Raw genomic sequence first — 68,787 nt, 5'->3', positions numbered from 1 at the left:
AAATTTTTGCTTGCTGCTAGATTCGTAGGCTACTAAAACATTGCTGAAGCGCACTTCACCTCATATGCCAATAAAGTCTTCTCTGGTTAAGCGGAAAAGGCAGGAAACACCAGTGCAATCAAGTGGCGAATATTCGCCAAGAAAACGCGTGAGCAAGCACCTCACAGAGCTACAATCAATGAACTCAGGTGAAAATAAGATCCTGAATACAGTTCCAGCTTTTTGGCCGGCCAAGATGATTAATTCTTGGGAGGAATTTTTGAGAAGATCTTCGATGCATACAAGAAGAAGTTAAAGCTCAAGTTTCGGGTGCGGGGCTCAGAAAAGACGGCTCTTTACAACAGGTAAGTTTTGCTGTTAGCTTTGGCTGTATATCCAGACTAAAAGTGGTTATTGTATCTGTAGCACCCATGAAGATCATATACCTACCGAGTTCGAGTGGTTCCAGAGGATTTACCGCTGCACGCACGGAGTATCTCAGGCCTCTAGATCTAAAGGCCACCGCAACCGGTCGACACGTTACTGTAGCTGCAAGGCAAGATTAACGGCCGTTGTCTCTCGCTGTGTGGACGATACCTATAAGATTGTTGTTCGGAACGAGGTATGTGACGAAAGCGTGCTCATTATCTGTTTGATTCTTTAACTTTTGTTTGACTTTGTAGAACCACACGCACTCACACCTAACTCTCGGCACGGAGGTCTCTTCCTACCTCACGACCAACACTCTACCGCTCGATGACCGCGATCGCGAGGATGTTAAGACCTTGGCTGACGCCCGTGTGTCGTCCTCCCACATCACCCGCTTTTTAAATGATCGCCTTGGTACGTGATGTAGCTATTTACGTGATGTAACTTCTTTAATTTTTTGCTTACATTACGTCAACTTCTTCTTAGAATGTAAAGTGACGCCACAGCAGACGCGTAATCTTATCCGTAGCATCATGGGGAAGGATTCCGGTGAAGACCGTCTCAAGAATATGCTTCACGCTCTTCGGCAGCTTGATGGCAGCGATGTGCTCGTCATTCAAGACCAGTTTGACGTCACGTGCGGAGTTGTTATGCAGACAAAAATTCAAAAGATGATGTTTGAGCGGTGGGGGGAAACGTTGGCAATGGACTTTACGCATGGAACGAATAACCTGGGCTATCATCTGGGTACGTTTGACACAGCAACCTTACCTGATATAGCAACCCCCTGTAGCAACCTTAATTGATACAGTAGCCGTTGTGGCAACCTTATCCGCTATCGCAACCTTGCTGATCATCATGTATTTCCTTGCTGGTAGGGAGTTTGGTAGCACCACATGCACGGGTCGTGGCTTCCCTGTGGTTGATTTCATTTGCCTCAGTGAGCAAGCAAAGACGATCTCCACGATTTTGGAGTACTTCAAGGAGAAGAATTCGTGTTGGGATCAAGTCGTGAGCGTGGTCATTGATAAAGACTTCACTGAATGGAAGGTACTTGAAGAGTCCTTCCCCAATGCGAAAATTCTCCTTTGCCAGCTCCACGCAATCTCCTACTGGAAGAAGATTATGAAGAGGTCTGTCTACGGAATTAAGACTGCGCAGAGTGAAGAGCTACTTGCCTTGATGGTGGAACAGCTTTTCAGGTATGTCGCCACGGTTCTTTCGATACACATATCTTGTCTTACTTTCTGAACTAATTGTTATCTTAGCTCAACGCAGGATGCATACGACACTTACTACAAGAACCTTCAATCGTACTGCCAAAGTAACAAGAAACTCGTTTTCTTTGCGTATTTTGACAAGAACTGGAACACATGCAATGACATGTGGTCCAACTTTGCACGTGGTAAACATTTTACTGCTGGCAATACAGCTACCAACAGGATCGAATCTAATTGGAACCAGCTCAAGATGCTGCTCGGGCGTAAAACAAGAATTGACCAGACCATCGCTGGATTGCTGCAGCACCAGATGATGACTATCACGCAGCAGATTGTCTCGGAGATCGGGCAGCTGCACTCGAGTACACGGAGGCTTAGGTCGGTGTCGACGTTTTTAAGAGCAGTTGGGGGCAGAATATCAGCGTATGTTTTGGAGACAATTAGGCGGGAATGGGAGCAATTTGTGAATCTGATGAAAGAAACAACATGTGTACAGACATTATCGGTTTCGAAATGGAACGTATACTGTCGCAACCAAGGATTTGAGTGCGATGACGTGGACTGGAAGTGCACCTGTCTGTTTTCAACCACCAACCACTTGCTGTGTCGGCATCTCATGCACGTAGCGCACAAAGGACATGGATTCGAGATGCTTCCTGTTATAACAATTTGCGAACGGTGGAGTACAATGACAGCGTTGAAGCATTTACGGCCGCTGCTGATACTCTGAGTTCAATCGTGCGGATGTCGAAGTTAAGGTTGCCAAAGTTAAGGTTGCCCGATGAACCTTGTGTTGACCTTCCTACCTCATCAGCGCCGAAGACGTCACCGAAACAAGTTGTGTATGTTCGCCTGCGACGACGGGAGCGTGCCAACAAGGTTGTTCTTTCTTCAGGCGAGAAGTATTCGCTTGCAAAGGCAATGGTTGAGCCGCTGCTGGAACATCTTGCCGACTTGAGCAGCGCAAACGTTTATGACGAATTACAGGCGTGGAAAAATACATTAGAAGAAGGACTGCGCCTTGGCAAATCACGTACGAAAAAAAGTGCTGTGTTTGCCGATCATGAAAATGGAGAAGTTGAAGAAGTTGAAGATCTCGATGATGATTTGAGTTCTATTCTAGATCCAGCAGACGCAATGGCAACTGTCAAACTGATGGAAAATCTGCAAATGGACAGCCAGGATGGCGCCATGGATAGTATCAACAGTGGTGATGACGTCCCTCCAACACAACTCGCAAAAGAGCAAAAGGTGAAGTCACCAACTCCACCTCGTGCCACTAGCTTTGGTGAGCCGACTTCTGGCTCCAAAAAGAACGAGACGGGTGATGTTCGAGACGAAGGAGAGACAACTCGTCAAGTAGACGTTATCAATGTTCCAAAACCGATGCGCCGAAATCTGTCGCGTACCACGCCGACACAGCTACGCCAATCAAAGATTTCCCCAGGTGTATCGCGGCTAGCTGTACACAATTATCCCAGCGGGCTAACAGTGAAGCTGCACGAATTTGTGACGTGGGCCCGCAATACACCAAACATGAAGAACATCCTGGCTATCATGCAAAAATACCCAGTGCAACTGACGGATGCCTATCTACGATCGCGAGTGATTGAGTGCCATTGGGAAGCTATGAGGTCTGAGGACAACATGCACCCTTTTGTAATCCCCGTGGATCTTACACGGTCAATGAAGGCTGCAATATGTACTGCACGGAAGGAGCAGCGCGAACCCGACAAACTCGACTCAACTGTGTCACAGAAAGGTGTTGTTCTCGACATTGTTGCAACAATTGACTCAAAGCTCTGGAAGTTCTGCAGGTACGGTTGCTTTATCGTTATGGTTGCTATACAGAGTTGTTTTATCTTTATGGTTGCGATACAGGGTTGCTTTACTAATGTGGTTGCTACCTCGATTACAGTCGATATGTAAATGCAGCAAGTGTTTTCTACAGAGTGAAGGCCAAGGCCAAGTCTTGGGTCGAAGATCGAAAGTGGCTGGAGAGAAATTGGATTAAGGTGGACTCGGATGTTGACCTTTTCGCAAAGGAAACAAAAACTTGGGGTGCTACACGAGAGGCCGTTCGAAATCGACATCAAGTCCTCGCCAATGAAGTAATTTCAAAGTTTTCAGACTGCCGTCTTCGCAGCGAGTATGCCACCAAGTGTGGCAAGGTCACCATTTGCTTCGAAGACGTGGTTGGAAGTGTTTGTCGAGGGTGGCTCTCGGACAGCTCGATCGACTTCTGCTTGAGTGAAATTGCTGCATCCACGGAGGGCTGTCGCGTGTTGTCATCGCTTCTATGGCAGATTGGCTGGCCGGCGACACCGCGGGTTCAGCTTCGCGACATAAAGTTTGTCGTACATCCCGTCAATTTGAGCGCTAGCCATAGGGGCATTATAATTGTTTACCTTGGGGTTTCAGACGGCCAGATCCACGCACGACCTCACATGCACGAGCCTGTCATTAATAATTGCTATCACGGTGAAATGGAGACAGTTTGGGAGGGAAGTAAGCGTAACAACAAGGAAGGGCTGCGAGGATTTATTGAGCGCTGGAACAAGTCCTCCAATCCTGGCTGTGTTATAAAGATCCACCCAGTTTCGTGGGTGGACGCCCCGCAACAACCTGATAACTCCAGCTGTGGTGCCTTGGTAATTGCACATGCACACAGCGTTATTGCAGGGAATGCAGACCTGCATTGCTACAAGATCAGCAAGTCAGATGTCGACGTAATGCGCTTGAGGATGCTGTGGTTACTGCTTGTACAATCCCGCAAGCGACGAATGTCGAAGGCAGATGCGGACACGGCAGCAAAAATTCATCAGAGACTTCAGGATGAGCTAAAATAGCCATGTGAGTTTGTATTTACAATTAATACAGCTACATATCGTTGACTAATTTCTTAACCGATTAATTGCCATCTCTAGCAGCACTCCAAAAGACATAACTCCGTCTTGACCGATGCCCACACCGTCCAAGTCATAATCCAAAGCGTATAGGCCTTCCTCGTTCTCTTCAATTCGAGCCATTAACTCCATCTGTACTCTCAGTATTTGCTCCAGTATCTCCCTGATCTCCTCCAGCTTGCGCTTTGTGTCCGTGAGCTCTTTTCGCCGTGCGCGTATCAGTTCGCTGGACAGCGATCTTTTATCCATCGTCGTGAAGCCTGTATATCGAAGTGTGAGAAATGTGTGGTGTACTCGCATGTAGTGTTGTGTACATATCTCTATTTTTAGACTTTGAGCATGTTATGCCTCGTAATTTACCGCTGAATTGATGACGATGGCGACGTGGTAGTGCAACAAATAATAAAATACCAGGACAAACATATGTTTTGAGGTTGCTTTAGGCGATATGGTTGCACTATTTCTTGTTGTGTTGTCGTTGGATGATTGCGGTAACGCCGCTCAAAATTGTTACGGTGAGCGGATGGGAACAGACGTGTAGAGTAGACACTTGTGAGGAAAGGGAGAAAAAGAAGAGTTAATTGAATAATTAGTGGTGAGGAGGCCAGAGGCCTGTACACTCTGGCGTACACTATACAATAGTATAGTTCAGTCAATCACCTTAGAGAGGTCTCAGGTACAACAGGTACAGTGTACCAGGATAGTGAGATGCATTATCCTTGACAGCCTCCCTGCATCTTTCTATCCATTACAATGGACAGATTTTCGTATGTTTAGACCGACCATTTAGGTTAAGCTGTGAAGCTGAACCGTCAGTTAGGTATGTGGCAGGATCCACAACACAACCGGGTTAGCTGATCCAAGACTTGCCTCCGTGGTTTTGCTACGGCTGGAAGTCAGGACGACGGTTGGGCGATATTGCTAGAACTAACCAAACGGCAGGTAAAAGTACCGGTGGTAAAACCCCAAGAAAACAGCTCGCTAGCAAAGATCAGCGTAAGGCTGTAGATTCTGTGACTAGTGATGGTAGATACGTCACCACTGTCAAGAAATGGGATGTTGCAATGATCGTGGATCGCCGTAAGGGACCGCTCGGGCTTGAGTACCGTGTCTTTTGGATCAACAAGAAAGCCAAGAGCCGCAAGGGCTGCCTTCGCTCATGGAGCCTAGGAAACAACTCCGCGAGGATGGCTTTGCCAAACATCTTCACCTCATTGACCTGGAAAAGGAGCAATCACAAAGATCTGGAGTCTTTCTGCGAGGGCAGTGATGAAGATAAGAAGCTGATTAGTGCCAGCGCAACAGGGCGCTGCATGTTTGAGGCTCTCAAGGTTGCTGCTTCACTGGCAGGACGACCAGACATTGTGACCGACGCAGATATCGACGTATTCGCAGCTGAAACGCTAGCCAAGTACAATGTGGACATCGATAGGGGCACTACATGGAAGGTGTTTCTCGTTTTCCTTCGCAAGCTCCGCGACGATGGTCGAGACTTCATCTTCAGAGCTATTGAGCGTGACAACTTTGCACCATGTGGATACGTAGGCCAGAGCCTGTTGGGCAAGCATGACCTTTTGGACGGCATCTATCTCGTCGCTGCGTACAACCACCAGTTCGTTGGACACTGCTTCGTGCTAACCGTCAACAGGAACATCGTGTCGTATACGACAAGGGGAAACAGCTTGCAGTGGATGATGAGGAGATGAACTGGATCGACTACTTTGCCTTCATTCGTTCGTTTATCGCTTTCAAGAAGGAGTAGCTTGTAGCCTTAGCGGTTGGGATTTCGGCAGGTTTGCCCAGTTAATACCGTTTGCCCTGTCATATTGTTGTCTTGCATGGATTGGTGTTACATATGCCTATTTTAATTCGGTGCTAGACCAGGGAAACCTCAGTGAGGAGAAAACCTTTGTGCGAACAAAATATAAAACCCAGTGGGAAAAAATAAAAGAACGCAACTGGATTAGGCATGCTTCATGCATTAGTGTTATTCTCGCACACTATGCGGAAGACCGTAAAGCATTCAGGGATTTCATCCTGAGCTTGGTCCTTAGCTATAAAGCTGATGCTTATCTAAAGCTTTTATGAAGAAGTCAGCCACCATCTCTTTGGTATTGCAATAGGCGACGGAGAAATCGTGTCGCTCAACTTTCTCTTGTACGAAACAGTAGCGTACGTGTATGTGCTTTGATCGTCCGTGAAGTTCCGGGTTGTAGCAGATTTTAATGCAACTCTGGTTGTCCTCATGAATAAGGTTGGCCTGTGTTGTGGCAAAGCCTAACTCTTGGAGGAGCAGTTTGAGGAATATCATCTCTTGCATGCAATGGCACAGGGCGATATACTCTGCCTCTGTTGTTGAGAGAACCACAGTGTGGTGCTTGCGCGAAAGCCATGAGATTGGACTGCTTGCGAGCATAGTCACATATCCGCCGACGGAGCGTCTCGTGTCGGGGCAATTGGCATAGTCAGAGTCACTGTACGCTGTTAGGCTGTCAGCAAGGTTGTCGCGTGTGATGTCAAGTGATCCACCAAGAAGAAGACCATAGTCCTTCGTTCCCGAGAGATATTTGAGACCTCTGACAACTGCTTTCCAGTGCTCCATTCCCGGATTAGCTAGGAATTGGCTGACCTCGCGCATGTAGAATGCCATGTCGGGTCGAGTGCCTACCATGAGATACATGATACTGCCAACGGCTTCGCGATACGGAATATCTTTCATCGCATCTTTCTCTGCCTCACTGCTGGGCTGGCTGCTTACGGAGAGTTTAACATTCCGGTCTGCTGGCGTTGCAATAGGGTACGGAATGTAGTCGCTGAAGCGGTCAAGGACCTTCGTATCGTACTTGTGTTGGTGGATAAATATCGTTCGACTCTTTCGGTCTCGTTGAATAGACCAGCCGAGTAAGTACTTCACCTCCCCTAAATCTGTCATGGAGAATCTCTTGTTCAGGGCTGATTTCAGCTCATTCACGAGGGCTGGAGTAGGCGCAATGATTAAAAGGTCGTCGACGTACACTTCGATATAGCATGTGTTACCGTCACTAGTGCGGATGAACACACACCAATCCTTAATGAGTTTTTGGAACCCAAGACTCTGAAGGAAGGCAGACAACGTTTGATACCAGACACGGGGAGCTTGTTTCAACCCGTACAGGCTCTTCAGGAGTTTGCACACCAGGTGTTTCTTACCCGGGATTTTAAAACCTTCCGGTTGAGCCATGTAGATCTCCTCCTCCAGAATTCCGTTAAGAAATGCCGTCTTGGCATCCATTTGGTGAATTTCTAGATCGAGCAGAGCTGCGATCGTGAGAAGGAGTCTGAGTACGTCCATCCTGATAACAGGTGAGAAAATCTCGTTGTAATCAATGCCATGTTCCTGAAGGAACCCTTTTATCACTAGACGCGCTTTGAAACGGTCAATGTCGCCTGTGCCGGTGTACTTGACAACAAATACCTATCGGCTGGTTAAAATCTTCCTTCCTTTTGGAGGAGATACCAATACCCAAGTGTTGTTTTCCATGTGGGACTTATATTCCGATTTGGCTGCTTTGTGCCACCGATTAGCGTGAGGGGATCTCATCGCTTCTCGATACGTAGTGGGCTCTGTCACATACCGAATAGCTAGTAATGTGTACAGTAATGTCCTGCGCTGCTCTTTCTCCTGTAAATCTTCCTCGGAATCGAGGGCTACATCCCTGCCGACTGAGTCGCGATGGAGTCTTTTAGGCTTAGGAGAGGAAGGAGGATCAGTTTTCGTCTCCCCACAGAAAGTGTAATGCGAGCGTTTTAGGGCCTCCCTGAGTGGGGGCAGTCTGGACAGCGCTGCAGATGTTGTCGTTGCAGGGACAGGTGCAAGATGTTGCGTTTGCACATTCGATTGTTGCATCTGTGATGATTGTTCAGGGTTTGTCAGGTTTGCCAAACGAGGGAATTCGTCCTCTTTGAAGGTTACATCACGGCTGTAGACAATTTCATGGGTATTGACGTCCATTAGGCGGTAGCCGTTCTTGTGCTCGGGAAGGCCAACGTACATGCACAAACGTGCTCGCGCATCAAGTTTATCACGGTATTGCTCTGTGATATGCGCATAGGCACTGCATCCGAACTCTTTGATGTAGTCCATGGATGGTTTGCGATTGTACCAAAGTTCATATGGTGTACGGCTGCTTATCGTCGAGCTGGGTGTCATGTTAATCAGAGTGGTCACATGACAGACACACTCCGCCCACAATTGCTTGGGAAGATTGCCATCAAGCAGTAGGGCTCGAACGCGCTCCATAATGGTTCGATTGCGTCGTTCGGAAACACCGTTCTGTTGAGGAGTGTATGCATTCGTAAACTGCGCATGTGCTCCGTATTTCTGGAAAATCTGGCGCCCGAGTTTTTCATACTCCTTTGCATTGTCTGCTTGCAAAACCTGAATGTCACAGTTCTCAGTAGGATGCTGATATTCAAGGACATTGACGTCGCTCCTAAAGATGTTCAGGGCTTTCTTCCTGAAGTCCTCATAGCACTCATATACTTCGCTTCGGTTCGTTATCGGATACGTGAACATGTACCGAGAGAAATCATCAATAAAGATGAGAAAATAGCGGCGTCCAGTAAGACTGGGAACAGGTATGGGACCACAAATATCTGTATGCACTTTTTCCAAAGGGTGTTTGGCACGTTCAACAATTCTATTAGAGTTAAACGGAGAGCGGTGAGACTTCGCTAATGTGCATGCAGTGCAGAAGAACTGTGCTTGCGGGTCGACAGATGAATCATTGTCTAGACCACTAATGGCTTGGCTCCTAGATAAATCATGCAAAATGCGAGCGTTAGGATGGCCGAGCCTTTTGTGTAACAGCAGATTGGAACGCTGCTTACCTGAGGTGGCAATAAGAGCCTCGTGTTTCATCACAGGGTTGGCTTGGAATTGGTATAGATCGGCATGGTTTGCCATCATTGCCTTGATCTTGAACTTCGCATCGGTTTGCACGGCGCATTGCTTGCAATCAAAGCTGAAACGAAAGTCATGCTTCACGGCTGCCGGTACCGAGAGAAGGCTGAATTTCAGCTCAGGAGCATACAGCACATCATGGAGGGTGAGCATCCTCTTGGTGCCTTTGGAGTCAATGACTTCCAGCTTGACTTGTCCAATTCCTTCGATGGGGATTTGGTTCTTCCTACCAACAGTAATAGAGCCGCTGCTCGCAGTTATGGTCGAGAACCACTGGGATTCATGCGTAACATGACGCGTGCATCCAGAGTCGATAGTCCAGGTGGGCTCGGGGCTCACGGTGGCTTGGGCAGTCAAGCTGATTGCGGCGTTGACAGTCGCTACAACAGCAATAAGACCGACATCGTGGCGCTCTTGGTTGAACACCTTGCGCTCGTTGCCTGAATCGTTCTTATCTAGGCTCTTTTCAGATCGGTTGTCACCTTCCGTTCGATGTTGGCCTTAAGTTCTCCGTACGGGATATACTTCCGCTGACCCTTCCAAACACGGAGATCATCCTTCCATGATTTGGGTAACGCGTGGAACAGGTAAATTGACTTCTGTCCTTCCGTCATCACCGATTCGGTGGCTTCTGAGATAGCATGCATCGCGTTTTCCAGTTCTAGAAAGAAATCATCAAGATCGCCTCCCTCCTCGTACTTCAGTTTCATGAGGAAATGCTGGATAAAGTACGGGTCCCTATGAAAGGCGGCACCTTCATACTTAGCACAGATTGCTTGGAAGATCTGGTAAGAAGTCTTCAGATCCTTTACTAGACGCACGTGCGTGTTGTCCATTGTTTTCATCAGGAACGCTTTCGTCTTCGCCTCTTGGCGGCGCTGCTCGCTAGGGGCTAGCGGCTTAGGCTTGCGTCGAGCCCCGCGCTTTTCAGCACGCTTCGCATCGCGGCGGTTAAGGGGACGGTTGAAGGGTTTCTTCTCCTTCGTCGTCGAGTTGCTGTCTCCGGAATCATCATCAGAGTCGGACGGGGGCTTCAGATCGTCGTCGCTTTCGTCATAGTCGACGGCATCAGAATCAATCTCTTCAGCCGGCTTGGACTTCGGCGAGTCGTCTATGTCGGACATGTCGCTCCCGCTATCATCGCTCTCTTCCTCGGATACACCGTCGTAGTCGGCCTTCGTCACGAAGCCGAGGAGATGGTTGCCGTCGAGGGCTGCGCACACGCGGGCCTTCCAGACATCAAAGTTCTCTGCGCCGATAAGACGCGGGAAGTCGTCGCTTGAGGCTTGGCTTGGGCTCATAACCTGTTACGGTGAGCGGATGGGAACAGACGTGTAGAGTAGACACTTGGGAGGAAAGGGAGAAAAAGAAGAGTGAATTGAATAATTAGTGGTGAGGAGGCCAGAGGCCTGTACACTCTGGCGTACACTATACAATAGTATACACCATTTCAGGTTCGTTCTCCCCACCGCGGGAGTTCGATACAACCACCCCAGAGCCGACTTGCACATAGGACCGGGCAAATCTCAGTTCAAAACACCCAATGCCTGAGTTCAATACACACAGGTGTCTCTTTTATTTTTTGCCTATTACTGCATAAGTACCAGCTTTTGTCATTTTCCTACCTCCATATCTTTTCGTTGTGAGCTGCTACCAATCGCCAGTTCTCAGCCCCCTTCGCTACCTCGAGGACACGTTCACGAACGTCTTCAGGGTAAGTGTTACCCATTCTGCCAAAACGTAAGTGGGCGCGATGCGAAGCGATGAATGGATGGATGCCTTTGAATTCTCGAATGGTCTCGAATTCTCGAATGGTCTCGAAATGACAAAAGTTGGTACTTTCGCAGAGACACCTGTGTGTATTGAACTCAGGCATTGGGTGTTTTGAACTGAGATTTGCCCGGTCCTATGTGCAAGTCGGCTCTGGGGTGGTTGTATCGAGCTCCTGCGGTGGGGAGAACGAACCTGAAATGGTGTAGTTCAGTCAATCACCTTAGAGAGGTCTCAGGTACAGCAGGTACAGTGTACCAGGATAGTGAGATGCATTATCCTTGACAAAAATAAAGTGGAGCGTGGCTGCATAGCCGTGCAATCAAAAGTGGACACGACGGAGCATAAACTCTGAAAACGGTTTATTCCCTTATTAATGATGTGACGAGCAACAAAAACAGCAATTATTTGAACCCACGAGTGCGAACACAGTAGAACTTGAGTCTACCCCCTTAGACCGCTCGGGCACACTGACGACAATAACATAGCTCCCACCACAAAATCATACACACCCATGAACACAACTGCACAGAACACCTACAGCCACATACGCCACGTACGCCGCCTCGCATTAACCACTACGCTCTCTTCAAAACCTTTCAGCAGTCCCACCACGCTCATTTACAAGCGGAAGACACCGGACATACGGGGTGGTCGTGTAAGCTGGCTTCGTGCTCCTCTTCCCCCACGTCCTTGTCCTCTTGATCACCACAGCACAAAACCACGTCTGCGATGGAGGGCAATGCATGCATTGCCAAGAATAGACTGAAGTGAGCACCTTCATATAGTCCACATTGAAGAAAGTGTAGATGGGTTAAGTGCAGTCAGCTGCCACAGCCTGGAGATTCATGCTTCCAGTCGACGGTTCTCTTTTCGGTAAAGACATACGCTAATAGCGTAATTGCGCGAGTTGGCTCTTTGACCTGACACAACACAGAATTTCGCGCATGATCTAGCCATCTCCTTTATCCCACATCTGCTGCTTTCGGTGATGCCTACGGGCAATCGGACTGGCAACGAAAACATTAACGCCTCTTAATCCGAATAAAGAACACTTTCTAAAGCACGAATTCATTGCTATGTATTAATAGCAAGCTGATATCGATGACATGCGAATGTGATACAAGTGTATTTGCTATTGTTGCAACGCAGGTGATATGATGTGAAGCTTTGGCGTCCCAGTTTCACACTCTCGTTATTGCAGCAAAACTCTCGAAAGCGTTCATGTAGTTAGCCTCCTCACTGCTTTCTTTATGACAATGGTACTACAGTAATAAGAAATAACGATTCTATAAATTTCATTGAAAGCAATCGCCACGCTCTGGAAAAGATTTCCAACAGCCGTATGTATACAGCTAAAATGTACGGTATCAAACTCTAGTTTCTGGAGAAGGAGCAAAACTTTGGATTAGCATTAAATAAATTTCTGTGGTGGATATTTTGAGATGCCCCAATACTTAGTCTACGTCTATTTTTGATTCCTCGATTAGCTCCATAGCTCCAGGATTAGGCTAGCTCTCTAAAACCGGTATTATAGCTGTACCGGTATTAATACAGGTTGTACATGTATACACACGAGCGTCTCACCGAGACAAGCTACGGTATCCCAGGTGGCGACAGTAATTGTCCGCATAGTGGCACGACTGGACGACGCTATTTCCTTCGACTCGTGCTTGCTTATGTGGAAGTTTTCACCAAGCGCCTGATGGTGCGTCCGCTAGCTGTGTGAATTATTACTGAGGCAGCATCGTGCTGGTCAAAATCGTTGATTCATCCTTTAAGTTACTATACACACTATCGCCTAATTCGATTTACACGTTCACTTTATTAGTCGACTTTATTAGTCGAGCAGCATCTTGGACAGAATGTCCAGCATCTCGGGGGTCCATGGTGTCGTGCACGCGGTCTCGAACGGGGCCGGCAGGTCCATCTCAGTCGACTCGGAAGCGAGTTCCCACGCGTTGCCTGTCCATTCCTGGTCAATACCCGTTGGACTCTCGCGTGTAGGCGTGCTGCACTTCTGGTTGGTGGGGGTGCTGCAAATAAAACTTAAAGACGGCGAAGACGGAGTCGGTGTCTTGTACTTCCTGCGCTCCTGTTCGGTGTGCTGGTTCTTAAGGTGGCGATTAAGGTTGCCGGTGGTGCTGAACGACTTGCCACACTGGGGAACTTTGCACGTGTGTGTCCGCGGGACGTAGTGCGTGCGCATGTGCTTGGCCAGCTTGATGTCACTCATGAATTTGCTGGAGCAGCCTTTCACTGGGCAATGCACAGGCTCGATGGCGCCGTGGAGACGCATGTGTCGGGACAGGTTACCTGAGGTGCTGAAGCGCTTGCCACAGCCACGTGCACGGCAGACATGAGGGCGCTCGCCCGTGTGCGTCTTCATGTGCTCTGTCAGCGTGTACTTGCGGTTGAACCGGCGTCCGCAGTGCACATCGGGGCACTGGAATGCGCGACTACCGCTGTTGTTCTGTTTGGGGTTCATGTCGGCGGGGATTTCGATGGGATCGAGTTGGATGTCCTGCATTCTGATGGGTTGGATTAGCTAGAGGTGGCTTGCTGGTTGGAAATGCCTGAGTAGTATCGGGCAAGTTAGAGAATGAGACCGACAAAACTGTTCGAAAACGTGATGCGGGATGTTCAGGTGTTGGCCAAGGACAGAGCGCAATCAGAGACCGCACACGCCGTTCGCTGGACAAGCGCAGCGTGATGGATGTCTTACACACGATTCGGACGGGGCGATTTGCCGCTCGTCAGCGGCAGCCTCAGGTCATCAAGACCATACAGTTGCAGGTCAGTTAGAGATACCAGCTGGTTTGTCCTGCCTTGTGCAAAAATGTTTGATTCTCGCTCACACAACATTCATGATGATTCCAATTTTGGATTTCCCAAAACCACGTAAATAAGGGAATCCAAGAAACAATTACCGGTACTTTTAAGTGCACCTACAGATTCTAGGCGGATTTAATCATGCATTAATTTTGAGATGACTGCCATCAAACCGTTTTCTTACTACTGTAAGAGTGTTTCGACCCTCTCCACGAGCGGCCTTATACGCCTGCAATACATGTATCCCTCAATGAAAACGACTGCACATCAGCCCCAGATATCCCCCGGGATTCCCGGGGGATATCCACGGAGCCCCCGTCACAGACACTGGAGACACTCGAGTGGAAAATCCAAGTGGGGGATTCCACTCCTTGATATGAAAACACGAACGGCTACAAATGCAATGCTACGTGTCAGATAAATCTTGTACATGTACATGTATCCGATGCTCGGCAGGTCGCTTATTTTCTTTCGAACGTGGAACTTGCTCGAGCGTACAGTGTCAGTTATGGGCCATAACTTATGGCTACACTGAACACTGTGTTCCTTTTCTCTTTCATGCTAACTCGAACAGCAAAATTCCTGATTTTCACAGTACTGTACATAACTTAGAAGTTTAATTTGAGGTAACTACATGTTACTGTATGACTCTGCGTTATCGTTAACTTCGATTATTGACCACATCAACACACTTACAAGCCATTTCATCACTTCAGCTAAGCAGCATGTGTCCGAGAATCTCGAGAGTCTCGGGGCTCCAGGCCTCGTCACACGGCTTGTCGATTGGGGCAGGGGTCACTAATATCATAACACCGTCTGTATTAACATCTGCCCCGTGTCCGTCAGGAACCTGCCAACTTGCCAGCGCCGATTGTACAAGCTCCTCACGCTTGTTGCTCGTGTAGTGCTTCTTGAGGTGTCGATTCAAATTGCCTGTAGTGCTGAATACCTTCGTGCACCCCGCAACTTTGCAGGCGTGCGTCTGGGGGGCATCGTGCTGCTTCAGGTGCTTCGCAAGCTGGACGTCGCTTAAGAAACTGCGCGAGCAGCCGTCTCGAGGACACCGCATGAGAGGTAAGGGTCCGTGAAGACGCATATGCCGCGCGAGATTGCTAGAAGTGGCGAATCGCCGGCCGCATACCGCTGCTCGACAGACATGGGGTTTGTCTCCTGTGTGGGTCTTCATGTGTGTACTTGCGATTGAAGCCGCGTCCACATTGCTCAAGTGGGCAAATGAATCGCTTTCCGTCTTCCCTCGACTGCATTGCCGTGACTTGGGCAGGTTTTTGGTAAGTCGGGGAATGACATTCATGGTTTCCAGCCGCCAGGATAGCGGCATGTCCACCTTGACACCAAGGATATTTTCTCTGATTGTCGGTGACATTACTGCGCAATTGCATTGTAGACCCAGCGAAGATTGTGCTCCCCAGCTTCAAGACTGAAGGTGCATGTAAAGGGTGTCATGGCTACCTTTTCGCTGTCATACGCAGCAGCGTCGCTGGAATTGCTGTGCCGGTACAACGGTGACCTGACGCCTTCACAGGAAATTCCCGCCAGAAAAAATAAATTGTAGTCGTTAGACAGCAAGCCTTGCTGTCTAACGACTACATTTTATTTCTTGCCTTGCTGCAAGGCGCGTGGGCGAAGGCTGGATACTGTACTGTACATGTTCAAATGACCATTGTGCACTTGTTCTGTACTGATACTGTAGCCAAGCAATGTTTTCAAAACATTGCTCGTTGCAAAGATAGCCCTAGCCCTTAAAGGATCATAATCTATGTAATCCAATGATGCCCCAAATCCGGCATATATGTAAATGGTTCAGCATTTGGCTAAAGGTTGACAGGCGTGGGTTTGCACGACAACTTCGACATCAGCTCAGCAACCTCTTTAAATTGATTTCAGTTAAATTGATAGAGGTTAGTACAGCGATTAAGTTGGCGGCGGTGACCAACAAGTGGCTCACTTGTTTGAGGTTGCGACGCCAAGCAAGCTTTGTGAATACGCCGACGGGGTCGATCTGTATTGCGTGCCGATAGAAGAATGACTACACGTACACACAATTCCTTGGTCCGACACAGCAAGATGCCAGCTCGAACAGCAAAAAAGCACACCACCACAACATCAATCGATTGCTTCGATTCCACTGTGAGACGATTGCAAATTCGCATCCAACGTAGCGCTCTATGGTTGCTGACTCATTCACGACTGCGTAATATGTTGGAATTAGGCGTCGAACCCGGATTTTTTTAGTCTACAAAATGTCTACAAAGGTAGCAGACACGAACTAAAGATCATGGTAACCTGAATCCGTATCGTGGCTCGCACCGAGAAGTTTTTGGCAAGAACTCGGGAATGGAATTGCTCCAACCACCAACTTCTGTTTGCTAAGTGTCTAAGGGCTCGAATTGCCAACAGGGCAGACCGAATTAGATACCATACAGAATGCTATGATTAGGCCGGCACTTTTCTGCTAGTCCAAGCCGAGGCTCGAGTATTGCGGTGCTGCAAGTGAAGACCGACAAGCTTCTGCTGGCTGTGTGCGATTGCAACCATGAGCCAGTCGCCACTTCGATCAGGCTTCGAGGTACAAGGGTTTAACTTGACGTTGTTGCATGGCGGGTCTATCTAAATAATGGTGCAAATTTTTTTCTCTTTTGCAGCGTCCGCCCCCCGATGCAGCGGGTATGGTATCGTCGATGACTCATAAAGGCACAAAGGAGACGAGAGCAGCCGAGGCGCTCGCCATGAAGGATGAGCAGATGAAAATTCTGAGTAGTCAAAACGCCCAACTATTGACTTCGCTTAATGCAATGGACGACGAGATTGGCACGTTGAAGATGAACAAGCTCAGGCTCGAAGAAGAGAACCGCAGTCTTCGTGACCAGAACTTCGAGCTGCAAAGCAAAGCTCGTGCGGCTGAAACTACACTCATTAAAGCGCAGGTACGCTTCTCTCTAAGACAAGATAACTTCGAGCAGTGATACATTTTGAGTGGTCTCACTGCTTGCAGACCGGAATTGAGGAGCGCGAAACTCAAGTGAGGGTGCTGACCGACCACAATACTGAGCTTTTGCGTCTCCTAGAGCACGAGGAAGCGCAGAGCTCGTCTTTAGCTTCAAGGACAGCCCAACTCAAGTCGGATCTCGAGACATTGGAGACGCGTTATGCTTCTCTGTTGGCATCTGCCAAGACTCACGAAGAGATTGCCACTCGAGCTACTCGTGAAGGTCAGATGCGAGCTGAAGAAGTGCGTTTGCTGCGGAACGAGAGCGACCAGCTACGTGCTTGTAATGTCGAGATGAAGATGAAGACACAAGTCGAGCTTGAAGCTTTACAAGAGCAACTCCGTGTACGCAAAGAGAAGCAGTACCAGCTTTTGGAGAAGCGTCAACAGCTTGAAGAAGCCAAGCGACAGAGTGACGATCAACTCGCATCCGCTGAAGACAAGGCCAGAAAGCTGCATGCTCGCAACCAGGAGCTTGAGACGCAGGTCCAACTTGAAGCCAAAGCCAAACGCGCACAGATTGACGCCAACAAGAACTTTTTCATCGAGAATGGCAACCTGCAACGTGACAAGCTCGAGTTACAGACTCGCTTCGATAAGGCTGAACAGGAGCGCTCTCGTATGGAAGCTGAGAACCGCGACTCTGCTGATCAACTACGAGAAATGGCTGAAAAAGTCTTCCAACTTCTGGAACGTCTTAAACTGGCTGAACTGGGGAAGACGAAAGCCATCGACGGACTCAAACAGAAGGAGATTGAGCTGCTTGCTCTAAAGAAGAAGAACGCTCGACTGCTTAAAGAAGGCACTCAAGAAGGCAAAGCACGCGTCAAGTCCGAACTGGACAAGAAAGTGCTGCTGGAACAACTTCAAGCCCTTAAGAAACACAACGCGCAATTGTCGTTGCGCTGTAGTGACGAAGTGAAGGCGAAACTCAAGGAAGCAGATGAGCGTAAGCAACTCGACGAGAAGATCAAGACCATGAGTTCACGTGTGGCCTTCCTGCTCAACAAGATGCAAGCGGATGAAGAAGCCAAAATCGTGAGCAAGGAAGAGACGAAGAAGCTTCAAGCACAACTCACGACGTTGCAGGAGAAAGGAGCGGAACTCGCACACAAACTCCACTCGACTGCTGAGAGTAACCGTGTGGTCGCAGAAGCTCTTCGTTGTAAACAGGACGAACTGGACGCACAAGCAATCAAGTTTGAAGCTACCCAGAAGAAGATGGCGGAGATGGCGTTGGCTATGGAGCAGTCGGGCGTCCCAATGACCACAGGAATCGATGGAGATAACCAGCAAGGGCATCAGAGAGAAGCGACACATCCAGACGACGCAGCCGCAGCAGCCAACGGCCGGTTCTTCGTCGAGTGTCGAGCTTTCCACGGTGGTCTGCTACTCATCAAAGCCAGACGCGCTAACTTCACACCGAAAGCTCAGCAGCGATCCATCGATTTTCTCGAACGAATGGGAGTCAACACGTTCCTCAAACGAGCTCAGAAGAGTCTCAACACCAAGCAGCTCCTTGTCGAACGCATCGCAGCTCTTCTCACCACTATAATCTCCAGCGAAGACGTCCTAGCTGATGTCAAGGAGCAGCTAGCAGCGAAAAACGATCAGATCGGACACTTGTCGCGCAAAACTCGCTGGATGCAGGAACGATTGACCACTGAAGAAGACGCAAAGCGGAAAACCTTGCTGCGGTACGTGCATGAAGTCAAGTCTCGCGCTCTGACCGTGTCCACGGAGTTAAATGACGAGCGCAATGGTGGCATCCTGAAGCTTCCTGAGAGCGGAGTGGGGGACGAAGAAGTGCACGCCATCGCTGCTCTCTTGCGTAGTGCCACCAATGTCCGTGAGCTTCAGTTGCGAGGGAACGCGATCTCCAGTGAAGGGGCACGAGCCATTGCTGCCGTGCTGAGTATTTCATCCTGTCGCTTGCGTCAAGTCGACTTAAGGAATAACCAGATCGGCAAAGATGGCATCAAGGTGCTGGCTGAGGCATTGGAACGGAACGAGCGTATCAAGCACGTGTACGTTCATGCTGGTGGAAAGATCGAGGCACTCGGTACCACATCTCCAGCGTCTCAGGCTGCCATTGTGAACGCACAGATCTCCAGTACTGCAGCGTTGGGGAGTTCAGGCTCAACACATGCGTCGCTAATTGGCGTCGAGACAGTCTGCGTCGTGGACGTTCGAGAACAGACGGACGTAGACACCAGCAGTGCTTGCACGAGTCTTCTTGTTGACTTCACGGACGATCCACGAGTCACTGCAGCTGCAGGACCAGGCAGCACTTTCAAGTTGAAGCTGACAGGGATCACGGGAGACACTGGCATGCAGTCGTCTATGGCCTCTGTAAACGATCGGGACAGTAGCAACCGGCTCTTCTTGCGGCGTCCGTTATCTGCGGCTGCGTTGAAGCGCCAGCGTGAACGAGTTGCCCTGGAACGCAAAAAACGACAAGAAGAAGCTAAGCGTCAAGCTCGTAAAGAAGCGGAGTGGGCTGGTCGATCCGGTGGGATGGAGTCCAGTCCTTCACATGCTTCGTGTAGCAAGAAGTTGCCGCCGATTTCGACAAATAGCAGCGGCAAAAGCGTGACACGGATAAGCTCAGCACCTGTACTTCACAAGAATAAAGAGGAGCATGGCGCGGAGGCAGGCGATCCAGCCGAGAGCTGACAGCATCATGTCAATTCAGTCCTTTGTGTTGTGTTTCGCCCCCTATACAATCAACAGTTCTGCGGGCGTATGTATTCATCTTTTCAATGTTATTGCCATGGAACACCCCACGTACCCATCGTGTAGACACCGCAGATTATCAACTCTTTTCGCTATACAGTGAAGTCTGTGGCAGCGTCTCTCTCGCGTTCTCTCTCACGAGCCTTGAGCATTAGACGCTGTAGAATCAACAGATTTGCACGTCCTGTTCGCCGCTCCGATAGAGTCAACAGGTTATCGTTCTCCTGCGACATAAATTGTAACAGTCGCGATACTGTCGCGTTAGCCTCGCTTGCCGTAAGCACCGGGAGATCATCCACCTTGATACTGTCCAGCACCAAAGCCCTCTGCGTGTCACGGAGTAGTCCTTGTGCAGCTAAACTTTCCACGACGATATCATTGTCTTTGACAAGCTCGTCTGCTCCGTTAGACTCGGACTTGTCGAAATCCAGTAGTTCCAGCATAAACTGCCCAGAGTTCTCGGTGTAATCCAGTCCGAGCGCCTTCTGAAGAGCTGGCGCTTTAGTCAAGAGCGTCAGAAGCTCTGCATACGCTTTGTTGTCATCTTCTCCGATCATTGCTGCATTGGCGACACCATCGCCGGGTTCAGGCGCTGACAGGTACAAGGAAGCGGCCCATGCGTGTCGAATAGAAGAAGAAGGCACGGATTCCCACGCCATGTGTAGCCAGCTCAGCGTGTTCCGTATGTGAGTGTTAGCATGGACATCAAAGGATTCGATTACAGGAGATCCGTCCTCATGAACTGCTTCGTTCTGTTGAATAGACTTTGACGTGGCGGCCCACTGTTCGTATTCGTGGAGCAGCGTCAGCAGCATTTCACGACGGAATCGCAACTTGAATGATCTGAAGACTCCTTGGTGAAGAGGTTGAGCGCCGTCCGAAGGTCCAGGAGGTAAGAAGAGCAGCACAATTGAGTCAAAGCTGAAGCCATTTCGGAACGATCCCGACGGATTCAGCGAATGCGCAGCAGCAACGTGAGCTGTGCAGCTGTCCAGAACCAGATACCAAATCTGCTTTCTCGCTGTTGCTTCGTGATTCATTGCCTGGATGAAATCCGTGATCGTAGGCGCGTCGTGTGCAGCCCGACAGTGATCACGATACTGGACACCATACGTCGCCAATGTGTCCACGTCCTTGATGGACTCCGGGTTCGGATCTTTACCAACGACTTGCAAATGAAGCTTCTCCCCCGACGCACTCACTGCCATTGCAACTGAAATACGCTCCAGACTACGCACGTCCATGTTAACGACCGAGTCCAGTCTTGCTGATGTCGTGCGGTGTCGTAGAATCAGCTCGTCCAAGCTCCAGATGCACGTTGGCGCTACGTTCATTAGTATTTCGCGTACCTTTTGGACACGCTGGTCAGGCGTCATCCTGTCTAGAGTGATCGACGTCGCTCCTGGTGGCGTGTGGTGCTTCGGGAGTGAGCGCATACTGCGTCGCTGCATGTACCTGTGTAGCCATCCGTTGGATGCCTTGAAGTCCGTGAGCGACATGATCACTTCGTCTGACAGTTCGCTGCTATAATCTGCCAATATTTTGTTGCGGAACTCCATGGCTTTGGACTGCAGCAGCTCTCCCGTGACTTTGACCCCCGGTGCATCCAACTCGACCTGCAGCTGCCATTTGTACAGCATATCTTCAATGACACTGAGTTTGTGTTGATACTGTAGCACCTTGCGACTACTTGTTGCGCTCTCCACTAGCGCCTGAGCTGAAATAGCTGCTCGTTCCTTCACCATCTTAGTCACGGCGGTACGTGACACGCCGAACTTCTCGGCTGCAGCTCCCTGCGAGCCTCCCTGGTCCACATACGCCAGGATCTCCATCTTCTCCAAGTTAGTCTTACGAACACGACGTCCTTTCCGCGGTTTGGGCGGCGGAGGGGCTGGTATCTGTTCCTGTATTGGCTCAGCGGTGGCTGCGACTGCAGCATTGAGACCCACAGCCTCCTCGTTCGAGATCATCAATTCTACAGGCTGCGCGGCTTCATTTAGTACAGCGGTCACCTGCTCAGCCTCGTTCTTGGTCTCAAACGGAGCTTCTGATTCCGCTTGATCCTTTTTAGTCTTAAGCTTTTGCTTGCGCTGTTTCTTAGCTTCGGCTGCTGCTAACGCGTCATCTTGTGTGCGCTTACCAAGAGAGGACGGGGACGCAGAGGATGATGACGTGGCCATATCCGCCTGGAGGTCGCTCTCTGTGTCTGAGGATGGCGAAGTTGCTGCCTTGCGTGAACGCTTGGTGTCCATAATGCGGAATCGCAAGTGATTGGACGGGGGAGCGAGAACAGTGACATCTCCTTATAAGAAAACCTCTAAAATGGCCAAAGCTCTTATAGAGATCGAAAATGTGGCGTTGCGGAGCTGGTCGACGGCATGGCTTGCGCGGCGTCGCCAATGCTGCGCGTCCATGTTCCGCTGGAACTACGCTTAAGACATCATTTTCCAGTCTTCAGGCTACCGTTGCATGTGGCTCTGGGCTCCAGGTGACGCGTGCGTCCTTCACAAGAGTGAGGTGCTCGTCACATGCTGCTGTCTCGTTGCTGTCGTCGGCGCCCGGGTCTGCTACGCGAGGTTTCTGCAACCATTTGGACAGGAACTTGGTATTCCCGCGTCAAATTGATTGTTATGGAAGGTCTAGACTGCCAACATTTGACCGACGTGCCTTCAGCAGCGTGGAAAGTATCTATCAGAAGAAGACCCCGCTTGAGCATGTGTTGTTGCGCCCAGGCATGTACATCGGGTCAGTCGAGGCTGCAAAGGACACGATGTGGATGGTGCCTTCTGAATCTTTATCTAAAGAGGAAGGTGAAGATCTTAAAATGAAACAGCAGGCCGTGGAGTATGTCCCTGCGCTCTACAAGATCTTCGACGAGATCATCGTCAACGCCGTGGACAACAAGGTTCGTGATCCAAGCATGAGACACTTGGACGTGATCATTGAACCTGGAAGTAAAGCCAATGGATACAGACCTTGGATCTCGGTGTATAATGACGGCAAAGGAATTCCCGTCAAGTTCCACAAGACGGAGAAAGTCTACGTACCAGAGCTGGTGCTCGGTCACCTACTCACGGGATCGAATTTTGACGATACAGCCGCGAGATTAACTGGTGGAAGACACGGATATGGCGCCAAATTGACGAATATATTCAGTAAGGAGTTTGTAGTGGAGACAGGGGACACGTCCATGGGATTACGATACAAACAGGTCTGGCACAACAATATGCGGACGCGTGGAGAGCCAGAGATTACTGAATTTAGTGGAAAAGACGCGAAAGATTTTACAAAAGTGTCGTTCTCACCCGATCTGGAAAAGTTTGAGATGGAGAAGCTCACTGCAAGTATGACGCGTGTGCTGAAGAAGCGCGTGTACGACGTAGCTGGCTGTTTGTCGGACGTACAAGTTACTCTAAACGGCAAGAAACTTCCCATCTCAGGCTTCGAGTCGTATATCAAGACTTTCCGCTACTCAACTACGAACAACCCAGTTTCTAAGACCGCAAAACCATCGAAAGACAGCGATGACGCAGCATCTTCTGGCTCAGATTACATTTATTCGCGAGTGAACAAGCGGTGGAAGATTGGCGTCTTGCCCTCTGATGTGGGTTTTGTCCAGGTGAGCTTTGTGAACGGAATGTCTGCGCTACGTGGCGGCTCCCATGTGGGCTATGTGAGCGACCAAATCTGCCGTCGTGTTGCTGAACATGTCAATAAAAAGTTCCCAGAGCTCTCAGTTAGCACGGCTCAGGTGAAGCCGCACATGGCGATTTTCATCAATTGCCAGATTGAGAACCCGACGTTCGACTCGCAGATGAAAGAGTTCATGACGTCGCGACCGCCTACCTTTGGATCAACTTGTGTCCTCTCTGAGAGGCTATTAAAGCTGGTGCTGTCAGACTCGGGTATCGTTGAGCGTGTCGTTCAAAGTGCCCGTGCGCGACAACGTGCAGCTCTGCTCAAGAAGGTCTCGTCCACGCGTGCCAAAAGCTCGTCAGTTAATGTCCCGAAGCTGGAGGATGCAAATCTGGCTGGTGGAGCTCGCTCAAGTGAGTGCTCGCTTATATTGACGGAAGGTGATTCAGCGAAGGCTCTTGCAGTGGCTGGTCTGGCCGTCGTTGGACGTGACCAATACGGTGTCTTCCCTCTGCGTGGTAAGCTGCTGAACGTGCGTGATGCCACCGTCGCGCAGCTCGGTAAAAACGCCGAGTTTGCGCACTTGTGCACGATCCTGGGACTTCGTATGGACGAGCATTATGGCACAGAAGAAGCGCGTCAAAAACTGCGCTACGGACGTGTGATCGCCATGACGGATCAAGATCATGACGGCTCGCACATTAAAGGCTTGCTATTTAACTTGTTCCACACGTTCTGGCCGGAGTTGTTGAAGGAAGGTGGCTTCATTAGCGAGTTTATTACTCCTATCATCAAGGTGAGTCCTACATCCAAGCGTGTGGGCACGGAGCGTGGTCTAGAGACACGTCGTTTCTTCAGTTTACCTGAGTATTTCGAATGGAAAGCGTCGATAGACTCGGCTGACCTCAAGCACTACGTCATCAAGTACTACAAGGGACTGGGTACAAGTACTAGTGCTGAAGGACGCGAGTACTTCAGCGACCTGGACAATCACCTGGTGGACTTCCACTGGAGTGGGGATAACGACGGCGATGCGTTGGATATGGTGTTCAGTAAAGCTCGTGCTGCAGACCGCAAGGCTTGGCTATTGAACGAGTATTCTCCTGCCTCTTACCTCGACACGAGCTCGGGCAGTGTCACGTATCAGGATTTTGTGAACCGTGAACTCATTCAATTCTCTCATGCAGATAACCAGCGATCGCTTCCGTCGGTGGTTGATGGTCTCAAGATCTCGCAGCGAAAAGTTCTGTTCGCCTGCATGAAACGCAAACTTACAAGTGAAGTGAAGGTGGCACAGCTAGCAGGTTATTGCAGCGAGCACACGGCGTATCACCACGGAGAAGCTTCGTTACACTCGACGATTGTCAACATGGCGCAGGACTTCGTGGGATCCAAAAACCTGCCGCTACTGTTTCCGTCAGGTCAGTTTGGTACGCGATTGCAAGGAGGTAAGGATGCTGCTAGTCCTCGATACATCTTCACGTTGCTGCAGAAGCACACTCGCTTGGTATTTCCCGAAGAAGATGACGCGTTGCTTCGCTACGCTGATGATGATGGATTCCCGGTCGAGCCTGTGTTCTACGTACCTATTATCCCGATGCTACTCGTGAATGGTGCAGAGGGAATCGGTACAGGCTGGTCTTCGTCGATCCCTTGCCACCACCCGGTGCTAGTGATCGACAATCTTCTGAAGCTTCTGGATGCAGAAGAAGCTGGAGATGATCTCTCGATTGTGGAGCTATCTTTAATGACCCCGTGGGCCAAGGGTTTTAGCGGCGATATTCGGCAGACTGGCAAGCATTCGTTCGTGTCTCGTGGAAACGTCGAGCAGGTCAATACGTCGACAGTGCGTGTGACGGAGCTGCCTGTAGGCAAGTGGGTGGAAGACTACAAGAAGTTCTTGTGGGATCTTGTTGGGAAGAAAGCCATCCGCTCTTTCTCCGAGCATCATTCGGAGCGTGATGTGCGCTTCGACATCTCCATGACACGCTCGGATCTTGCCAAGTACGCGGAGGACGCAGCTGAGAATTGCGATGCCGGCGACAGTGAAGCGTTGGTTAAGCTCTTGCGTCTGGAAGCGCCTCTTAGTACCAGCAACATGCACGCGTTCAATGCTGACGGACAGCTGGTCAAGTACGAGACGAGCGAGGACGTTTTACGTGACTTCTACGGCGTCCGTCGCAAACTGTACTCGAAGCGTAAGCGGCATCTGGAGCAGCGCCAAACCAAGGAGGTACTCCGTCTTAGCAACCGCATCCGCTTTATCCAGGAGGTTTCAACTGGAAGTCTACAGAAAATCCTCAGGGAGCGTATCCCCAAGGCCGAGCTGATTGACCTACTTAAGGAGCACGGATTCGCTCCTGCGTCGGCTTTCAAGGAGGAGGCGATTGACCACATGGGAGACCTTGGACTGGCTGCTGTTGGTCGAGAACAAGGCAAAGCTGGCGATCTTGATGGAAGTGAAGACTACGACTATCTGTTGAATACGTCGCTCATGAGCTTCACAAAGGAGTTTGCGGATCGTCTGCGGAAGGAGCACGATACCAAGCAGGACAAGCTACAGCAGTTGCAGGCGACGACCCCGGCTCAGCTCTGGCGCAACGAGTTGGAGCGACTGCGCGCTGTGCTGGTGCGTGATGAGGAGTTTCAACTGTAGACTGCTACACTAGCAGATAAAAATTAGAGTCCATGTAGACAACGGTGGACACTTCATGTCCAAATTGAATTTTTGCCATGTCTATCCAATAATTCGTTAAAATATTTCATTAATTGAAGTGGTTTTAGCCAATCATAGCTTAACAATGGCTCCCCCTCTTTTTGGAGAGCCATTTTCTAAACGAGAACTCAGCGACGCTCAAGAGACCAGGTAAGATCATGTCGGCTTGTTGTGGGGCTAACCAAGACTGTTCCCCGCCACAGGCGGTATCAGCTTACACAGCAGCGTCTGAGCTCTCTGTTGAGCCCCTATACGCACTGATTAGGCCACCGCAAGACACAAAACTAACACACCTCCGCGGTCGTTTCCTTCCTTGTATCATTTTGCAGCGAGTGACGCGTTTGGAGCCATGGCGAAGCATGGCGCTGAAGTGGTGATCGGTACGTATTTTTCTATTATAGTTATGCTCTTAAATGGAGCTTAAGGTGCATCAAATTGGCTTCAGAACGAGATTGTTGATGAATACTGACCTGTGATTTGTCTTGCTATTTGCTGCTGATGCTTGCCAGTGCCCCGTAACTTTAAGCTACTGGAGGAGCTGGAGAACAGCGAAAAGGGCCACGGAGACATGAGCATCTCGTACGGATTAGAGCAGGCAGACGACATTTTCCTCACAAACTGGATCGGCACCATCCTTGGCCCTGCTGGCGTGAGTCTACGACATTGCGTTCTTTTATATATCTCCAGCCGCCTGACAATTACATATTGAATTGCTGTAATACAGACTTGCCACGACGGACGCATCTACAGTCTGCGGATCCACTGTAGTGACCAGTACCCCCATGTGCCGCCCGAGGTGCACTTCACGAGCCGCATCAACATGAGCTGCGTGGACCCCCAGTCGGGCCGCGTGGATCCGCGACGACTGGCAGCGCTGGGCAGTTGGCACCGCAATAATGGCATCGAGCACGTGCTTGTGGCTATCCGTGCCGAGATGGCTTCGCCTACCAACCGACGTCTGCCGCAGCCGCCTGAGGGCGCCAACTTTTAGAAGCGTGTCGCTTTTAGGGACGAGTTTTTTCTGCTGTTGAAGCCGAAAAGAGAGAGAAAAAATTAGGAAACGAAGGGTGCAATGCGCTCTCGAAGGCCGAGGAAGGACAGTCTCTCCTTTTTTACTTCAAGTAATGCCTAATGCATGATAGTACTGCATATTTAGGCATGCTAGTCGTGCGAATCTGGTGCGACAGAATCATCTTTATTTCTGGTCTAGAATGCTGCTAAATATTTCTAACTTTGTGGGTAGCGGGATCTAAAGCGGATCCCTTTGGGTGTGGAGAATATCATCGGTGGGTCCTCTTTCTGAGGTTCTTCTTCGGAGAAATCTTCTTCTTCTTCTTCGTACACTTCTTGGTGGGATTCCTGCGACTGTGGCTGAAGACGTCGCCTTAAAGTTTGTACTTTTACAAAGGGGTATCGGAGAATATGCAAGATGGTGGCAAATGCGCGTACAAGATCGACACCCGATGCCAGAGTGAAGAGCGGCACGAGCAGATATCCTACAGCTTTCCATACAGGCGACGGGTGGCTGCCGAACGGGAGCAGGAGTAGCAAATGTAGTAGCAGCTCGCGACCAACGCCACATGCGCAAATGATTGCTCGGTATCTGTAGTCCCAGTGTGCGAATTGCTTGAACAATAGATGCCAATCTCGTCGTTCTTCCAAGAAGCGCACGTGCACTGCAGCAGCGTTGATGCAGCTGACACTGAGATCAACAGTGAGCATATACTGGAAGGAAGAGCTTAACGCCGGGTACAGTCTTTGCAGCGACAAATACAGCACCAGCACTGCCACTCGATCCAGTACGACAGACGTGAAGCTTGCAATTGTGACCAATAATCCACTCTTGATGCACAGCATGAGTCTTCGTGCGATGACGTCGCAAGCTAACATCATGAGCAGCAGCGTCGTCACGTTGGAGCGCAATTGCGGACCTGAACCAGTGCTTGTTGCGGGTCGGAACATGCACAGCATCACGTAGATTAATACTGCACGAAATGATTCCAACAGCGGAACCAACGAGACCGCCAGAAAGTGCTCAAACAGCGACTTGTCCGACACGACGCCCCAGTATCTTGAAAACACGTAGACCTCTCGTTGATTCGGCGGTGGCGAGGTGATTATCCCGCTCTCAGGAGTTGGTCGTGACGTGCGTATCTCGAACTCTGGAGGAGACAGACATCCGACACAGAATCGTGTGTCAATCTCGCTGCGAAGAGTCCTCGAGTGTGCGGACTTGCAGTGCAATACGCGGAACTCCTTCCGACCGTCTGTAGCCACTCGAATGGACGACACTTCAATAAAAAGAGGGTCCAAAAGTAACACTTCATTATCCTGACCCGCAGAGAAGAATGACTCGTTACGCAATGATCCGTCGGCTTTGGCCCAGAAGAGATAAGGCTGCAGTAGATTATCCACGTCAAGCTTAAGATCACCCGGAGAGCACCATATAGCCACCTCGTCGCCTGGTAATAGTGTGTACTTGGCAGGGAAATTGAAGACGTCGCTGCTGCCACTGCAATTCAAACTGAAGCCCGTCAATTCGACGCACTCCTCTGATGGATTGGACACTACGACCCACTGCTTGGCTGCGTCTGCGCGCGAGATGTAGAGCTGCTGCATGACGATCTTGTGACATATTTGCATACTTGCGCGCGCCACTTGCCGGTCCAGCGCACCCAGCGGCAAACGCCGCAGCAGCGGATAGCTCATTGCGATAAGAGAGCAATGATGAACCTTTCTGAAATTGGACTTCCCGCCAAATGTCGATGGTGTGGTGGACGTCAATATCCTATTGAAGAGTATACATGTGATCATCTACTGTAACTGATACCGGTACATGTATTTTGGGCTCATGCCAAAATAAAATGGGTACATTTTGGATCTGCAACGCTTGTTGATTGAGTTGGCGACCCTGTTTTCTAAATCCGGAATTGACAGTGAACAAGTATTATCAATTCCGGTTTTTTTTTCCAATACTATTAATACAGGTGCTTCCAGAAAGCGATCTTCTGTTATTCTGTTTCTTTGCAAAAGCGCTTCTTTCATTGTCTGTGTACTGTTTGAGACGAAGATGACGCCGTTTTTTTATGTTTCTAAGGCTCTGAGTCAGAGCCTTCTGACAGATCTAACAGCGCACCGAGCAGATCGTACACCTGTGTAGCTATTAGCCATTTTTCAACCCATAGTATTTCCAAAAAGCCCGCCATTTCATTGTCCAGCGGACAGCAAAAGATGACAAATCAAAAGTATGACGATAAACAGGTTTTGATCTAAAGGCTGTGATTTGACTTCCACTACGTCGCCTATGCAGTGACTGGCGGTCACATTCATTTTCACGCGCTGGTTCATTATCAAAACGATGGAGTCTATCGACATGGAGGCCGGCACCGAAGGGATGCTCACGGACGTGGGCTTCATGTTTGACGCGTGTCTTGAGAAGGTCACATGCCGATACGAGTACGGCGCTAATGCCGACGTGTCGGTGCTACTCACGTACGCCAAGGATGAGCCCGGGGCCCTGCAAAGCGGCCACTACGTGTGGCCTGCTGCGCCCGCGCTGTGCGAATATCTGACCAGGCACCGCGACATTATCCCGAGCAGTAACGTGGTGGAGCTGGGTGCAGGCTGCGGGCTCACGGGTCTAGCTGTTGCCCAGATTCGACCTGAAGCTACTGTGATCTTCACGGACCATGACCCGGGTGTGCTCAAGGTCATCGAACACAACGCCGGCCAGCAGGAGCGCACGCAGGCCACGTGCCTTACGCAAAGTCTGCGTTGGGGACCGGATGGCGCAAAGGAGATCGAGGCAATAGAGAAGCTGCAAGTAGGACCTGAAGGTAGCAATGGCGTCACGGGTCTGATTGTCGGCTCGGATGTCATCTATGCGCGTGAGGTGGTACCGTTGCTCTTCTGGACAGTGGACAGGTTACTGTCGCCTGGTGGCGTGTTCCTCATGTGCTCGAGCTTTGGCTACGACGAGGAGACAGAGAAGGAGATAGACGTGCAGAGCGCCAAGTGCGGACTTAAGAGGGAGATTATCCAGTGCTCGCTGAACGAAGGAGGGACCAGGATCCAGTGCTTCACGCGGACAACTACCAGGTAGACTGTCGGGTGGTGTCTGCTAAGTTGTCGACTGTCCTGTCCTGACCTGCTGCCGATGCTGTATATGACGCGCTGCCAGATAAAGAGACGGAAGCGGCTCGCTGCCGGCGCTAGAAAAAGAGAGAGGATCGCATTGCCGGGAGGAATCACTCGGGACAGCCAGCGAACGGGTCGAAAAAAGCACAAAAAAACAATGAAAAAAACACGCTTCTATCAATATTTCCACGTTATTCCGTGGCAAAAGCATAGAGCTTGTGCTGGACAATATAGTCGAGCACCGTTGGATCCAAGTGCCTTGCCAGCTCAGCGCGATCAGCGGTGGCTCTGACCATCGTGGACGACACGTCACTGAGTTCAGGTACGTTGATGTACGTCACTCGATCCTCAGTATCGTGCTGATCCCTCCAAGGCGAATCAGTCCCTTTACGGTCCACCACCAACAGCTTGACCAATTGCATGAGCTCATTGCCGCGCTTCCACTTACCAGCCAATAGATCCGCGTATGTGTCGCCACCTAGCAGCAACGTGAAGTTCGTGTCCTCGTGGCTGTCCAATAGATAATCCAGCAGGTCGATACTGCCAAGTCGGAGGTCCTCTGGGTTTCCTCTTTTGGCAGCCATGAACTCGAACATTTCACGCTCCTCCTCCACCACTTTGAGCTGAGTGCCGTCGTCGCCGTCATTTTTCAGCGCCTCCAGCGCTAACCGACACATCTCCACGCGATGCTCGAACGGCGCGAGCTGTCTCTTGCTTGAATAAATGTGTTGGTACACAGGAAGCAGCCAGATCTCATCGTACATGGACTGGCAGTGCTTCACCACGCCCATGTGGCCTTTGGGCCCCGTCGGCGGGTTAGCCGACAGCCCAAACAGCAGCACCTCACGCGTCATATTGCTCAATCGTCGCATCATAGTGGTCGTTCATTGGATGAAACAATAAATTTAAGGATAACTACTTTAAAACTGCATTCAAGATGAAGGTTGTGATGCAGCGAGTAACCAGCGCCTCTGTGCGTGTGGAAGGCAACGTCGTAGGCCAAATCGGCAACGGTCTGCTTTGCTTTGTCGGTATCGGACACGATGACACTGAGGACGACGCCGAGTGGTGCTGCCGCCGACTCCTAGTAATGAAACAAATGATATGAATTTGGAATTTTCCAAGGTATCAGCTAATACAGACTCACTCCTTGCTGTTAGAACGCTCGTCTGTGGCCTGATGAGGCTGAGCGTGCATGGAGGAAGTCGCTGAAGGACAACGACTATGAGGTGCTGGTGGTGAGCCAGTTCACACTGCACGGCCAGTTCGCCGGCAACAAACCCGACTTCCATCTCTCCAGTACGTTGACAACAGTAGGAGTTGTGCTAAATGCTTGTTGGTGTTAATGTTTGGGAATGGCTACAACTGTTACGACTTTTGTAGTGGCACCGAAGCCGGCAAAGGTTTTTTACGACGCTTTCTGTGATCGTGTGCGCCGTGACTACGTCGCTGACAAAGTGGCGGAGGGCGAATTTGGCGCTTACATGGAAGTGTCTATTGTACGATTCCTCGCTGCGGTTACTGGTTAAAGTGAAGTTCTGAGTATTAACGTTGGGGGCTGGATGATTCCAGGTGAACGACGGACCAGTGACGATGCAGATCAACTCGAAGGACAGGAAGCTCGCTAAGAAATAGAGGGGTTGGCAGCCAGTGCACATATATAGACAATGCCGATGCCATGACAAGCTGATTAGCTTCCTCTATATTTGTACAGTATTGGTGCTGGTACGCACTATTTACCTTTCCTAATCCTACGCTCAGCCACATGCCGACACCTCTGGGGTACTCTAAAGTGTTGTTGGGCACGGAGACGGCCGCAACGGGGCCTATCTACCGCTCACTGGCGGATGCTCGAGATCCAGTTCTTCAAGATCCTGCAAACCCCGACGACCCGTTCGTGGGACTCACTCGACCAGAAGGTCCAAGCTTGTACCACAACTTCATTCGCACTGCACAGACAAACGGATCTCTTCCATGTATGGGTGTCCAACCCCTTGTTGATGGCGCTGTCCAGCCGTTCACGTGGCTAACGTACGAACAAGTGAGCGATCGGATCACAAATATCGGCGCTGGAATGATGCACTTGGACTTGTTGCCTCGAATTGGTGGGGAGAATGGAGACCGGATGCTTGCGATATACATGAAGAACTCTATCGACTGGGTGCTGGTCGAACATGCAGCATACGCATACAACGCCATCGTCGTTGCTCTCTACGACTCCCTTGGACCCGACTCGACCCAGTTCATCCTCAATCAGACAGAGATTGCGACAATCGTCTGTACTGCCGCTGAGCTGCCCAAACTTACACAAGTTTGCTCCAGGTGCCCGAACCTCAAAAACGTTGTCATATCTGGTGGATGCATTGGAGACGCACAGTTTGAAGTCGAGTGTAAGGTCCGTGAAGCTGGGATAAACGTATTGCACTTAGAAGTTGTTGAGACAGAGGGACAAAAGCATCCCGTCACTACGGAACCCCCGAATGGCGATGATGTGGCCACCATCATGTACACTAGTGGCACCACAGGAGACCCGAAAGGTGCCATGATGACACACAAAGCCATCCTCTGCGGCTGTAAAGCTGTTAAAGATTTCGTGACTGCAGGTGGACATGCGCTCAACACGGAGAGTGTGTATTTATCCTATCTTCCTCTGGCTCATATTCTTGAACGAACAGCTCTGGTACATTCTTTCAGTGTGGGGAGTCGAGTGGGGTTCTCGCAGAATAACCCACTCAAGCTGGTGGACGACATCAGAGCTTTACGTCCAACTGTCTTCATCACGGTCCCTCGGTTACTTAACCGGATCTACGACTCCATCACTGCTAAAATGTTAAACGGGAAAAAATCCCTTGCCTACTTGTTCACTACGGGAGTTCGGACAAAGTTGCGTCGTCTACGACGGTACGGCATCACGACTCACGTGTTCTGGGACCGCTTGCTCTTCCGGAAGATCAGAGCTGGCCTTGGACTCGATCGATGTGAGTTTATCATCTCTGGATCAGCCCCGCTAGCCCCAGAAGTGCTAGATTTCTGTCGAATTGCTCTCTTGGCTTCTGTCGTGGAAGGTTACGGCCAGACAGAGACTTGTGGCGGTGTTACTGCCACACCGTTTGAGGATTTATCGACCGGCTTCGTTGGTACACCAAATACTGCCGCGGAGATACGTTTGGAATCTGTGCCAGATATGGGTTATTTAGTGACGGATAGAACTCACGGAGAAGGGGCTTCCGCGGTTCCTTGCATGGGCCGAGGAGAGATTTGTGTGCGGGGGCCTCTATTATTTATGGGATACTACAAACAACCAGACAAGACGGCGGAAGCAATGGATGCTGACGGGTGGCTACACACGGGTGATATCGGATTATGGTCACCGTTTGGCCAATTACGCATTATCGACCGGAAGAAGAATATTTTCAAGCTCTCACAGGGTGAATACGTGGCTCCAGAGAAGATCGAAAACGTCCTGGTCACGTGTCCGAGCATCGCACAAGTCTTTGTGGCGGGTGACAGCTTCCACTCGCACGTCGTTGGTATTATTGTGCCGGACGAACCAGCGATCCGTTTGGCCGCGAAGCTAAATGGCTTGATGAATGCCACCTTTCGTGAACTCTGCGATCACGACGTGGTGAGAAGTACCATAAAGAAGGAGATCGAAGAAGCCTCCAAGCGCGCGAAACTTGCTGGCTTCGAGCGCGTGCGTGAGATCTACCTGCACCACGATCTCTTTTCAGTCGACAATGAACTGTTGACTCCTACGTTCAAGCTTCGTCGAGCAGATGCCCAGAAGTGCTTCAAGAACGAAATCGACCACATGTACGTGCTCACAGGCGATAGCGTGGTCAAGACGGCGATCCCTGATTTAAACTAGCCGCGACAATCACATTGACTCTTTTCCAGTCTATTATGCATCTTGCCTTCCTGTAACCTACAAGTACAGAAGAGCCCCGCTTATTGAACGCTTCTGCTCTACTTGTCCGAGCGACGGCCGAGGCGTTTTAACCTTCTACGGTAGTGCGAGCACGGTCGCTTGCCATGATTTGCCTGAACAGCGATAGTTAAGTCATCTTTGCTGTGGGATAACCCTTTGTCTACGGACGCACCTTCCTGGGTCGACGAGCGTTGCGGTTCAGCAGCTGCAGCGCTACAGGCCCTTCTGTGCGGCGCATACGCTCGAGTGCAAACTCGAGATTGTCCCTCATGTTCATCATGTACTGCGGCGCCGCGGGTTTGACGACAGGGACTTCTGCTGCATATGAATGTCAGAAATTATTACGGTCGGAAAAGTACTTTAACGCCTCGTACGTGCTGGGAACAGATCCCAAACCTTCGTGCGCGATGAAAAGCTGCGGCCCACATTAGGACTGCCAGTTGCCACGCGCTTGAGGATCACAGACATCATGGTGCTACCGTCAACTGCTGGACGGAAGGCTAGAAACGAAGACTTCAGATCGAACAATAAACATCATCACCAAGCAGAAACCGTCTGCGAAACTATTGGTTGAAATATGAGCGCGGTTTTATTAGATGATAATTGTTTTTTGTTTCTTACACGAAATTGGGTTTTTCAAACCCGGTGTTCAGTATGGTCGAGACCGGCGGCATCTTGGCGGGCTTCCTACCAGCGCGTACGTCGTTTACGAGGGCGTCTTATCATTCGCTGTCGACAAACTAAAGGATACTTTTTTTCAAGACTAACGGTGGCTCCGATTGCCTAAGTGACCGAGCAGATCTCCGAAAGCGTCGTGGAAGCTACCGGGGAAGTGGAAAATGCCCTCCATAAGGTGAGAACTTCCTCTTCTTGCGGTATCATGTAGCCAATTAAAGCTATAATGACGTCACTTAATATCATGCAGAGACTGGATTCCACAGGTAGTAAGAAGCAGCAAGCAAGACAGCTGAATGCCGTCGCAAAGGTGGGAACTCGGGCTCAATCGGGCGATGGTGCTACGAGTCCTTAATTCTCATGAAAACTTCGCTATGCATTGCTAATACAGGGATCTGGGAAGTACATGTCCAAAGTACATCGCGCGTTTGAAAAGAATTTCGACAAATTCGAGCTTTATGTACGACGCAACATTGTGTCGGTACCTGACGCTCTGGCCGATGAGGTAGCTCAGATTCGAGCTGAGAAGCAGAAGACAGACGGGGATAAAGACAATGTAGCCGCACAAGAAGCAGAAGATATGGCGTTATTGACAAGGGAAGAGAGGGAGGAACGAACATTGGACAATCAGTTGGAAGCGTTGCGTCTAAAACTGCGGGAGTTGACAGCATCAAACCAGCAATTAGAGATGGAAAAGAAGGCGCTGGATCTACGCGCACAACGTTTCCAAGGTCTCGTATCACAGTTAGCTTTTCTGGACGACGTCCCAGAGCGAACAATTTCTCCATTGAAGCGCACAGCGGAACACATTTCCGCTCTCCAGGACGCATTTTTGAGGATGGATAGTATTCAGGCAGCACTAGAAGAGGACTCGCGACAGTTTAAAAAATCGAAAGTGGCTACTCGCGGCAGCTTCCGGAAACTACGCAAGCAGTTTACAGCAAGAACAGCCGAGATGACGTACAGAACGACCGAAGATCTGGAAGAGCTGCACTCCAAACTGCCGACCTCGTAACCCCAATAGTGGAAGGCTCTTGCATCCGAGTCTGTCCCTGTATGCACAAAAAGCGATGTTCTTTTACTCTAAACTGTGTAAATGTCTGCTTGTCTTCTTGGTTGTGTCCGTACACGTTCATATATATACATTCATCAGTCCACCCTATTGTTCAATTTTGTCGGGGTTTTATTGTCTTCCTTTGCAATTTCTCTCCAGCGTAAATAGCAGGTCTCCAGTCGGCCATATAAGTCAAAAGGAGCTGCGTCGTCTTCGCTATTAAGAGGAAGGAACCTGGTCTGCTGTCTGTAAAAAGAATCTACTCCTCGTCCACGTCGTGCAGGTCGTCCATAACGTCGCCGACCTCCTCTTCACTCTCTTCCTCCTCGCCGTCAATCTCCACAGGCATTGGCATAGCGCCAATCTCGGAGCGCTCGTACTTAATCTTGCCATCCACCAGCACGTAGTTGCCATGGTCTGCCGACTCCGAGTGGTCATCGTGGTGGCCGTGGCCGTGGTCCCACGGGTGCTCAAAGCCCTGAATTGCATTAATAGCAGCCAGTGAGGATCGATAGAAAATAGCAGAAATGTAAGACGTACCAGCAAAGCGAGACCGTCTTGTTTTGCGCGCCAGAAGACCCAGAGCCAGAGCATCGTGCCGTAAGCCAGCGCCAGATTCTTGTGCACGGGGCTCACGTGGAAGTGCATACCGTGTGGATAGCTGTGGCCGTGTCCATGCGCCGAGGACATGGCGCGGCGGCCCGAGGCGGCGGCCATGCGGCGAGCGAGGAACCCTGCAACACGCATCTTCGTAAATTTATTGCGTTCCGCTGGTCTGGGTCTCCGCAATTTTTTCGTCAAAAACGAGCGGCGGAGAAGAGATACTCGTGATTGGAAGAAACAAAATGAGTTTTGGCGAATGGATGGCAATTATTTTAGCGAAAATCACTTAAGGGGATGTTTCATTCGGGGGCAGGTCAACGTGCTAACTTTTGCACGATGCTGTTGCCACTGGTCAAATATGTGTACCACACTTTTTCCGGACTATTTTAAGTCTATAATGATATCTGCTAATACTCTGTAATAATTAACAATATCGTGACTACTATTAATTATTATATTCGACCTATTAAACAATTACAATAATAGTCACAATGTAGTATTCTTAAGTTCCACAAAATTACTATAAATCAAGCGATAATAATAATAATAGCCCCACCCCGATCTCCAAGAGATGCAGAGGTTTGAGCACCAGTCATCTCTACCAAAATAAAACAAGGCTCCTTGTGTCATTCAAGGTTTAGTCAACCACCTCTCAACCGTTAAGCTCTGACTTGAGGGCGTTTGTACACGTCGTGGCTCGAGATAATGAAGTGTGCTGCCATTGTCCCGAACTATCAGTAGTGCTGCCGTGTTGTGTCTGTCAAAAAGGTGTTCATCATTAGTGTAGCAACGACGTCTACGCTGATGCTACACTAGAAAAACGGTAAAGCTACAGTGCACATGAATGTTACCATACATGTCGTGAAACTCAATGCGTTGTGTTCATTTGTCTACATTAGATTCTGTAGTACTGATTGTCTACATCAGTACCTAGGACCTCCGCCGCCAGTTGGCCAAGATATTACGGTAAAAGAAACTGGTGCTTCTGCTGTTTCGCCCGTCAATAACCTGCGTAGCACACCGCCAGCGTCGCGACATCCTAATGATTCCTGTGGAACAAATGCAACATCGCCATCAGCTCTACCAGAGTATGACACGCATGGGGTACCTGTTTATGTGGAGCACCACTCTCGGCCTAACGCCAGGGACGCAGTTTGGTCCATTATCCACGACCTTGCTAAGCCGTACAAACAGTCTCGCGGGCGCAGCCAATCTTCGTTTACATCGGTCTGCTTGCTATGTACGGCCGATAGCCAGTCTGCAAGTAGCCCATCGCATTGGGAGGTTGGTTTGTTGAGGTGCTCGAACACGTCAAATGCCAAGGTTCATGTGCGAACGATGCATCCAGATCACCCCTTGGGTAAGGAGGAGATAGACAAGATAGGCAATCGTGCAAAAAAACGACTGTCGGATTTAATATACAGGCAACAACCTAGTAAGCGTGTCAAGGCAAAGGATGCTGGACCAAAGACCCGAGCAGGCCCCCTAAAGATGTTGTGGTGCCCTACAGACAAGGCAATCAACACCGCAGTTTCGAACTGGCTTGTCTCAGACGGTATGTAGTATATAATGCGAGTTACTGTCTTATGTCGTGTATTGATACTAATGCTATTTGGTAATACTGGTTAGGACTGCCCTACAACTACGTCACATCTGAGGCGTTTCGCTCTTGCCTTCGGTTTGTAGCAGGCAAGGGGCAGCTCACGATTTTATCACCTTCGACACACAATGATCTCCTCGATGCATCTTATGATCGCTATACAACACTGACTAACCGCTTCTTACACGACGAGTTTCAGCGGTTAAATGGTCAAGCATTTTTGACACTGATGCGCGACACGTACACTAGTTGTGGAAAGAAGGGTGTAATTGGAGCTTCCGTCAACTTTCTCGATCACAACTGGCGCATGCATCACATTTCGCTACTGGTGACGGTGAAAAACGACTCCCACGCTGCTGAAGAAGTGAAGAGAGTGATTGTTAAATGCTGTCAAGAAAAATATGGGATCGATATTGGTGCAATGGCTAAGTTCAGTGTCTCTGATACAGCACCTGTCGCTCGTAAGATTTCCAAAGAATTTAATGCCACGTTGCCAACGGATTGCCACATGCACATTTTAAGCTTGTGTCTTTCATACGGGCTGGGATTACGAGAGAGCGTGAGAACGGGTTACATGGTAGACCCAGTTACCAAACAAATGGAGAAGCAGAAACTGGTAATGACTGAAGGCGGCGCACTTCCGGAAGGGTCCAAAGTTATTCGAAAGTTACGAAGGCTAAATAATTACTTCTCCACTCCCCAGAGGGCAGATCGACTTGAGAGCCTGCAAAAATACCTGAAATTACCGGTCCTATCTACATTACTTGACGTCGACGTCCGTGTTGCATCTGCGTCAAGCCTAATGCAACGATCGATTGTGAATTTTCCAGCTTTTCGAGCCTACTTTCAATCACCTGAGCCAAGTGATGACCCCTCTGTATTTACTGCACTGTCGGATGAGGATTGGCGTTTAGTTGTTGAACTGGATGGGATCACGAATGTTGTTGCGCACTTAGCACGGATGGAGATTCAACGAGAACACTTGCTGGCATCGGAAGCAATCATGCTAATTAAATTGGCTGCCAATCGCCTTAGTGCGAACAAGTTCAGATGTTATGATCTGCAGTCGGGGCGAACATCGCTCACTAATGAGAAAAACCTTCCTCGGTTGGAAATCGCCAAGGAAGATATGTTAGGTGGAGCTCAAACTTGTATCGCCCGAATATCGGCTCAGTTACGCCAGCGAGCACCAGCATTAACGCCGGATCATGTCATGTCACTACTGCTTGATCCTCGAACGAAATCTGCGGTCCAGTCGATTTTGAGCTGCTCCTCATACGACGATAGTTCTCGTGATCAAATTATCCAACAAGCCGAAACATTGTTCCAGAACGAGCTTCGTAAGCTCTTTAAGCTGAAAAGGACACATGAAAACGGATGTGACAAGAGACCTATTCCAGTGACCTCGAGAGACCTTCGCAGGACCACTTGTGATGAAGACGAGTTTGTCATTTGTGGCGACCCGTTGGAGACACATGAAGAGATGTGCGAAGGAAACTATCTCACTCAAGCATATCAAGAATTAAAACGCTGGAAAGTGCTCTCTGTTAAGTGGATTGATGTTGCAGAGCGGCAAAACTTGCATGGGCTCTCAAGAGAGGAACTAAGAACACGTATGACGACTGTGCGCCAAGATGGACAAGTTTGTCTTAACTTGTTCGAGACATGCAACCATGTGGACCTGTGTCAATGGTTCCGTGAGACGGGTAAAATAGAGTTTCCGTCAATTGCAGCAATGGCCAGAGTATGGTGCGGACGCAGCTCGACGACCGCCTTCCAAGAACGGGTATTTTCTACTGGTGGGCTTGTCATGAGCAAGCTTCGCACCCGGACGGAGAACCTCCGAGCTGAAAAACAAGTGATTTTGAAGCATAACAAGCGTGAAATAGCCTGGCTAGAAGACAAAAGCGAGCTTTACCTCGACGAATGAGCGTTGGCGTTCTGGTATCGTTTAAAATACGATACAGGGGCTTCAGTGCTAGCAATGACAAACAAGCATAACATTCCATTAGTACACTTACATAGTTTGCTTCATTCAGCGATGTATTGTAATTGTATACGTCGACGCCGTGTAATTGTAGATGATCATTAGTCTCGACGCTGTGTAGATCATTGAAAATATGTTTATGGTTGTCGTTATCAGGAAAAAGTTATTGTTTCAATATCTCGCCAATATCTGGTGTTTAACCAACATACCGTGGAGTTATAAAATATTGTGCGTCTTTGTAGACATTTCGATCTTCACTGTTCGCTCCATCGCCGCGATTATACTCGTTGCTCTACGACAATAAGTACTCAAGTCACTTAGTCGCTAGAATCACTCATGTCTAGCAAATAATTCCAATCAAATCACCTTGGCGATGTACAATCAGCTCGCAGTAACTGGTGCTACAAGCTGGATTAGCTTTATGATCGATATGATTAATGATGCTGCGATCCTTGTACTGATTTCGATGCTTCGGTGTAACCACATGTAATCAACAGCCAAGAAAAAGTAAAGCCACAACGAATGAGCAATAAAGCCGCCAAAATATCTCGTTTCCTTGCCTCAGGAACGCGATCAAGTGCTACGTCCTCGAGTAAATACTGTAACTTTCCACTTACCAGCGGCCTGACGTACGTCCAAGCCGTATCTTGATCTCAGAGAATCGCGTGAGCTTCGCTCTTCAAGTCCCTGATTAGATAAAGAATGGCCCGTATTAATAGCCAAAATATTAATATTAAAAACCACTGTAGGTTCGATGCCGATCCAGATCTCTATTGATAGTTATGAGGTTAAAATTTGTCATCCAAATATTACTAATCAGATCGACAAAAAATGCCATTACTATCAATCCCTGCCTACAAGCAATAAATAATTTATTTGCAAGACAGATCTCCCACTCAGTGGGCCACCCAATAAATGACCGTGCGATGTGCCTTGATTGGTCAAAAAATGAAAATTTATTGGTTTACTGTAAAACTCATTTGTCAGCACCATGCGTTTGCATTTGAGGCACAGGACTATAAGGGACGACAGTTTGGGTACAATAAGGGACGACGGATACCCGAGACCCTCCTCCGAATGAAAGAGACCTTCATTCCACCTTTTGCTGCTAAGACCAACACGCGACGAAGGCGCTAATGGACCTGCCAACCACAAATCGACTCTACCAAGCTGCTATCGCTGCAGCCCGGTTTGCGGATCAAAGACTCGAGAGCCGGAAGCGTAGCGACTACAGCAGCAGTCTTCGACGATTCTCAGCGTTCTGCAAAAGTGGAGGCTACCCAGACCCACTGAAGGAACGATTTGTGGAGCTGTCCGGTGTGGTGGCCGCGTACATCAACTTACTCGCCACCCCCAACTCAGCTCAATGGCCCGCTGAAAAGCTTCGCGCTGCGCTTATCTGGCACTACACGAAACCTGAGATGCTAGCCGGTGGCCACCCACACGATCGTTGGGTTGTTAAGACTTCTCCGGACGGCACCCCAGCACCTCGAGGCAACCCCGCACGGTCAGCAGCCATCACGCAGACTCTCGCCGGCTCAGCAAGTAAAGAAGCGCGAGCTGACTCCAAAGCGTGCGTCCCCGATGTCCCTGTTGATGCTGACGAAGGTCATTACATTCTTGAAGTTGAATTCGATGTTCAACGAAACCATGCGGCTGTGTTTTCTGCGGTTTGTTCTCTCAGCTTCTATGGTATGTGCCGTATCAACGAAGTCTTGCTCATGAAGAAGGGCGACATTCAGCTTGGTCTCAAACGAAAATCGCGCGTGAATGACAGCGACATCGAGTTTGGCTGTTTCACTATTAGTGACCGGAAGACAGATCATGACCCCCTTGCAAGTCGAACCTACTCACTCCATCATATCGTGTTGGAAGAACGGGCAGCTGAAGCATTGCCTTTTTTGGATAGATGGTTTACGTACGCGCGGAAGAAGTTTTACCACTCCTGGCGTGACAGCGACTACGTATTTCCGTCATTGACGAAGGTACCACGCGGCACATCCAAGAAGCGAAGGAGGGAGGCAGGTTTTTTGGCGAGCAGCGACTCTTTGCTAACGTGGGAATAAAATGGGGCTTGCCAATGTCAGATAGCAACTTTACTCAGGTATTAAACATTATCGCTGAGGCCGCTGGAATCATCCGAAACGTGCTTGGTGACGAGATTTGGTTTACATCCCACTGTTTCCGTCGAGGTGGTGCACAGTACCGGTTCATGTTTGCCCCTGAAGATCGACGGTGGTCACTGAAGCTCGTGAGGTGGAGGTTAGGGTGGGCACCAAGCGAAAGGTCCGAAATAGTAACTAGATATTTGCTGGACGACGTTCTGGATCGAGAAGAGAATCAACTGGGCGATTCGCTGGCTCCGGACGCAACGTCGTGCAGTAGCGCGACTCTCGAAGGTACACGGGATATCGACTTTGGAGGCTCACCGTTATCAAACGACACTATGCAGGATACTCAGCATACGACCGAATCAGCAGACGCCGCACAAGAGCACACTGATACCTCTAACCCCGAGTTGGGAGAGCTGAAGTCACTGCTTCAAGGGCTGCATGAAATGGTCAAGACTATTAGCGATACACCGCGTTCAACCCAGAAACAGTTGTGTGATGACGATATTGAAGTGCCAGTGGCCGCTAATCTTGAGCCAGGATCGGATACGACAGCACTAGTGTCTGAACTTCCGGACGCCAAGTCGTGTAAAGACTATGTTCGTCAGTACTGGAATGCGAACCCGGACTGTCACCAGTATCGCGCGGGAGTTGACATGCTTTCACATGAGCGAAACGTTCATCGCTCGCGTCTCTCCAGGATGAAGATCATCGCCGAGTTCATTCGCGAGCAGTACGACGATGACCAAGACAAGTTCGAGAAGGACTTCGCAACCTTCATTGGCGAGAAACTCACCGTCAACAAGATCCTTGCAGCAGTTCGTATGCGAAGGAGAGCCAGTAAAGTAGCGGTGTGCAATCGTCCTTAATTGTACTGACGTCCCTGACTGTACCATCGTCCTCTGTTGTACTTACCCCCCTCAATTCTACTACCGTCGTCCTTTATTGTACTATCGTCCGTCCTTTATTGTACCTTCGTCCCTTTTTGTACCGTCGCCCTTTATTGTACTATCGTCCCTTTTTGTACTTTTCATACTTACAAATTCCAATACAAATTGAAACGACGGATTTGCACCTTCAATTTTAAGGCACTACCTCTAATGCCTACTCCCTATCTTTAGGGGGCGCAATCCTCATCGCTGTCAGAAGAGCTGCTGAAGTCACTCGCGTGATATTCGTCAATACTGTTATCTCCATCGTCTTGCGCAACTTCTTGAAACTTCTGATTCCTCATCCGGTTCTTCATACTCAAAGGCGTTGTCTTCTGATCCTTCGTCGGGTTCCTCATCACTGAAGGATAGCTCACCGGGGACTGGGAACGGCTGCAAACACGCTGGGCACTGCAAGTCACGGGCTCGGATATTGCGTAGATACTGAGCGTTGTACGCCACGAGACACTCGTAGTCAACCGTGTGGCTACATTGAGATCCTTCCAGTACCACGCCCGTGATGACCCTGAGGCAAACCACACGCGTTGGTGGTGCCACCACCTGCTTGACAATATCACTTCATCGTCTTCAACTTCAAGGTGCACGTAGGCGCGGCAGTTACTGTAACGTGGGTCAACGGGGACTGTTCGCTTGATGCAATCACGGTGGTACGGCTGCCGACAGCTGTCTTGGTCACACACCCATGTCTCACCATCGAGAGGATCCAGGCATATGACGCAATAGGTAACACCGTCGCGCTCCGTAGCCTTGCTTGATTCTTTATGACCATGTGCCTGGACGTGCTCCGCTTTCCCATTTTCCTGATGAACTTGATCATCTTGTGCACCTTGACCCGCTTGGTGGTCGTCATTGTCTTGATGTTCTAGCTCCAAAAAGCTGGGAACGGCAACGATGTCCGAAAGCTCATCATCTCCAGTCAACAGCAGCTGATCAAGAGGATCTTGTGCATAATCGTCGTCATCACGAGCAACTTGATCTCGGGTGTAATCATGTTGAGTCGGATTGTCCGTGTCGAAATCATCCACCTGGTCCGACCGATCATGCCTATCATCCGACTCGAGCAGCTAGTTCAACCAATCTTGCATCCCACCAGCTGGTCTTGGGTTTCAACGGACTCCCGCTGCAGACGACGTCGCTCTCGGTGGTATGCTGCGTCGCGTTGTCGCCTCGCTGCAGCCAGCTGGTTCCGGTGCTCGATGCGATCGGCGCGATTGCGGCACCTACTCCCTCGCTGATGGCGCGTGACATGGTGCCTGTTCCCCTTGACCCAATGCCAACACACGTCACAAAGCTGGCACGGGGGGGGAGGCGCAGGGATACCGCGGCAGCGTCCTTGCTGGTGCAGCCGTAGGTGGTCCGACCGCCTAAAGTCGTGGTGACAATTGTCACACACGTATCCTGGCGTCGATAGGAGCTCGGAGATGTCCATTCTGCATACAATAACCAAAACAAATATATTACGTTGGACCAAAACAGACTATTCATAAATTACGTGTGCCTATAGCCTTGGTAGTCACACGTGCGCTGTGGGCCTTTCGCACCAGTAGAGCAGATAGCTTCACGGTAGATTCGATCGTGAAGCGCAGATGTTTTCAAACGTGCGCATGCTCCGGATGCGTCCCGTGCGAAATGTATCCAATTGGCATCAGAAAAAAAGCCATTGCCATACCCTATCGCGGCCTCTCTGAAAGGGCATGCCTGTTGTAGTATAAGAAAATTTGTGTGGCATGTGTACACAAAATTGTCTACCCCTGACAAGCCCAACGAAGTCCTATTTCTCCGGTACGGAAAATAATTAACAGTTAGGTTCTTCTTTAAAAAACCTCGCATGTGTGATTGGTCAATGTTCATTCTGAGATGGGTAAGATTGGTTAAAATGATCTCATATGAGGATTTGTATGCACACGGATTGAGAGTGATTGACACGAAAATGGATTCAATTGCTTTTGGGGATTCATCGATGGAAAGAATTATCACGTTCAGCAACCTACTAATGCGGACCTTCAGATCGCTCACTACAATGGTGCGTGAATAGTGTATTCTATTTGCAAACCTGGTGCTAATATTCAGCCTTTTTAACTTGTAGGCTGGCTACACAGTACTTTGGTAACCGGTACGCTCTGCTATGGTGTAGATGGAACCTTAATATGGGGCCACCATAATTGCCCAGGTTCCTGGAATGACGGCGAAACGAGCCGGCAGCTGCAAGCGAAGCTTTCAAACCCTGCGTTCACCGCTCCTGGAACTGGCGTCGCTGCCGACTCTGCTTTTCCTGTAGCAAATGATACAGTTGGGAAAATAATTACCCCACTAAAGAACGGTGACCTGGAGCGTGCGTCGCCCGAATGCCACGTGGCTTTGATGGCTCTACATAATGCCATTTCATCACTTCGCCAAGCTGCTAAACGGGGAATGGGGTCGGCTTAAAAATGCTATCGTCGGCTTCTACTACCGCTTCCATACAATGCAGACACACGTCTAATCCGTCTGGACAACATTTACAGACTATGTAACTTTCGAGTGTGCCGTACAGGTATTAGTCAGATTCGATCAGTCTTTCGATAATAATAATAAAAAAACACTTACGCGGCTCCCGATTGCATCTCTATTCGCTGTAGAGTAATCCTGTGTAGCCAAATCTACTTCTTACTGATTGCAGCAGCAAGCATAGTCATGAGCATTACGTGACGTTGGGATTCGCGCTCAGCGCGCTCGTTCTCACAAAGCTCTCGTGTTTCTTGGACCCGAATTCGCTCAGCCTCACGTTTTTCTTCACGGGTCTCCTTTTCCTTGCGATATTGAAGTTTGCGTTGCTGGGCACGCTCTTCTATAACAACTAGCAAAACAAATATATTACGTTGGACCAAAACAGACTATTCATAAATTACGTGTGCCTATAGCCTTGGTAGTCACACGTGCGCTGTGGGCCTTTCGCACCAGTAGAGCAGATAGCTTCACGGTAGATTCGATCGTGAAGCGCAGATGTTTTCAAACGTGCGCATGCTCCGGATGCGTCCCGTGCGAAATGTATCCAATTGGCATCAGAAAAAAAGCCATTGCCATACCCTATCGCGGCCTCTCTGAAAGGGCATGCCTGTTGTAGTATAAGAAAATTTGTGTGGCATGTGTACACAAAATTGTCTACCCCTGACAAGCCCAACGAAGTCCTATTTCTCCGGTACGGAAAATAATTAACAGTTAGGTTCTTCTTTAAAAAACCTCGCATGTGTGATTGGTCAATGTTCATTCTGAGATGGGTAAGATTGGTTAAAATGATCTCATATGAGGATTTGTATGCACACGGATTGAGAGTGATTGACACGAAAATGGATTCAATTGCTTTTGGGGATTCATCGATGGAAAGAATTATCACGTTCAGCAACCTACTAATGCGGACCTTCAGATCGCTCACTACAATGGTGCGTGAATAGTGTATTCTATTTGCAAACCTGGTGCTAATATTCAGCCTTTTTAACTTGTAGGCTGGCTACACAGTACTTTGGTAACCGGTACGCTCTGCTATGGTGTAGATGGAACCTTAATATGGGGCCACCATAATTGCCCAGGTTCCTGGAATGACGGCGAAACGAGCCGGCAGCTGCAAGCGAAGCTTTCAAACCCTGCGTTCACCGCTCCTGGAACTGGCGTCGCTGCCGACTCTGCTTTTCCTGTAGCAAATGATACAGTTGGGAAAATAATTACCCCACTAAAGAACGGTGACCTGGAGCGTGCGTCGCCCGAATGCCACGTGGCTTTGATGGCTCTACATAATGCCATTTCATCACTTCGCCAAGCTGCTAAACGGGGAATGGGGTCGGCTTAAAAATGCTATCGTCGGCTTCTACTACCGCTTCCATACAATGCAGACACACGTCTAATCCGTCTGGACAACATTTACAGACTATGTAACTTTCGAGTGTGCCGTACAGGTATTAGTCAGATTCGATCAGTCTTTCGATAATAATAATAAAAAAACACTTACGCGGCTCCCGATTGCATCTCTATTCGCTGTAGAGTAATCCTGTGTAGCCAAATCTACTTCTTACTGATTGCAGCAGCAAGCATAGTCATGAGCATTACGTGACGTTGGGATTCGCGCTCAGCGCGCTCGTTCTCACAAAGCTCTCGTGTTTCTTGGACCCGAATTCGCTCAGCCTCACGTTTTTCTTCACGGGTCTCCTTTTCCTTGCGATATTGAAGTTTGCGTTGCTGGGCACGCTCTTCTATAACAACTAGCAGCTGCGGCAGCTCCATGTTTGGCTGTGCAAGCTGCTGTAGCATGTCGTCGATTTTTCGGCGTGTCTTTAGCGATGTGTGACAAGGTCACGCTCTCTTGTCGCTGTCGTTTCACTATCTTACTTATTTGCGCTAATTCCGCTGGTGTTTTTCCGGTGCGAACTGAAGCTTTGAGATCTACTACATGTTAATTGCATTATCAATTAGTAAAACGACATACACCAATATAAATAAAGCGTCTCGCGTTTAATTACCTTGTGGTGTACTTAACTTATGCATCGGTTCACTGGGAGTGACACCGGATCCCGCGCTAGCGCCATCTTCCTGCTGATCAGTAGTGTCGCCAAATGCTTCGTCAACATCCCCACCAGTCAACCCTCCATCGATGCCGAAGTTGGGGTCCTCCGGAATTGGCAGATGCTTGGCACGTAACTGACGGGAGATCCTGGCTCTCTGTGATAAGTGGCTCTGATGAAATTGTTTCTTGTTCGTCATCATCTAGTTGCACCACACTGCATTTGCTCTCGATTTCTCTAAAGGCATGCTTTGCTCGTCGTATCTCTGGGGACACGATGGATCGCCTACATAGCAATAAGAATGGACGATGGTATTACAGCACACAATAGAATCACTCACCTGTCGGCTTTTTAGCGTTCTTCAAAGCGTAGAACCTGCGACGCAACGACTCTGAGTCGAGCTGCGGCCACTCAGTAGCAGGAAGGTTCCGATTGTAAGCGTAGTGGACATCATCCCATTGAGCCGATCCGAGCGGGAGAAACTGCTCAACGAGAGATAAGAGGCCTGCGATAGTAAACGCAGCGCTAAATGTATTAGTGAGATCCTGTTTGTGATGCACTATGGTACGTACGTTCAACTTGAAGTGTAGTGAAGTCCCGTCCTCTTCCAGCATTGCGGCGGCTCATGGCAGGAGTAACTAGAAGTGGACACTGATAGCTGTACCATAAATGAGGTACAACGATTTTGCGTCGACACATTTTGTGGAGACGAGAACAACGTCTCTTTATCTAACTACCGATTTGTGACAAGAAATACGTCACAGCTATGCCAGACGCAAAAATCGAGTTTGTGTAGGTTTCGGAAGGGTGTGGACCATGCCTGAGACGCTGTACATGCTTGGGTTTGTAGAAAGCGTAAATTAGGAGGGCGACCGCGCTGACCGGGACGCCACTTAACCGTGTAGTTCTTGGAAAACTCGGCTAGAAGAACCTCGAACGAAGCAAGTGGCAGCGACACCACCGCTACAAAGCTGTCATAAAGCACTTTTTCGTCGATCTTCTGCTACACTGCTCCTTAAAGCTACTTCTAAGAAGGTGCAGCAACAAAACCTTCCTACAGCGGCGTTGGTGCGTAGCTGATTTTGTCGCAAACGCAATATTTACTGCCATCGGCGAGGTTCGAGCTCCCGCAGCCAGGCAAGCTGGTAGCAAATTTGTGTAATTTTCTTTTAGAGATTTGAATAGCAAATATCGTCACAAATGCACTTGTTGGCTATCGTATTTCGCACGCAAATGCCTATTGAATTGTGCTTTGCGTCATTTTCTGAAGGCCCCCACTCTCACATTTGCCCCAGACTCCATGCTGATTAGTAATACTTCAGCTAGTCGAACGCTTACGCAATATGATTGGTGGATTGAAAACGACAACGCAATCTTTATAAAAAATATCAAATCAACTAGTATTAAGTTTTTATATTTAATAATATGATAGTGTGAAAGAAGGAAATATTAGATAATTTTTTAATTTGAACTGGTCTACCAGGTGATATTATCACTGTATTAATTTTACCGATTTTGGAGCTACCATTATTATCTTACCCCCCTAGTGGAGTCTGGTGTCTGTCCGTCCGTCAGTCCGTCCGTAACGGGCTAGGGTTAATAATCCTCACGCTAATACGCGCGTTCTACTGGCTGCCGAGCGCAGCGAAGGCGGCGTCGATTGGCTAAAATCGAATTATGTGGTGTACACACTGTATGTGATCAACACTTCGTACTTAAAATGCACCGCTCAAATTTCATTTTGCCCCCATTTTTAACGCTGGAGCGCCACCTCACGCAAAGGGCGCTGCGTGTGTGCGGGTTAATTTGCATTGGTAGGCTTCGCCGACGTGCACACCGGTACTATTATATCGTCGTAGGCGCTGTTGATTTTTTTTAGGCCCTGGCGACACCACTGGATCGCATTTTAGCAAAGTAGTAATTCAATACTTCGAAATACTTAGTTTAATACTTAAAAAATAATATCACTAATTTAATAAAAACGTTTCTAATAAAACATTTCTCCAATGGAACGTTTACCTCCCATGTGCTCGACGTGCCAGGCGGTCATTGTGCACCCTTCGCTCGAGCCAGACGGTCTAGGGCTGCAGCTCCGGCTGTGCGCCTGTTGCGAACAATTCTTAGCATGGGATGCATTCGCACAGGGCGAGGTTCGAGCGGGTGCCCGCAGGTGCATCGCGTGCGCCTCTGGTCCATACAGCCAGGCGTTTTGGCACCGCCCACGCACACCAGAACCGAAGCCAGCCACTGATTCGCGCCAACAAAGCCTGGCCTTAGTTGCCGCCGCTATGGGCCCCCCACAACCGCCGCGGCGCGTTGTCCAGGAGCGCATTAATCGCCGCCGTCGCTGGAAACCTCGCCAGCGCAACAAACATCCGCGTAATCACCAGAAAAACTGATTGGCTAAAAATAAACGTTTTCCATTGGTCACAATTACTTTCGTGTTTAGGTGCGTTGTATGGGAGCTTAGGACAGGGCGTGAGCCTAGGAGAAGGTGCGAGCTTATCGAACTGGATTTGTAGGGCAGTACGAAACAGTATGTACGATGGAGGGGAAACAAATATGGACACAGAGCTACAAAGCACGGAAGCGGGCCGATGCAATTAGCATGTAAATCTATGAAAGCACTAAGAGTCACGGACTCTGTTAGACTCTCTACCTAAAACCGGGCTAGAACACGTAGCTGCTACAGAGCACGGAAATCACCTACGATACAACACGTAGACCACGAAGCACGGTAAAATACGAAGCACAAACGGCAAATCTACCGGGATACCACAAGATAGCTAGATAGTATGGTCTGGGCCACTATGCCATGGGAGAACGCAGCCGCGGAGCTATAGTCAGAAGAGCGTCGAGCCGCGGAGATCGATACCAGTGTTGAACCTGAGCTTACCGAGCCACGGAGGACAGAAGTACATAAGAACTCAACTGCACGGACGGTGGCCCAGCCACAAATTACACGGGGGGGGGGGCTTGGGGTGACGATTGTACACCGTGGAGCACGATGCCGTTGTAGAACACAATAACGCGGGCAGCGCAGATGCACTACGCGGGCACAATACCATATACAGCAAAACCACACCGCGATTGCACGATATCGTGATAACGCGGTCGATGGAGCCTCACCTGGAGAGCACGATACACGGGCGACGGAGCAACACGACTGCATGCAGTCACCAAACCACGGGATAGCACACTTCAGCTAGAGCACCGGCGATGGAAGGCCAACGACCACGAAATAGTATCTACCACGAAGCCAGTGCAACCCACATAAACGTTTGAGAACAGAGAAAAGTTAGCATTTACGAAAAGGCCGTACTAAAGCGCATGAACCCACAAGAGAGAGGACATAGCCGCTGAACAGTGTGAGCCCTGGGTGAGCAGGAACCACGAAGCCGGGATGAGCAGGAAAGAGCGCCGGCCACTGAAAAACATAACATCCAACCTGTAGTACGGGGTACCAAACCACGCTATTATACGGGTCCACATGAGACTACGGAATGGTAAGTGGTTAAATACACGAAGCCAAGACCTACTGGGGTGAGCGACGCTCACAAAGTACGCGACACCAAGAAGCACTAAAGTTGCGGCCACCTCATCTCCAACAAACCATGCCACTCCGCCGCGTAGCGGAGGCGAACGGCTAGTCTTACCCCCCTAGTGGAGTGTGTTGTCTGTCCGTCCGTCAGTCCGTCCGTAACGGGCTAGGGTTAATAATCCTCACGCTAATACGAGCGTTCTACTGGCTGCCGAGCGCAGCGAAGGCGGCCTCGATAGGCTACAATCTCATTATGTGGTGTACATATTGTATGTGGTCAACACATCGTACTTAAATGCAGCGCTCAAAAATGATTTGCTCTCATTTATAGCTGCGGCTCGCAAGGCCACGCAAAGGGCGCTGCCTGTGCACGCGTTAATTAGCATTAATAGGAGGCGCCGACGTGCACACACATACAATATCGTCGTAGGAGCTGTTGAAAATTTTTGTAGGTCCTGGTTACTTATATTTAGGCCTCAATTAAAACTTTAGGCCGTGTTCGACCTACCTGCAACTTTCCTCAATCGCAATTTTTCCGAGCTCACTCAATAAAAAAATATCCTTGACCCGCGCAAAATATTACCTTGAAGACATGCGTGTTTTTTGCTAGAATACTTTACTACAACTTTTGAATGGTGTGGTGCACTCATATAAAATCTTCTTCTCAGAAACGCTTCCGCTTCCTCTCGGTAAGGCCATGGATTTGATCTCGTATTCCGATGAGCTGCGAGCTAAGATCAGCATCTCTCTCATGAAGACAGCAGCGACCTCTTACGACGCTAAACGATATTCACTGAAGAGAACAGGTCAGCTACCGTCGCGTTGTGTAGACAAGCAAACGAATCACCAACTACCACAATATCTCCATACGGTTGCTAACCTTCCATCTATAGTACTTATATGATAGCAGACACGGTTTTACCGCTTATTTGTATCGCGCTGGCGCGCCTCAGTGCAATTCATCGGGAGACCCGAGCCGAGGCTCATCTGAAAGTGGTCCGTAAATTGGGGCTCTCTACCTCGGATGGTAGGCACTTCTTCGACGCGATTCATGCATCTGCGAATCGTTTTCTTTTCCGTGACCACTTCCGCTTAGATGTGGAAGCGTTTGACGCGCTTTTTGAACAGTGTCGTGAGCACATCACACTATCTGTGAAGGATCCTCGTGAGATTTTAGCGGTTACTTTGAATTGGATTGGAGCAGCAGCAACATGTCGAACACAGGAGGTTCTGTTCAACTTAGCCTATTCTACAATACATCGCTATCGTCTACATGGTGTTTATGCCATCGTGAATTCTTTGCAAGATGTCATCGCCATGCCAGTGGGAGTTCCAGACGATTTCAAGCAGCGCAACCCCTATTTCGATCAAGCTCTGTGCGCCATCGACGGCTCGCACTTCCATGTTTTAGTTCCAAGTGAAGACGTGAAGCGTTTTCGCAACCACAAAGGATATGTCTCGACCAATGCCCTCATTGCATGTGACTGGAATCTGAACGTGTGTTTTGCCTACGTTGGAGCTGAAGGAAGTGCCCATGACGCGATGGTTCTCCAGTGGAGCAAATTTCTTGATCTCGTACCAGACCATTTTTACGTATTGGCTGATGCCGGCTACGGGCTGAACAAAAAGGTGCTAGCCCCATACCGAGGTGTCCGCTACCATCTCAAAGAGTGGTCGAAGGCTTCCGGGAGGCCAAAGAACGGAAAAGAGCTGTTTAACCTTCGACACTCAAAGGCAAGGAATGTCGTCGAACGCGTTATTGGTGTTCTCAAGCGCAGATTCAAGATTCTTCGCACGTGCATGGATTTTGAGTTTTTTAATATCAAAGCGGCGGTTTTTGCATGCTTGTGCGTGCACAACTTTATCCGGAAGTTTGATGAGACTGATTTGGGTGAAGATTTTCAGAGCATTGGTCAAGGCGATCAGCTGCATCAGCCGGTCGACCAAGAAGATGAACCTATTAGTTTTGACTTTCAAAGCGGGGCTTCGTGGCGTGATTGGATGTCGTCAACAATGTGGGAGGAATATGAGGGGATGCAGACCAGCATTGGTGACGAGTCGGAGGAGGATTTGTTCAGTGTCGATGGAAGTGAGATAGACAACCGCTCAGTTATAAATGATGACGTCGAAAGTAGTGGTGATGACAGCGAACTTGAAAGCTTAAACAGCTCAGAACCCATCCGCAACAGCGGTGATATGAGCGATTCCTCGTGGCTAACAGATAGCGACGAATCGTTGTCGACAATCAGTAGTGATGAAGAGATGTAATGCTGGATTTTTATGTGAGCGCTAGCTCTCGCCTAAACGAGTATGCTCGTACCGATAACTTAATCCTAGTCATGCACGTTATTTCGACTGCTATCACATTTTCTGTCATTGTCGGTGATGTCCTTTGGTTATTGCATGTGAAGCAGATAGACGAACGTTATATATGGATTGGCTCGCATCTTCCAAGCGGTTATACCAACGCTTGCTGGATGTCGGAGCCCGTCAGTTCGTCGGAGGGATCGTTTTCTTTGTCGTACGCAGCCATCTTCGTCTTCATGTACTTGGTGGTCACCCGCATCAGTGACGTCAGCGCCTTGGCAACGTCGTCGTCTTGCTTTCGCTTTCGTTTGCCTCGATTGCTCTTGCAAGCACCCCCTCGAATGCGTTTGATCCTGTCCACGCGCTCGTGATGGGTTGGGGGGAGGCTTGTGCGAATCGTTACTCCTTCTCCATTGCTTGAAGGCCTCATCGATTGTGCAGCACCGGTCGATGTTGTAACAGATTGCTCATCTTCATCACTGGAGTCATGACTCGCTTCCAAGTCGCGTAGCCCTGCTGCCAAAGCTGTCACAGTAGTTGCGTGGGATCCGGTAGCACGAGCATCCCCTGAACCAATAAATACCAGCGTAACATTAGAAATGCCAGAAACAATGGTGCATGCAAACCTTACCGGCAATCAGGGAACAGATCGTCGCGTGTGGGAATCCATTTTGCCGAAATGCTGTGAGTTTGGCACGTTGCTTCGGTTTTGACTCCAGAAGTTGCCCCCACACGTCATCATCCATCATCGGTTTGCCAGTGTCAGGACATACGCCAACCCCACTCAAGCTAGTGATGTACTTGTACAGGTCGTAATCTTGCATAAGTCTCGTGTATTTGGACTTGTATTGACCTAAAAAAGTGCAAACGATACATACAAAAGCCACCGATGCATACCCAGCAATAGAACGAGTATACGGAAACCGTGAGGCTACCTCTATATACCTTTTTCGAGAGTTCGCCCGTGCTTCTTTTTTAGGGCCGACACCAGAGTGCTCCATGCCTTCGACTTAATGCCTTTGTCTGTCGCCATTGAGCGATCGTTCCTGGCATCCAGAAACTTGTCAAGCAAGTCATGCTCCTCCATTTCAGTCCATGAAGCCCTCGCAGTACTGCCATTGGCATTGCTGGTGGTTGTAGCGTTGGCCATGACAATTGAGTTCTCAAGGGCGGAAGTGGGAGTGGCAGTGAAATCTATCTTTAGTGGGTTGTCATTCGCTCGAGGGGAAACCCCCTGCTTCAGTGCCTCTCGCTCAAAATGGCGGGTAAAATTCTGCTCTCCCCCTGAATTTCACAATCATGTTAAAAATGCTGTTACCGAGAGATAATGCGATTCTCAGCTATTTGTGTTCGATGCCGAGATTTTGCTCTGGAATCGTATTATCACCTCAAAATGACATTATCGCAGCATGTCGAACACGGCCTTAGTATCTATAGGAAATAGAATGATATTTTAGGTTTCATAGTACTTTTCTAAAAATCAAACTTACAATATGTTTTGAGTAGTACTATTATCAGGACATTTCATATTTTTCCTTGCAGCTATTTGCTGTAGTAGTACACATATTTATTATATCAGCGTTCGATAATAGATCACGATTTTATTACTATTATTAATAATGTGAAAACTTTAAAATATGACTATTGTGGCTTACACCCCTGCACCCCCAGGAAAAAATAGTGTGCTACCTTAAGATATTGTGCAAACTTTTTAACATATATATGTAGCGTACATAAAAAATGGGAACGGCGCTTGCGATTAAGTTAGCGCGGAGGCACGTGACTAAGCAAGAACACGAAAACGAAGTAACCCCGACCCACACTATGTAGACGATGGGATAGACGAGCAACACGAGACACGGAAGGTCATGGACGATGATAGAAGACTTAGCCGATGCAAATTACAAAGTTACATGCGTAGCGTGGAAGACGGAAGAGCACACAGCCATCAAAAGGACAGAAGGAAAAGAATATGACGGGAGCGTACGGGCCACGGAAGGGAGCTACATATAAAGACACCCCAGTCTGCTGAAAAGCACGGGTTACGGAAGAGCACGGACGTTCGAAGCCACAGTAGAACACGTACCGATGAGCGTGCACAGAAACAATTCTCCAACAACACCACGGGTAAACATGGAGCACAGCCAACCGACCAACCTGAGCCCGCGGGAGGCCAGACACGGGAAATCAGAAATCATCAATCTTTGGAGCACGATGCCTGAGTAGAACAGGAGCTCACCGATCCACGGAGAGCTACACTATGATAGCTGACGATAAGACAGACGACAGACCAGCCCCGACACCCAAAATAACACGACAGCATGGACGTTGGGCTAGCTACTAAACCATCGGAGAGCACGCAGCCACGCGAAATCACCGAGTCACGGAAAACCATACCAGTGTACAACTTAAGCTTACCGATCCACGGAGGACAGTAGAACATGAGAACACAATTGCACGGACGGCGGACCAGCCACGATATACACGGGGGGTGTCCACGATTGCACACCGTGGAGCACGATGCCATTGTAAAGCACGATAACACGGGCAACGCAGATGCACTACGCGAGCACAATACCATAAATGTCATTACCACACCGCGATTGCTCGATAGCGTCGTAGCGCAGTCGATGGAATCTCACCAGGAGAGCGCGATACACGGGCGACGGAACAACACGACTTCGGGGAGGCACCAAACCACGGAATAGCACAAATCGGCTAGAACACCGGCGATGGAAGGCCAACGGCCATGAAATACTATGTACGACGAAGCCGGTGCCTATGTAAGCGTTTGAGAACAGGGAATAGATATCAGCCGCGAAAGAGGTAGTACTAAAGAGCATGAACCCACAAGAGAGAGAGCGCTTAACCTCTAAGCAGCGTGTGCCAAGGGTGGGCAGGGAACTACGAAGCCAGGAAGAGCACGTAACAGCGCAGACCATTTAAGAACCTGATATCCAGCCTGTACTACGGGATAACCGAAACGTCCCAAACCACGATATTATGCGGGGCCGGATGAGACTCGGAAAGGTAAGTCGTGAAGTACACGAAGCTAAGATCTACTGGGTGAACGACGGACACAAAACACGCGACACCACGAAGCACTTAAAATTGTGGCCACCACATCTCCAACAAATCATGCCACTCCGCCGCGTAGAGGCGGCGAACGGCTAGTCCTAAAGTATCAAGGCTAGCATGGTGTCTGTCCGTCCGTCACACGAAACGCTCAGGTTTTTGAGCTTTATCATTGGCTGTCGAGCGGAGCAAAGGTGGCTCCAATTGGTTAAAACCGAATTATGTAGCTTACATCAGTAAATTCATGTGGTTCACAGAGCACATATGGAGATTTGCACAAGACTATCCATTATCCGATGGCGGCATCGTTTAAATACTACGAAGTTTTAATTTGTACTATTTTAATATGGGATGTTGCTATTAATATTTGAGTGCTTCTTATTCTCAAAAGAAATAGCCCCTAAAGAACTACAAGGTGCTTAACGTACACGTAGGAATGCGTGTTTTCGAGGCCATACTATAAATATACGTAGTACTATATTCTTAATAGTTTCTGCAAGAAGCAATGACTTAAAGAATAACTACAACTGTTTTTGTTGTAGAAATATTAAGAATATTCTGAATGTGAGGTAACCGACTGAGCTGCCAAACAGAAGTACATCTACAACAGAAGCTGGCCGTAAGAGCAACGCTGTGCTAATAAACGTTGTCGCTTGAGCCGCTAAGATAGATAGGTTTAGATTGAGCAAAACGAACTTATATGTGCTGATGACAATTACTACTGTAAGCGATATCCGAAGGCGGCATCGTTTTTATATTACGAAGTATTTGGGCCGTGTTCGATTTAAGCTAAAACCAGCTGTAATTGTTATTAAAGAGCTAAAATGTCTCAACCAGATTCCGCTAAGAAACACAAAAAATGACATCCAGCAGGATAGCTCCAAACGACTGGTTTCAAAATTCAGAATTTTGATTCGTCCTCCTTTGCGCCTTCAAGACCAGCCTTTTTCTGATGGAACACGATCACTTAATTGGAGCCCGTCGAAGCGTGGTGGCTGTTAAAAAAATTTTATCTTTATTTTTCTTAACAAAACGACTGTTCTACAGCTCTAGCTTATTTTCAAACAAGCTGGATTTGCCCCTGCAAACCGAACACGGCCTTACTTTTTTAATAATGCATGTTGCTTTAATATTTGAGTGCTAAAGAGAGAGAGCTACTTATTCTCAAATGAGGTAGCCCCTAAAGACGCTTCCTGCTGCAAGGTGCTTAGCGTGCACGTATGAATGCGTGTTTTGGAGGCCATACTATAATTTACGTATACTATGTACTTAATAGTTTATGCAATGTACTGTGCAATGACTTTAATAGCTACAACTGTTTTGTTGTAGATATATTATCTAATTATCTGAGAGTGAGGTAACTACTAAGCTGCCAAATCGTAGTACATGTACAACAAGAAGAGCTGGCCGTAACAGCTGGCCGTAAGAACAGCGCTGCTAATAAACGTTGTCACTTGATTCACAAAGATAGAAAGTTTTAGATTGAATAAAACGAGCTCACGTGTGATACTGCTGTAAGCCTAAGAATTGTTTAGACAGCAAAATCCGATGCAACTTAACTGGCGGACGTGTCACCGACATAGGCGAAGGATAAAGTTTTAAATGGAGCGGATAGACAACAGCACAACATGAGAGCTGGTTAATTAGACACCATAACAAAACGCTAAACTTAGGGTATAGTTGATAGTTAAACCATTTTGGTATCTTAATTAGCCTATCAAATAAAAAGAACGCTGCCGCAAGCGTCTTGCGACGCATTATCCTAATGTTTTACAGTAATCATAACTGACAGGTTCGACTGTACAATGACTTTTGAAAGCACAAAATGAAGGCTGCATGCATAAAAATATTACAATTCGAAAAATTTATAGCTTTTAGTGAGTTTTGTGTGAGAAGTTAGCACTTTTTAGTTACTTACAAGCTCAAATAGGCAGTACAAAAGAGTAAGAAGTGAGATCATTACTGTCCTTTGCATTGATGCGGGCTAAGTAAGTTTCACAGCGCCTCAGAACGGCCCATGATATCGAGCACGACGCCAAGCTAAATATATTCAATATCGTTTGTAGACATGCTATTTGAAGTGCTGGTGATTCTTGAGTTGGGCACATACTCGCCGTTAATGCCAGCACGACACGGCAAGCATGTGCCCGAGTCAACACGGACTGTATGATGCTCTCTAGGTAAACCTATCAAACTTCATGAAAATAGCGATGACTGACGAATGTCACGCCAGTACTTATGTAGTAGCCAACAATAATAAAGAGACTGTGTCAAGATCACCAGAATAATAATTTTTAAGCATAATAAGTGTGATGCTAGGGGCTCAGCATTTTGTAGAAATAATTGCACGGCTTACTGGGAGCTCAGCATTTTGTAGCGACTGGTCTAAATTAAACCCAGAATTAAGAAATTCATGGAATACATAGGGGTTCATATTTTTTGAAATAATTATCCCGCCGAAGCGAAGCGGAGGCGGCAAGGCCAAAGCAAGTAGAGCTAAACCTAAACTACCGCCGCTACGCGGCGGCGCTCGGCTAGTAAGTTATAATAATGGTAACTCCAAAATCGGTAAAATTAATACATAATTTATAGCCCCTGCACTGGAATCCAGCTGGGCCCCAGCCGGGATTATATTACAGAAAGTAGGAGAAACACACTTCATGTGTTTGGCATGTTCTGTCGAAATATTATCCACAACGTCGGACGTTACCTGTACGTCTCACAGCAGGATATCCTACTATTAGTACATGACATGTACTACATGTACAGTACAGTGCACCGGATGCACCATACATGTACATGATTTGCAAATAAATCAGATTTTAGCTTACAAGTTACTGTTCATTTAGATTCAGGATCATCATATTCCGAAGTTAATTGAAGGTCCAAGAGCGCGAAAACGGGGTGTGGTACTACTGTAGGATGTGCGGTCTGGATGATCCCGAGGCGTTGTTAAATTAACAGTGGGAAATTGGCCCAACTGTTTGTACTAACGCTATTCTCCCTGGGCATTATAGGTTTTACAGAACTTCGAAGAAACTTACATGCTACTACTTTTATTTTGGCACGTGTTGCTAGCACTTGTCAGATCAGTACTGTAGTAAAGGCAAGATAATTGCTCATCACCATTACCATCCAAAAATAAAGAGGACGGATGTCGTTGAATTTTTTAAGAATTGCTCCGCTGCGCGTCGTGATGGCAGTCGCTGCGCTTCTACGACAATAAGATTCTCTCATCAAGCTCGGTGCTGGACCCTCTTTTGCGGGCGCCCAAGGGGGTAGGATTTTTTTTTAATCGGGATGAATTCCCAGACCCAGAATGCAGTGCAGTAATACTGTCATTTTGTATTACTACACGTATTAATACATGTAGTCACTGGATGCTTTATGTACTGTTCTGTAAGTCGAAAAGAGCGGCTTTGATAATGTACAGTACGTTTTTGCTTCGTGCGGTTCAGACTGTACATACCGCACAGAGCAAAAAACGTACTACAGTCTTCACAACCACTGTACATGCAATCATTCCAGAATTTGCCCCGCGGGTATAATATCCCCCCCCCCCTCCGGAGAGCTTCCCAGTCAAGCATAGGATCCTACCGTACCCGCATACAATGAAGTTGTTGGCAGCGATTATCCTGCTTGCGAGCATGACGAGAGCTCTGTCCCTGGTGGCGGCCTCGATACAAGTGAAGCCTGTACCCATTGACATGATCCAGCTGAACGATGCAGATTCTACTGACGGCGGACGGTTTCTAAGAGGCTACCGATTTGATGATAAAAACAACAGAATATACACACACATCGCGATCAACGAAGACAGAGAATACCAGAGTACAGCGAATGTGGTCAGCTCAAAACTCGTCGCTAAGCTCCTTACAACATGGAAAACAATGACCGACAAGGACTTTCAGAATCTGCAGTTGTTTCTGAACAAGGAAACTACCTTAGAGAAGCTCTACAGAAAGGGAGCAACGCCATTTAAACTTTTTACCGGCATTAATCGCAATGGCATCCCCAATGAAGGTGCGATTCGTGCAAGGTGGGAGAAATATTTTGATTTCTGGGTAGCGAAGAAAAACGCAGCTCTTCCAAAATAATAAATGCACGCATTTTCGTTCCAGTACGCTGAGCATACGTTTCGCTCTGAATCGCGATTGTATGGACGCTGCATTTTCTCGTTGACGAATAAGAGTAGGAGCTGCGAGGCAACTCATTCTTTCTCTTTTACTACTAATGCCGCGCTGCCCTAGAAGCTCTGGATGTTATCGAAAGTATGCGCTTCCTCATTGTTGAAGGCATCCTCCAAGTCTCACTTAATAAACGGTCATTTCTGCTTTTAATACTAGTAGTAGTACTAAGATCAAATATGATACGTTCCTGTAGTAGTTAGCATCGCAAAAAATACTATGTAAAATCACATTTAGCTACCGATCCTATCTTTAATACCGGTACTTCTTTCGGTAGAATACAATTTTTCCGGTAATAGTCCCACAGCTGTGTACTTGATGAAAAATGCCTATTGATGGCCACTGCACAGAAGCCGCCGTCAGTGTGCTCTTCACGTGCCGCTACCGTATCTCTCCAGCGGCTCTACGACTTCGCCCTCGGGGATCTAGTCAATACGTGCTTTGTTACATTGACAGCAATCTTTGCGCTGTTTGTCGCGTCTCGCTGAGCTCTGCAGATGGCGCAAACCCCACTGACCATCGCAAAGTTGACGCATCTGTGACGCTAAGACGCGACTCGCGGGCTTTTAGTGGGCTACAGGAGTCTCTACTTGTTCGTAACGACGATGCGACTTCAAGCAACACGTTACAGGACCGTGAGCTGCTGTGGATATCTCGTGCAGCGGTACACACCGCTGCGGCCGTCACGCTAGAGCAGCTCCCATCACCAAACTCTCAATTGCTGCGCGACGGAGACACTCGCTCGTTGTTACAGCAAACACTGCAGCGGAACTTTGTCGTTTGTGCAGGTGCCAGAGTGAAGCTACCGACGTTGTCTGGTCTTGTGTCGGAGAGCAGAGGCGTGGAAAACCAGAAGCACGAACAAGTGATGATGTTTCGAGTTGTGTCCACTTATCCTGCTGCACCCTTCGTCCGGATCACATCTAGTACTCGTGTAACGCTGACGGAGCCGGGTAATACTGATGGAGAAGATGGGAGTTTAGTTCTAGACGCGGTTGGGACACGTCCAACTACACAGCAAGTCAAGGGAGTGACGATGGGGGGCATGGAGGACGAGCAAGCTGCTTTGCGAGAATTGATTTTACTGCCAGTAGCGCACCCGCGACTGCGCTCGGAGCTAGGTGTGGAGTTTCCAAAGGGTGTGTTGCTATGTGGACCTCCTGGTGTGGGTAAGACGCTGTTGGTGCGGTCGGTAGTGCACGAATGTCGTCAGGTCAAGGGGGCATCTGGAGCTACGCTAAATCTGAATCTACAGGTCATCAACGGATCTGAGATTATGACTAGCGGTCGTGGCGACGCTGAGCAGACTCTACGTGCCACATTTGAGACTGCGGTGGCACATGCTCGCAGTGCTCGTCACGCAGCCAGCGTCATCTTTATCGACGAGCTAGATGCGCTCTGTCCTAAGCGTGAAGCTGCAGGTGGAGGGGCCTCATCTTCACACAGCCGTATTGTTGCTCAGATGCTGACACTATTAGACGGTGTAGAGGGCGGTCTCTCGCGTGAAAATGTGGTTATCGCCGCTGCCACAAACCTCCCGAACTCAATCGACCCAGCGCTACGTCGTCCTGGACGATTTGATCGCGAGATCTTCGTAGCTCCCCCAAATACAGTATTGCGTAAGAAGATATTCAAGGTGCACCTCAGTAGAACACCCTACGCCCTCAGCCAGGGCTCGCCAGAGGAGGCTGAGCAAAAGCGCGATAATTTTCTCGACACATTAGCTGCGAAGGCTGTTGGCTACGTTGGTGCTGATATTGCTGCTTTATGTCGTGAAGCTGCTATGGTGGCATCGACGCGGCAACTTGTGGCTCTTTCTCGAGATCGTGACCTTGAACAATGGTGGGAAGACTGGAAACGCCGAGTGGAACCTCTCAGTGCTGTCCAAAACACAACGACAACACTTGGTGCCGCTGTCGCGGGACGAGCTTGGCATGCGAACCCAGCTGCCATTATTCCGTTGTGGTTCCTCGCCAAACACAATAGCAAACAAGATGGAGATAATACTGGAGATAGGGACTATCAACGACAGGCAGATCGGGAGTATTTCAGCTTTCTATTAGGCGGTGAAGGCCAACGTACCACAACTGCGCCTTGTCAGGAAAAGGATGAAAAGTTGCAAACCTTTGAGGTGACCATGGCAGACTTTGACCAAGCTATGCAGACCATCGTACCGTCAGCTCTTCGAAGTGCCAGTGGATTTACGTAAGTATTTGGTTCTCCTTTACATTTATTGTGCTGACAATGTTTTTAATATTATTTCAGTAAGGACTATGAGCGACAAGGATGGGATAGTATTGGTGGCCAGGCAGAGACTAAGCTCGCCTTGCAGCAGGCGCTCGAGTGGCCCATCAAGTATCCACAAACCTTCTCTCGTCTAGGTGTCCAGCCACCTCGCGGTGTCTTACTTTATGGCCCACCAGGATGTAGTAAGAGTTCTATTGTGCGTGCAGCGGCCCATTCAAGTGGAGCCACGTTCCTGTCACTGTCAGCCGCTCAGGTGTTCTCACCGTTCTTCGGCGATGCAGAAGCTGCTGTTCGTCAAGTTTTCCGTGACGCACGAGCAGCTCTTCCTGCCATTATCTTCTTCGACGAGATCGACGTGATGGTTGCCAAGCGAGAATTTGATGGATCTGGTGGCGGAGAGGGCGGAACTTCTACCGCTATGCGTGTGCTCTCCACGATGCTCAATGAAATGGATGGCGTCGAGTCCGCTGAAGGACTTTTGGTCATCGGTGCTACGAATCGTCCAGCTTGTATCGATGCAGCACTTATGCGACCTGGTCGGTTCGATCGCATCCTGTTTGTGGACCTTCCAGCTGAGCCTGATCGCGTCGAGATCTTGCGGATCCACTCGCGTCCGATGCATCTGAACGAAGATGTCAGTCTTGAAGCTTTGGCGAGGCGTACGCCATATTTCAGCGGAGCTGAACTTGAGGTAAGTTACAGCTTCATCTATTTGCTTGAACCAGTTCTATGTTTGCTAACTTGTTTGATTTATTGAAGAATTTGTGTCGTGAAGCTGCTCTACTCGCTCTTCGAGAGTCTCTGGATGCCGTGGAAGTGTGTATGCGCCACTTTGATGAAGCCTTACTTGGCATTACGCCTGTATCTTCCAAAAAGTCCATGCTAGACTACATTAAGTTCGCGGAAGCTATGGGTCATCTGTCATAGGGAAGTTATCTTCTTACAATAGAATAGATGCACTTTGAGAATGTTTTTCTTGTAACGTTTCAGTTAAAAAAATATGATTGCCTCCATTTTTGAAGATATTAATAGAAAACTTTAGATTCTGGAATAGCTCAGGCTTTGAAATAAGAATTTTCTTCGTCCAGAAATATATTCCAGTGGAATATCGATCGGTAATCTATCCGTCATTTATTCAGATTTTATCCAGCCTTACGTTATTCCAGAAACTAAAGCTCTAATACTGAACCGATTATTGGTGCCTAATCTTATGTACTCAGGTTCGAGAGTCTTTGGATGCTGAGAAAGTGTGCATGCGCCACTTTGAAGCTCTAATTGGCATATTCTACATGTATAGGGATCTATGCAAACTACATTGAATTGGCAGAAGCTATGGGTCATTGTCACAGAGCACGAGTTGACTTGTCAAACACAACAGATGCAATTGTGAATACTTTTCTGTGACGTGCCATTGTCGAGATCAATTTTACTGTCACCTAGAAGAGAATTTCGCCTCCGTCTGTGAAGCTGACCTTGTGCTGCAATGGGATGCCATCTCTCTCCGCGCCAGCCTGTTCCATCTTGTCCACGACCTCAAATCCCTCCACTACCTCTCCGAACACTACGTGTTTGCCGTTAAGATGAGGCGCAGCGTTCAGCATGAAGCAGAATTGACTGCCGTTAGTATTAGGCCCAGCATTGGCCATCTGCAGGATGTATCGCTTCGAATGCTTGAGTCTCAGTCCATTCGGCTCGTCGTCAAATCTGCCGCCATAAATGCTGCGACCTCCTGTTCCGGTGCCCGTCGTAAAGTCTCCACATTGTACGATAAAGTTCTTGAGAATGCGGTGGCATACACTGCCCTTAAATGCGTAGTCCGGACCCTTCTCGCCCGTGGTTAGCACTCGGAAATTCTCCACCGTTTTAGGTACGATGTCAGCGTATAACTCCGCCGTGACACGGCCCACGTACACGTCGTCGATGGCCACATCCAGCCACACATACTTGCGGTCAGATTTAGGCTCCCATGACCTCGTGGGTGCGGGGATTGCAGCCTTTTTATCAGCATTCACCCCCTCTCGTGCCATTTCGTCAGTGAATTCACGCGCTTGCTCGCCCGCCTGCTGCGTCAAATGCGGACTCTGTGCCGATAAGTCGAAGAATACGTTCACCACAACGAAGTAGGCTACAAAGATTAGCCCCATTCCCAGAAGAATCACCTTGCGCGCATCCGGCGCGCTGCCAGTTCGGGGAGCCATGGTGACGTGGTTGCACTGAACAGATCTTGTTTGCGATATGGATACAGTTAATCGGTTTGGACGGGGCTGATGTCAAAGCCATCTCCGGAATAAGAAGTTGGAGCAAGTTGCTTGTCATCAATCTGATACGGATAGAAGTCACTCGGAAGCCTCTTCCACGTGATGTCTCTTTCGTACTAGCGAGAGACTTTTAGTGTAGCTCATTCTCCGATTTCACACGCTACAGGAAGTAACTCCAATCGTGTGTGGAATATAACCTCACGCTATCGCTGGCGTCCTGAACAGCGGCACATTTTGAAAGTACGAAGCAGCGAAAGAAAATCGAGGATGGGTTACAGCATTCCGGACTCGCCACGCGGAAAGACTGACGCCGGTACACAGTTTGCGGAGCCAACGCTCCCGCCGTCGAGAATGGGGCTTCGTGAAGGTTTCCAACAGTCGATCGCTGCCCGTCGTCGGAACGCGATCGTGCCGGGCTCTTTGTCGTTCGACGCGATGGGATCTCCTCGCTCACCCTTCATCTTCCTGAGCCAGGAGAACCGCAGAGCTCTCGCTCAGCGTCAGGAACAAGAAGAGCAACAGTCAGGTCGGGAGGACGCACCCATTGTTGCAATGGTACGCCGTTGATAACGATATGAGAAGCGACAGTTGTAGCTGACATTTTGCGTGTGTCTTTTGCAGCCGTGAACGTCGGAACGTCCACATCTTCGTGAGACGTGGTGTCCAAGCGGGATTAACTGTTAACGGATTTCGATGAATTTGTAAATATATAGCTGCCATTTCAACCAACTTTGAGGAAATTGCTCTCATCAGTAAAGTGTTCTGCACCACCTTTCTTCGTACTGCACTTTAAAAATCATGGCGCGAAACGATAATTTAACTTTACCTCACTCCTCAAAATTAATTGTTTTTCATACAAACTTTTAATGCATTCTCAAAGCTTTCGAGCTGGTATTCAAATTTACGTACCCGACTCAATATTGTTGTGTCTACCACGCTTCCTCCAAATTGGGTATCAAGCGAGGAGCTCCCCTCCATACGACAAGCAAATGAACGGGGGATCGGGCGACTGGCACTCGGCGGCCGACCGCCTGGCGCTCTTCATGCAGCGCTACGCCGTGCCGAACGACAAGGTAGCAAGGCAGTTGGGCTGGGCTGATGAGCAGCTGCGTGCGTACCTGTCGCCCGAGTCACGGCGTGTCAAAGCGGCGTCCGACGTACGTCCGCCAACGTCAACATGGCACTTATTGGCAGAGAAGGAGGTTCTAACGCTGTGCAACGAACTATAGATTGCAGACACCGCGGTGGACAAGCTACTGATGAGGTATCGCGTTGCATTGGCGCATCAAACGCTTAAGAATGCGAAGACTAAGCCTCTCAAGCCTCTAGAAGGGAGTTGTAGGAGATCTACAGTACCCACACAGGTCAGAAAAGTGCTGAGTGTTTTTATAAGAACAGGAGGAAAAGAAATGAACGATTAATTGAGAGTTTTTGTGGCAGTTTGGACGCAATGTGGGGGACAGAAGAAGCATTATTCATGCAGACGCTACGCCTGCGCAATTGGTTCGTCTAGCTGTTGCTATTGAGAACAAATGTTGCAAGAGGCTGATACATCCTATGCAGAAGGCAGCAGCGAATGTGGAGCAGCCGTCTACGGGCAATCGGAAACGGAAACGGAAAGTCGTAATACATCCTCTGCATTCATCGAGTGCTAAGGTGAAGACTGCGGCGTCGAAGGAGGAAAATGCTAGCGATAACGCAGATACAGAGTCGACAACACATCAACTTGATGTACGGAAGCCGCTGCGACTGGCCAAACCCGAGCTTATCTGCCCTATTCGTCTCGATGTCGACTTGGATGGCGTTCACTTTCAAGATACTTTTCTCATCAACGCGTACGTTCGCCCTGAAGCCGTTTGTAGCGCAAGTTAAGCTAACATTCGCGTATTTATATCTTACAGCGTTTTGAATACGTGTTCACCGGAAGCTCTCGCTACTCAAATTGCCCAGGACGAAAGGATGAGCAATAAACTAAAGGTTCGTGTTCTTACCCTTGTACTTTTGACTGGTTTCGGCCTCGGAAATGCTAATATTTTCCTTTATTGTCGATAGGATGCAATCGCGGAGTCAATTCGAAGACAAATTTTGACTTTTACCTCATCTTGTATGACTGTCGACTACAAGAGCGAGCAGTTATTCCCAATTTACCTAGATCTCATCCTCGAGGGATTCTCCGTAAGTTATTGGTTGAGATAATAAGTATTGATTTATATTGATTTACTAATGTTGTCGATTTGTTGCAGCTGCGGGATCAATTCGAATGGGACATATCCAATGACTGCATCGCAACGCAGACGTTTGCCAGTACGCTGTGTGCAGACTTGAACCTGCCAAAAGCATTCGAGCCCGCTATCGTCTTTTCGATCTACGAGCAAGTTGCTGCTTATCGTATCGCACTAAACGGGCGAAAATGGATTGGCAAGGATTTAAAAGATAGCGGTCTCACACCACCAACTTCCAGTTCAGGATACATCGAAGTGATGCCACCGCTTGACGACGTCGTTCGTACCACTGATGACGCGAGTAAGTTTGTCTTGTGCATCTATGCGTTTTGAGTTCTAGAGCAGACATCTCACGGCTCCACTGCTTCTCTACAGAATTATGGCAGCCCGTACTGAGTGAACTGTCCAGAGAAGAAAAAACGTATTTATCTGCAAGATTCACGGCTGCTCGAGCGTACGTTCCACTTTTAATACTGAACTCGTATCTGTAGTCTTGGCTCTAATACATGACATACTTTGCAGACCTACCACCTGGAAGAGCACGCCGGTGGTCTCAGACACTAATGGCCGATCAAAGCGACCTTCCCGGCGACTATCAAAGGTTCGTTTGTAGCGTTTACATGTTCAGATTGGTTGCTACCAACTGACAACATTCAATTTGGTGCTTGTTATGCTCTCAGGAGAGTCGCCTTCCACGACCAATCAACCCATTCATCGTATACTGTCAGATGCAGAAGGAGGCATTGGGCAAGACTCGCCGCTCTGCGTCTGAAACGAGAAAGATTATGGGCGACATGTGGCGCAAATGCACCGAAGAGGTTGGTACCTTTCACTGCGGTGTTTTCTATTGACGTTTTGATCTAACAAGCGTGCGATTACCAGGAGAAAGAGTATTACTCGCAACTTACTGAGGTGGAGAACGAAAAGAGGCGTCGAGACCACATTCTCGATATGAGGGACCGCGCCATCGCTGACTGGGAAGAGGACGAAGCTCGTCGGAAAGGATTGTTGGCTTCCTCTACGTTGGAGGCGTCTGCAGAGCACTTCCGTGGTCTCTTGCTTGAAGTAAGTCGTGTGCATGTCCAACGTTTTAACTGAATATTGCTGATAACGTACTTATGTGTAACCAGAACTACATGAGCGAGCGACACGAAGTAGATTTGAATAGACAAGCGTTAGTGACCGAGACTGAGGAGGACG

General features: G+C 48.8%; 16 protein-coding genes across 16 annotated transcripts; 10 read left to right on the top strand and 6 right to left on the bottom strand.

The window, feature by feature from the left end:
- Positions 1-13,086: 13,086 nt before the first annotated feature.
- Positions 13,087-15,462, bottom strand: PITG_01302 (uncharacterized protein; the record flags this gene model as incomplete). The annotated part of the gene is made up of 3 exons (XM_002907930.1): positions 13,087-13,770; positions 14,263-14,307; positions 14,956-15,462. The coding sequence occupies 3 exons, from the start codon at positions 15,460-15,462 to the stop codon at positions 13,087-13,089; spliced, it is 1,236 nt and encodes a 411-aa protein (XP_002907976.1).
- Positions 15,463-16,632: 1,170 nt separating this feature from the next.
- On the top strand, positions 16,633-20,248 carry PITG_01301 (uncharacterized protein; the record flags this gene model as incomplete). The annotated part of the gene is made up of 4 exons (XM_002907929.1): positions 16,633-16,665; positions 16,742-17,023; positions 17,092-19,347; positions 19,423-20,248. 4 exons carry the CDS (start codon positions 16,633-16,635, stop codon positions 19,759-19,761), a joined length of 2,910 nt encoding a protein of 969 aa, XP_002907975.1.
- Positions 20,249-22,597: 2,349 nt separating this feature from the next.
- On the top strand, positions 22,598-27,361 carry PITG_01300 (DNA topoisomerase 2 DNA gyrase B; the record flags this gene model as incomplete). The annotated part of the gene is made up of 5 exons (XM_002907928.1): positions 22,598-26,086; positions 26,281-26,323; positions 26,503-26,553; positions 26,683-26,822; positions 26,898-27,361. The coding sequence occupies 5 exons, from the start codon at positions 22,598-22,600 to the stop codon at positions 27,162-27,164; spliced, it is 3,990 nt and encodes a 1,329-aa protein (XP_002907974.1).
- A 39-nt stretch (positions 27,362-27,400) lies between these two features.
- PITG_01299 (uncharacterized protein) lies at positions 27,401-28,882 on the bottom strand (the record flags this gene model as incomplete). Its single annotated transcript, XM_002907927.1, has 2 exons — positions 27,401-27,472; positions 27,578-28,882. 2 exons carry the CDS (start codon positions 28,880-28,882, stop codon positions 27,401-27,403), a joined length of 1,377 nt encoding a protein of 458 aa, XP_002907973.1.
- Positions 28,883-29,531: 649 nt separating this feature from the next.
- Positions 29,532-30,275, top strand: PITG_01298 (uncharacterized protein; the record flags this gene model as incomplete). Its single annotated transcript, XM_002907926.1, has 1 exon — positions 29,532-30,275. The coding sequence occupies one exon, from the start codon at positions 29,532-29,534 to the stop codon at positions 30,273-30,275; it is 744 nt and encodes a 247-aa protein (XP_002907972.1).
- Positions 30,276-30,501: 226 nt separating this feature from the next.
- Positions 30,502-31,164, bottom strand: PITG_01297 (uncharacterized protein; the record flags this gene model as incomplete). The annotated part of the gene is made up of 1 exon (XM_002907925.1): positions 30,502-31,164. One exon carries the CDS (start codon positions 31,162-31,164, stop codon positions 30,502-30,504), a length of 663 nt encoding a protein of 220 aa, XP_002907971.1.
- Positions 31,165-31,247: 83 nt separating this feature from the next.
- Positions 31,248-31,945, top strand: PITG_01296 (D-Tyr-tRNA(Tyr) deacylase; the record flags this gene model as incomplete). The annotated part of the gene is made up of 4 exons (XM_002907924.1): positions 31,248-31,397; positions 31,471-31,609; positions 31,694-31,809; positions 31,883-31,945. 4 exons carry the CDS (start codon positions 31,248-31,250, stop codon positions 31,943-31,945), a joined length of 468 nt encoding a protein of 155 aa, XP_002907970.1.
- Positions 31,946-32,075: 130 nt separating this feature from the next.
- On the top strand, positions 32,076-34,178 carry PITG_01295 (long-chain-fatty-acid-CoA ligase, putative; the record flags this gene model as incomplete). Its single annotated transcript, XM_002907923.1, has 1 exon — positions 32,076-34,178. The coding sequence occupies one exon, from the start codon at positions 32,076-32,078 to the stop codon at positions 34,176-34,178; it is 2,103 nt and encodes a 700-aa protein (XP_002907969.1).
- On the bottom strand, positions 33,770-34,801 carry PITG_01294 (uncharacterized protein; the record flags this gene model as incomplete). The annotated part of the gene is made up of 3 exons (XM_002907922.1): positions 33,770-34,351; positions 34,411-34,556; positions 34,613-34,801. The coding sequence occupies 3 exons, from the start codon at positions 34,707-34,709 to the stop codon at positions 34,277-34,279; spliced, it is 318 nt and encodes a 105-aa protein (XP_002907968.1).
- Positions 34,802-34,892: 91 nt separating this feature from the next.
- Positions 34,893-35,928, top strand: PITG_01293 (uncharacterized protein; the record flags this gene model as incomplete). The annotated part of the gene is made up of 4 exons (XM_002907921.1): positions 34,893-34,935; positions 35,027-35,091; positions 35,164-35,223; positions 35,305-35,928. The coding sequence occupies 4 exons, from the start codon at positions 34,893-34,895 to the stop codon at positions 35,926-35,928; spliced, it is 792 nt and encodes a 263-aa protein (XP_002907967.1).
- A 145-nt stretch (positions 35,929-36,073) lies between these two features.
- On the bottom strand, positions 36,074-36,737 carry PITG_01292 (uncharacterized protein; the record flags this gene model as incomplete). The annotated part of the gene is made up of 2 exons (XM_002907920.1): positions 36,074-36,445; positions 36,508-36,737. 2 exons carry the CDS (start codon positions 36,712-36,714, stop codon positions 36,227-36,229), a joined length of 426 nt encoding a protein of 141 aa, XP_002907966.1.
- Positions 36,738-60,284: 23,547 nt separating this feature from the next.
- On the top strand, positions 60,285-60,770 carry PITG_22676 (secreted RxLR effector peptide protein, putative; the record flags this gene model as incomplete). The annotated part of the gene is made up of 1 exon (XM_002907919.1): positions 60,285-60,770. The coding sequence occupies one exon, from the start codon at positions 60,285-60,287 to the stop codon at positions 60,768-60,770; it is 486 nt and encodes a 161-aa protein (XP_002907965.1).
- Positions 60,771-61,185: 415 nt separating this feature from the next.
- Positions 61,186-64,034, top strand: PITG_01291 (ATPase; the record flags this gene model as incomplete). Its single annotated transcript, XM_002907918.1, has 4 exons — positions 61,186-61,813; positions 61,883-63,065; positions 63,126-63,798; positions 63,867-64,034. The coding sequence occupies 4 exons, from the start codon at positions 61,186-61,188 to the stop codon at positions 64,032-64,034; spliced, it is 2,652 nt and encodes an 883-aa protein (XP_002907964.1).
- Positions 64,035-64,543: 509 nt separating this feature from the next.
- PITG_01290 (peptidyl-prolyl cis-trans isomerase C) lies at positions 64,544-65,305 on the bottom strand (the record flags this gene model as incomplete). The annotated part of the gene is made up of 1 exon (XM_002907917.1): positions 64,544-65,305. The coding sequence occupies one exon, from the start codon at positions 65,303-65,305 to the stop codon at positions 64,544-64,546; it is 762 nt and encodes a 253-aa protein (XP_002907963.1).
- A 207-nt stretch (positions 65,306-65,512) lies between these two features.
- On the top strand, positions 65,513-66,094 carry PITG_01289 (uncharacterized protein; the record flags this gene model as incomplete). The annotated part of the gene is made up of 2 exons (XM_002907916.1): positions 65,513-65,920; positions 65,987-66,094. 2 exons carry the CDS (start codon positions 65,717-65,719, stop codon positions 65,990-65,992), a joined length of 210 nt encoding a protein of 69 aa, XP_002907962.1.
- A 260-nt stretch (positions 66,095-66,354) lies between these two features.
- Positions 66,355-68,755, top strand: PITG_01288 (uncharacterized protein; the record flags this gene model as incomplete). Its single annotated transcript, XM_002907915.1, has 11 exons — positions 66,355-66,522; positions 66,595-66,729; positions 66,806-66,868; positions 66,929-67,200; positions 67,267-67,342; positions 67,418-67,540; positions 67,609-67,888; positions 67,963-68,045; positions 68,268-68,405; positions 68,470-68,652; positions 68,729-68,755. 11 exons carry the CDS (start codon positions 66,355-66,357, stop codon positions 68,753-68,755), a joined length of 1,548 nt encoding a protein of 515 aa, XP_002907961.1.
- Between the last annotated feature and the right edge of the window lie 32 nt (positions 68,756-68,787).

The sequence above is a fragment of the Phytophthora infestans genome, genomic scaffold, assembly GCF_000142945.1.
Source record: "Phytophthora infestans T30-4 supercont1.2 genomic scaffold, whole genome shotgun sequence".
In the NCBI taxonomy this organism is placed as follows: Eukaryota; Oomycota; class Peronosporomycetes; order Peronosporales; family Peronosporaceae; genus Phytophthora; species Phytophthora infestans.
This window is presented reverse-complemented; position numbering and strand designations above follow the sequence as displayed.